Source organism: Physella acuta, unplaced genomic scaffold, assembly GCF_028476545.2.
Source record: "Physella acuta isolate Inbredline_101_S28 unplaced genomic scaffold, ASM2847654v3 ptg000901l, whole genome shotgun sequence".
Lineage (NCBI taxonomy): Eukaryota > Metazoa > Mollusca > Gastropoda > Physidae > Physella > Physella acuta.
In genome coordinates this window covers 3,845-75,637 of record NW_026732418.1, presented here as the reverse complement: position 1 = coordinate 75,637, position 71,793 = coordinate 3,845, and the positions used below count along the sequence as shown (strand labels likewise).

Sequence of the window (71,793 nt, the reverse complement as noted above, 5' to 3'; positions counted from 1 at the left end):
AACACGTTCTATTTAAAGTAGATGATACCAATTTCTGTGATATGGTAGATTTTAATCATCTAATTACAAGATTTTTTTGTTTTATTTCAACTGGCTTTTAAATATTACAGCAAATTCATCATTAGAAAGGTCTGTTGCTCAAGCAAATATTGTATGAAAATTTTTAAAAGCCATGTTGGATACATAAACAAAACTTACTTTACTGATACTTTAATTATGAATAATTTTAAACATAATTAGAACTCCTTTCTCAGTGCAAAGATTACATATCTCTTATAATAGCTAAAAAAAAAAAGCAAATTACAAAAACACCACCATATCACATGTGAATTGTTCTGGCAATATGTTAGTTAGTAACTACTAAAATGTTTGAGCTGTTTGTATACCTGCCCTTGTAAAATGCTTGGCCTGCTTACATAGAATGATGATCTTAATTTTAAAATGTTAATACTGATTGTACATCTAGAAGAAGTAGAGTTTTACTGTATCAAACACAATGATATTGCATGTTTAAAAAATTAATGAGGGCCTCATCCAAATAATTTCTCTTTTGTCTACCTCCTGTTTCTTAGGAAATAAACACAATTGTTTTATAAAACACAAATTAACATTAATTTTAACTTGTTATATTTGTACCCATTTAAACAAGGGACATAGTTTTAAAAAAATCTATAACACGTAAAGTAAAGCAAGTATTGAGTTTAATTAGTCTGTAAACAAGTTCTCTTTTCTTAATATCTCATGTCCTAAGATATGCATAACTTAAAGAATCAATTTTTTGAGAAAAATATTTAACTTTCAACCAGCTATTTTAAGATATCTTTGCTACAGCAGTTAAATATGGGTGAATTCAAATGATGGCTTCCAAGAAATATATTTTGCTAGTATCTTAAAATATTATAATACCCCTACAATTATTATACCATAAATGATGTTTATTTCAGGAAAAGAAAATAGATATGAAGGAAAGTTTAATAAGTGATTTAAAAGAAAAACGCAACATGATTGAATTAGAGAGACAAACATTGGACCTTAATGGAGGTGAGTAATGCTCTTGTTTCTGTGATCTACATCATGCTGGATTCATTATGCAATCTCAAGACAATTTTTTAAAATGCTAGTTTTAAACTTATTTTAAAATTACAATAGATAAATATAAACTATGCTGAATTAAGATTTGTTTTAAGTGCTTTGTCTTATAAGACTGCTACATGTATTATATTGTAATAATTTCATGTTATTATCATTGCAATCTATAAGCATTAAAAGAAAATTATCATGACAAAAATAATTTTTCCGAAACATTATTCTTAAATATTCTTATTTATACTTTCACACAATCTATCCTTAATTTCAGTACTTAGTTATCATTATTTTTCCTTAGCTGATTTTATGGAGGTAAAGCCTACAATGACTCGTAAACTACGTAGACGACCAAACGACCCAGTACCCATACCAGAAAAAAGAAGGAAACCCTCGCCAGATATCCTTTTATTAAATGATAACCATTTGGGCAAAACTAGAGGTTAATGAATGTGGATGTGTTGAATTTTAATACTTTTTTCCTTCTGTAGTGTTCACATGCTGAAAATGATGACCTTTCACTTTACCTAACACTTGACCACCCAATGTGGTTGTTGTAAGAAACATTACAAATAATGAATGTTCTGCAGAAATATTTGTGCTATATTAGCAGGATGTAGAGGGAAACTACTCTGAAAAAATGTGTTTATAAACATATAATTGAACCTTCTAATCTAATACAATTTTAGCTAAAATTTTCTACACACATTTATTTTAATAAGTGCATTTTTCCCTACATAGTTTGTAAATTTATAATTTAACACAAATTTGTTGATGTGCTGATCTTAAGATTTGTAAAGTTAAATATGTAAATAAAACAATATTCAAACTGATGTGAATTTGAGCAGTATATAAAATTCTTTTTTCTTCCAAGTTTGCCTTAACCATGTGTACCTCAGGTCTGTCTGCTGCTAGATGATGATCTAGTTAATGACGACATCCGGGTCCTGATGAAAGTCAGTGGTAAACCTATTGCCAAAAAACTGCTGGTGGCTAACCCTAGTCCTGTCCCAGATAGCACGTCTGATGTTAGGATAGAGGAGGGCAGATTGTGGTATGACAAGAAATGGTAAGTTGATCTTTAGAATTTTATTGCTTAAAATTTTTTCTCATGTATTCAACATCTACTTTTAAAGTTGCTCAAATACTTGAACTTGTGTACAAAATGTTTGAGTTGTATTTCTCTCTTTAAGGTATCAGAGAAACACCATGGTACAGGTAGACAGCAAAGAAGGTGGCCCCAGGATCTACGGAACCATTACAAATATAGGCAATCAAGAGGTAGGTCTTCTCACATTTTGTTTATTTGATACTCTACAATATTTAGCAGAATAGACTCTCCATGAAATTTATAGCAAAAGATAATGCTCTTTTAAAAAATATGTTCGTTTCTTTTTCAAGTTACCTTGGTGATTGAGTCAAATTCTGTATATTTTATTTGTTTAGGTGACACAATTTTTGACAAAATTCTGACACTTTTTGTTTCAGATCTGGATCAAGAGGAGTGGAGATAACTCCAAACTCCGCATTTACATTTCACAGTTTCAAAAGGGCAAATTTGTCATGAAAAAGAGAACAACGTAGCATTTTGTCAGAGCTGTCTTCTGTTCTCACTTGTTTAAATTATCATCCATTGGTCCATTGTACAAAACATTTCATTTAAGTTTGTTGTTTGATTCAGTCACATAGAATATGAAATGTGTATATGATACAGTGAAGGTTGTTAAGGGGGGGGGGGGGGGCGATATGAGACCGTCTTAACCTATAGCCGGGTCCTACTAAAAGGTTGAAACTGTGGATTTCTATTTTAAAACTCACTACAGTCCACTGTAACATTGTGGTAGGAGAGACATGGGGCTTTGATTTGTTGCATGAGTACATACTATACACTGGTTTCAAAAAGCATTAGCAATTAGCAACCTTTTTGTTGACATTTTTATAGCTACATTTGTAAGCAAAAGTAGCTTGTGACAGGACAAAATATTAGCAGATACAAAATGAAGATTTAGTGTCAATATGGGGTAGACATGTAAATAAGATATTCATGTTTATTTGTAAATATTTGTAAATATTTGTAAATATTTTGATGACTATATACATTTTCTCTATCCTTGCCATTGGTCAATGTTAAAATCAAATCTGCTGCCACTGGAAACATATTTGCTGGTCCATCTGACCATGTCCATTGATTTTATTCACATGACTTCCTGAGGCTAAGTGATTGTATCCTTAGCCTGCTATTGTTTACAAAAGCAAGTACAGTGTGACAAATATTTATTTAAAACATCTATTGATCTAATTATTTAGTAGTTTTTTTTTAAAATTAATTAGTCATTTATAGCATGTTATGTTTGTGAAAGCCTAATATATTTTATGAGTTAAATAATTTAAACACATGAGTTAAGCTTATTTTTTTTGGAAACTATAATTAATGTAATGTTAATCTAGTGGACATTGATGCCAGATTAACTGCTAACTGTAATGTTAATCTAGTGGACATTGATGCCAGATTATCTGCTAACTGTAATGTTAATCTAGTGGACATTGATGCCAGATTAACTGCCAAATGTAATGTTAATCTAGTGGACATTTATGCCAGATTATCTGCCAACTGTAATGTTAATCTAGTGGACATTTATGCCAGATTATCTGCCAACTGTAATGTTAATCTAGTGGACATTGATGCCAGACTGACCAGTGAAATGGTAAAAGTGGTGTAGTGACCCTGTTTGATTGTGGTAAAGCTACAGGCAGCAAAACAATCAGTACTTTGATAACTTTGAATGATGAATTTTTACTTGATGAATGATGAATTTCACCTGAATAAAACATTGGTTATTTTTGTCTCAAGTTGTGTATGATATCATGTCACCAAATCTACTGTACAACTTGCATTCTCACCTATCAAAATACACTCTACAGCAAGTTCAATAGCATTTTATTTCTTTTTTTTTTAAACATTTGCAGCTAAAATAAAATCGTAATGCAAACATAAATCATGCGACTAATGTGTTTGCTTAAATAAAAGGAGAATACAATTTTCTTTTGCAAAAAAAAGTTCTAAACATTCATTAGGATAATCTGATCCTTTTAAAAAATGTTAAAGAAATAGGCTTTTTTTTTTTTTTTTGCAAAACTAATACAATAACCTCAAAAGTATGCATTTTGTTTTCTTTTTCTCAGAAGTAATTTTCACACATGTAATCACATGAAAGTAATGACAATGTCACAATTAAATTAAAAACATCATTTACCCAATATTCATCTACATTGTTATATAAAGATTATTTTGTCAAACATTTTATGTACTGTTTATTTTCCCAAAAAAATTATTAACTGTAAAATATTTGATAATTAAAATTGAATTGAAAGATTTAATATTGTAAAAATTGAAAACTAAAATCTTAGAAACATTTAAATATTTATTAGTCATTGAATACGATCACATTGAACTATGCAGATTAGTTTTGTATGACAAATTTCATTTTGTGTTAAATAAATTAACAGAGCCCAGAATCCAGGGGCAATAGATTTCATTATATTTGAACAATGTTGCAGCTGATATTTGTGTTGTAACTTCATCAACAGTTGGGTACACATAACTCCACCCGTCTTAATGTTACCTGAGACACTACAACTGAGACATAAATCACATGCCACACCTGTACTGACACATCACCAACAGATACAACATGAGACACTACACCTGAGGCATAAATCACCTGCCACACCTGTACTGACACATCACCAACAGATACAACATCAGACACTACACCTGAGACATAAATCACCTGCCACACCTGTACTGACACATCACCAACAGATACAACATCAGACACTACACCTGAGACATAAATCACCTGCCACAACTGTACTGACACATCACCAACAGATACAACATGAGACACTACACCTGAGACATCACCTGCCACACCTGTACTGACACATCACCAACAGATACAACATGAGACACTACACCTGAGACATCACCTGCCACACCTGTACTGACACATCACCAACAGATACAACATCAGACACTACACCTGAGACATAAATCACCTGCCACAACTGTACTGACACATCACCAACAGATACAACATGAGACACTACACCTGAGACATCACCTGCCACACCTGTACTGACACATCACCAACAGAAACAACATGAGACACTACACCTGAGCCATCACCTGACACACCTTACTGACACATCACCAACAGATACAACATGAGACACTACACCTGAGACATAAATCACCTGCCACACCTGTACTGACACATCACCAACAGATACAACATGAGACACTACACCTGAGCCATCACCTGCCACACCTGTACTGACACATCACCAACAGATACAACATGAGACACTACACCTGAGCCATCACCTGCCACACCTGTACTGACACATCACCAACAGATACAACATGAGACACTACACCTGAGACATAAATCACCTGACACACCTTACTGACACATCACCAACAGATACAACATGAGACACTACACCTGAGACATAAATCACCTGACACACCTTACTGACACATCACCAACAGATACAACATGAGACACTACACCTGAGACATAAATTACCTGCCACACCTGTACTGATACATCACCAACAGACACAACATGAGACACTACACCTGAGACATAAATTACCTGCCACACCTGTACTGATACATCACCAACACATACAACATGACACACTACACCTGAGACATAAAATACCTGCCACACCTGTACTGACACATCACCAACAGATACAACAACATGACTAGTGCAGCTAACATACTCGACTGTCTAACACATCAGTGTCCCTAGAGTTCAGATCTACTGGTCTCACATACACACGCCTTCTCCTGGGCATCTCTGTAGGGTTTACATCCCAGCAACATGGTAGCAGCGTAGATCATGTCCACACCATGCACACAGTCTGCAGAAACAAAATCCCATTTACATCAATTTTCTGTTTTCGAATTAATGTACAATACGATTTCTTAAGGAACAATGAGTAAAGGGCGATAATACAATTTTTTAAAAAAAACAGAGTGATGTCCCTTGTTTATTGCTGAAACGTTAACAAACAGAAGAGCCATTGTCCTGACTGCTAGCTAACCATATCGAGAGGTGCAACAATCAAATCAGAATAGTGGAAGACTCGTTTTGGCGGAGGGGGGGGGGGGGGGGCATATGTCCCCGGGCGCCGACCTTAGGGGGCGCCAAAATGGGTTGGAAAAACAAATTGAAACTTTGAGGGGGGGGGGGGGGCGGGGGTGCAAATCGAAAGTTTGTCCCCGGGCGCCGGGAAGAGTCGCTACGCCTCTGCGTTTTAGATTGATGTTTGATACTGTATCATATCCGCCTAGTAAAAGAGGCCTGGGGGGGGGGGGGGGTAGAGATGCCTGGAAGAAACTCTGAGTGGAAGTGTAATAATAAGTGAGAGCTTGCTATAGAAATGGTTCTAGTAATGGCAATGCAACCAACGACATAAGGCGATGCTTCACAAGACTCCTCTTCGATTGATGTTTGATACTGTACCATACAGTCCTAGCAAAAGTGGTCTTGGATATTACCCCGTTACTAGGGAGGGGGAGGGGGGTAAATGTCTTACTCCCATTGTGAATTCTGACAAAAAGCTATATTGAAGCTAAGAATAGGCTGGTGTGAGGTATTTGGTCCTTCTGATTTTTAGCATTGATGTCACTCGACATACTTACATTTTGGCCACTCGGGGTTGGGTAAGACGTCAGTGTATTTGGTACACAAATCCTCGAGACACTCCTTGAACTCAATGTCACACGTGTCTTTCGGTCTGTTGCACGTGTCGTAGCAGACGTCGTGTGCGTCACAGCAACTAGTGACGTCAGCTATTTTTATATGCTCTTCTAGCTGGGGAGAAATAGGAGTTGGTGTAAGGGTGGGAGTAACTGGGGTCTTATTTGTTAGGGGTTGTATGAAGGGTTATAATTTTCCCACGTTTTCTTTAACTTGCTTTCGCGTCTGTTTGTTTGTTTGTCTTTCCATCAAATCTTGCGATCGAAATTTCGGGCACTTCCCAGTTAGCTAGCGCGTTGAAATTTTCAGGGAAGCTTTGTTTCCGATGACAATACAGTATTCAATTATTATTATTACTAAATTGATCCATGGAGAAATTTTATTGATCATTTTAGACTCCTATTGATTTGTACAAAAAAGGGGACATAACCTAGTAATTGTAATTTGATAAAAACAAGGTTCGGTACTTTCCCTCTTCTGGCTTACCACTTTTTAGTTCAATCAGAAAACGTGGGTTTTTATTTTTTATTTTTAATGATAATTATTATAAAGGTTGAATTAAGGGGTATTATTTTACAATAGTTGTATGAAGGGGTGGATATGCAGGGATCTTATAAAGGCCAGCAATAGTTTATACATGGGTCTTTTCGTCTCAACGATTGAATGAGCAAAAATCTGGCCAACGTTTCTTACTGTTTATAATTAATTTTAATCTCTTGTAATAAGGGCCTACAAAATTTTCTTACCTTAAAGCCAAAAGCACCGCAGCCGTTCGAAGTCGGCGTAAATTCTGGATTTTGCTTCGGTGTATTTCCTGAGGCAATAAAATACATTTCAAATCTCTGAATGCGAACGCGTTTAAATGTAACGTTAATTAGTGTCGGCCTACGACTAATTTAATTACATATCAGCAAATACCCAACATGGGGCGATCTGTAACCTTGTTTCATTCACCCCCCCCCCTCCCAATGTAGCATATGGGCAGAAAAGTTAGACCTCTCCCCCCCCCCCCCCCCCCCTCCATTATGTGTGACGTAAACGATGGATGATCCCTAAAGCGACTTTTAACATTTCTCAAATTGTTGCAACTTCAGTTTACTAAATGACGTATGAGCGATCCTCGACCCCCACATTTAAGAAACAAAATAGACCTAGACTAAACCCTACCGTCAGGGCACTGGAAGACACACCCCTTCTTACTGTTGCCGATATACTCGTGAGCGTTGTCAAAGAATTTCTGAAGGCCGTCCAACAGTTGGCGCGCATTGGACGAAGCTGTCGTGCTCTGAACATAACGCACCAAACAGCACGCCGCCAACAAAAGCAACACAGATACAACACTTCCTTGTTTCATGGTTTTAGTTCCTCTGTAGAACGCAGGGGGCATGCGATAAAACGTTAAGACAATACGTAATAATAAAATATTTTAATTTTAGCTTCATAGAAACAAACTGCCCTAACTAACCTTTCTAACTGCAGCTAAATTAAATACGTGCATTACTTATCGGGTAAATCTGTTTCCAACACAATTTCGTAATTTCAATAATTTTTAGAGACATTTTGACACCTCAAGATATCTTATCACAAAGTTTCTCAAAGAACAATGCCTTGTAGGCCAGGAGTATGATGTGTCACAATTCAAATATGATGTAAACTAATGACTCAATGTATTTTATGATAGAACACCCCCTCCTCCCCAACCCCCCACCCCCACTGAGTCACTCCCCCTACACGTCATATAGGCAACCTCGCTCTATTGGCAGACCCCTGTAGACGAAGCATGTTTTTTTCCATGGAAGTGTTTCTACAGTTTAGAAACTAAACTATTCTACCTCTACTGACGTAGTTTAATTAAACAAAACCAGCGTAATGAAAAATAAACCGTACCTTGTAAAACTAAAAGAAAATGTAAAGTACACGACTTAAAACAATTAATCCATCTTGCTAATAACAATCCGAGATATATTTCTCCCCACAAAAATCACAATTTTAATGTGTGTAACTTTACAGACCTACACACAATGAGCTTTCTGATAAAATAATTATTAAAAAAAAAAAAAAGCCGCCGTGAAACGGTGTGATTTAGACATATGTTTTATAGCCTAGATTACACACTATTTATAGAGATAGAAGCACTATTTCAGCGTGACTCTTCAGTGTGACTCTCCAGTATGACTTCAGTATGACTCTTCGGTGTAACTCATTTCTTTCTCACTCAGCCTCTCCACGTTATTATTTTTCATTTTCTTACATTCAAATTTTTATTCTTCACTGGTGTTCTATACTTTGATATCACCACATCATCCCATCCCATACAGAGAATAAATCAAAACGATACACGGGCCGTTGCCAATAGCGATTCAGCGAACATTTTGTTTCTGGGGGGTTCATGTAGAATGTAGGGCTTCTAACCAACTGTTTTCCAACACCCACTCCCCTGCTAACTCTTTGACCAACGCCTTTTTTTTTCTTACCTAGACTCTACCCTTTATGCAGTTTTTCTGTCTCCCACCGCAGCAAGATTTGTTTCGTTTCACGGAGATTGATGAGACTGGTCCAAGAGTTTTTTAGAAGAGTGATATTGACAAAGGTTGTCATCTAAAACCTTAACACCCAAAACTGTAGGTTATCAATATCGCTCAGTTTTAAAAAAAAACCATCTTCTGAGTGTTGGTGCCAAAGCTTATGACTTGTTTATTCTTATAGATTTAGTCGAGCTACACAGCCGTCATGGTATGGAATGTAGTGGTTTCATGTGTGGACGGTGTGGTAGAAGTGCACACAGCACCACTGTCAGCTCAGAACACACGAGTTCGCATCGTGGGTATACGGCTAGCAGGTCAGCTAAACTTCTCGGATCCGGAAACTTCTGGGCCATAAACTTATCTGACACCCAATTGGTAAACGGCAAAACGGATTTGTTGTCTTCATTGTTTTAGTAATTATTGGCCCAGTGTGTATAATGGTCAATTTCGACTTTTCCATGTCTATAATGTTTTATAAACTGATTGATTTTGCTACCTAGCCAAAATAAGGATTTGCTTCTAATCGATTGACGTAAATCGGCACTTACCTGCCCAGTTCAGGGACATTCTCCACCCAAAATGTACAACCCTGCAGTAGAGTGCTTGACAGTAAAGTTGACAGCCGCGTAACATCTCTGTCACTGTCTCAACGTTTGTTCAAATCTCCCATTCAGCAATAAACTGCGAATGAACTAGACCGATAATGGTGACCGAAAGTTAGAGAAGTGTTCCAATCATGTTGATGGCGCTTGCTTGTCTCTCAACTATCTTGTCAACAAATAAATTACTGTGCCAGTGTGAGATTTTTTTGTAAAGCTAGTTTTAAGTGAACGGGCTAGAACGTTTATTTCATATTGCCATTTAGTTATTGTAAGATAGTTTAAATAATTTCCAGTCTTGTGCAAACAACACTGACCACGTGGACTTTGCAGACGACCTCGCGTTCTTCTTCCACCACAACAGCAGGCGCAGAAGAAAACAAACTTGGTAACAGACGTCGGCGCAGGTTGGACTCAACATCCACAAGGGAAAGACCAAAATACAAACCATCGACGCTACAATTAATGGAGGCCCTTGGAGGCAAAGCGGTCTTTTACCTAGGTAGTTTTGTGGAGCATCAGCGCAGAACAGATGCAGATGTTAAAGCAAGGATCGACAAAACAACAGCTAATTCACACAGCCAAGGAGCATCCATAGAACTGACCACCAAAGAGCGCTGTTAAACTCCAATGTAAAATCAGTGCTGCTGTATGGGGCAGAGACTTGGAGGATGTTGATAAAGTCCAGACCTTTATAAACAGCTGCCTCAAACTAAAACAAAGGATCCGTTGGCCCAACACAATAAGCAACGCAAACGTATGAGATACGACAGGGCAACTTTCTGCTGATGAATAACTTAGGACAAGAAGAAGGGCTTTAAATAGGGCGCACTACGCAGACGGCGAAACAGTATCAGCAGGCCGACATTGAGGTGGAACCCGCCGAAGAGAAGCCTGGAAGAAACTCTGGACAGATGACTCTGGAGATCTTTGGTTAGGCTGCGTTTACACTACACGTCGGCAGACCGAATTTCTGTTTCTGACAACAAGGCCGAACAACTGGAAAGCAAACAAAAAGTATAACCCAGTTCTATTGGTTACACTTGAGCCGATCTCATCGTCCGAGTCGTCAGACTACGTCAGGCGCCTGATGATGAACTTAGGCTGCGGATACACTATACGTCGGCAGACCGAATTTTTTCATCTGACGTCAGGTGTTGTCCAATCTGCCGAAGAGGGGTGCGCCCCGGCGGTTACACTGTAGCCCGCCAGAACGTATGTCTGACTACCGGCAGGCATTGTTTTCAAAACAAAAATGGACGACCAAATGAAGATTCATTTTTTAGCAGAAAACATGCTTCTCAAGATTTTATTACTAAACGAAAAGGAATGGGTTAATCCTATATTTGCTGAAAGAGAAAAATGTGGCGAATTTCACACTTTGTTTCCAAAACTGCTGGAGCAGCCCCAGAAATTCTACGAGTACTTTAGAATGAACAGGGACACTTTTGAGTACATACTCAACAATATTAGGCCGTACATAGAAAAACAGAGTAGCTTCAGGAAATGCATTTCTCCAGAGGAACGCCTGGCGGTGACATTGAGGCAAGTGTCTGTAGTACTGTTAATACACTAAATACCATAGTTAACAGATGTGTTCTATACATTAAAAAAGCAATAACTAAGCTTTAAATTAGGTTGGAATGTCCTAGTAGTGGGGAGTAGATCATTACAGTCATTACCTGCTTTTAGTGTTTAATTTGATTAATTTCTTTTCCAGATACCTATCAACTGGATTAGCCTTCAGATCTTTGGCCTTTTCATATCGAATCGCCCACTCAACTATTGCCAAGATTATTTATGAGACCTGTGATGCTATATGGAACTGCTTCACTGAAAAGCATATGCCAGTACCAACAGCAGTAATGCTTGAGCAATGTGCCAAGGACTATGAAGATTTATGGAATTTCCCAAACTGTGTTGGTTCCATTGATGGGAAGCATGTTCGAATTAAATGTCCTAAATTATCAGGTTCAAAATACTTTAATTATAAAACTTTTCACTCACTCATCCTTCAAGGATTGGTAGATGCTAGATATAAATTTTTAAGTGTAGACTTTGGAGCATATGGAAGGCAAAGTGACAGTGGTGTTTTTATAGAGTCAAATCTCTATAAACAGATAGAAATGGGTTTGTTTCCTTTCCCTCAAGCAAGACAATTACCTGGGACCACTTTTAATCTTCCTTATGTTATACTAGGAGATCAAGGATATCCTTTAAAGGATTACCTAATGCGCCCCTACAGCTCAGGTCCAGCAACAGTTCCACATGATGTTGAAGTTTACAATTATAGGCATAGTAGAGCCAGACGTACAGTAGAATGTGCATTTGGAATACTAGTTGCTAAATGGAGATGTCTAAAGACAGAGTTACAAGTTGATCCAAAACACATAGACAAACTAGTCACTGCTGTTTGCTTGTTGCACAATATCATTATAGATAAAGAGGGAATTAATGAAACTATGATGCATAATATAAATTTGGAGATTGTTACCAGTGCAGCAGAGTGTGTTAAATCAAAACGCTATAACAGAGCTGGTAGAGAAGCTTACAATATTAGAGATCAGTTCAAAGCATATTTCAATGCTGAAGGAGCTGTACACTTCCAATATGATAAACTAAATACTTACACTATCTAAGATATTATAAAACAATTTTAAGTTTTGATGCCACTGGTATTTAATTGAAATAAACTTCTTTGGTTGTTATGCTACTGTTGTTTATATTTTATTTATATTTGGCATACATAAAAATATAGAGACCATTGGTCAAGTTACCATATATATATATATATTCTTGCTTGTCAGACCTTATAGCTAGCATTGAATTCTTATTAGGTAACATCCTTCAACACACCTTTCAATTCATCAATTTACCATTAAAAGAAAATAAGTTTAAGACTGCATTTGAAGATGTCTTAAATAAAATAAAAAGAAATTTATTAACACATTTAATTTTTATACAGCCATAACAAAAAATCAAGTAATTAATTTAATAAGCTTTAATAATTAATGAAACAATACATGATTTCAGACCCGTATTATTTATCAAAATAACAAATAGGGTCTTAAACTTCTGATGGATTAAATGTACCCACACATTTATTACTTTTGAATGAAACTATTATTTTTACCATGAGCATAAAAATTAGTAGAGTTAAGAATACAGTATGATGAGAACATAGTTAAATCTATAGCAATTATTAATTAGTTAGTAGTCTACAGGTACTACTATTAGATAATAATTTACATTGACTACATGGTTAAGGCTACAAGTAATAGTTAAAAGAACATCAGCCTTACTACAAGCTAGTAGTGAAAAACTGGATATCAGTAGAATCACAAATTCACCATAAACAAACTTGAAAGTAATGATTTCAAAGTGATAAATAATAGCAAAAACAAGTCAATGAATAAAAATAAATAATACAGTTTCTAGCAATACCCGTATAACAAAATCACAAGATCAAATGTACTGTTTTGAAACAACACTGATGATTCAGTTGAAATAAAAAAAATTAGTAGCATTATTGCATACTTGAAATACTTTTATATAATTAGACTCAATAACCAATAACATGTTTGTAATTTCAAATAATTAACATTAGTCAAGAATAAAGAAGACTATGTAATAACAGATAACATACAAAGTTCTTAATCATTACACATTGCTCATTCACAGTCTGCATCATCAATTGTGTCAAAAATAACTTGTTGTATCTTCATCCTTGTTAACAAGCTCACTCTTTTAGGCATATCTTCAAAATATGGTAATAAACTCATCAGGAAATGGTAGTTATCATCATTCTTGATCTCCTGTTTGTCATTAATCTTTTCAATTTGTTCTAATTTCTTTTTCTCTAATGTTATCAACTGATTAATGGCGTCAGCTTTGTCTGCCTTTCTTTTGCATTGTAGCTTTGGTTTTTCAATTGGCAGAACTATTTCTGGATCTCGCACAGCAGCTTCGTCCAGTGAGTCCGAATTGTTGAAATTTATTTCAGCCACAATAGTTTCACTAAATTCAGAACTTGATGTAGATGGAAAACTGCTTAGCATTGGTCTAGAAACAAAAACATCATTTAAAAATGCTAATTGATTTATGTATTTCCATGGTACTTTAGTGTTAGCTGCTGCACTTCCAGTTACTTTTTTTATGTTCTTTGTGTGCTCTTTCCTAAAGGTGTCTCGTAAATTTTGCCATTTGGCTTTTGCTTGTGACACTGAAATATACAAACAAAACAAATTAGATTATATGCTTTTAACTTCCATTTAATATATTTATTTCTGAATTCAGACACCATTCTTTCTACAGGCTGATAATTAAATGTTTACATAAGCTAATGGCTAATTTAATAATTAAATAAAACAGTCATCTTTGATATTTAATATTTAGTAGCTATGCTAATCAGTAAAAATTAAAATGTTCAACTATAGACTATAGTAGTTAAATAGTTAACTAATAAATAGCTAGATCTATATTCTACATTTAGGCCTACTAGACCTATAGATAGATTCTACTTAATTTAATTTTAATTCTACTACTTATTACTAGTTTACTAGTAATTTACTACTTGATTATTAGTAATTTAATTAAATCAATTGAAGTAAATTAGTCTCTTCTCTACTAAATAGTAAATAATCATTCATTAGTGATCACTGATTAGTCAATGACAGAGTAGGCAACATGTTACATCAGTTACATTTAGATCTAGTTAGTTTAGTTAAGTATTAAGTTCAGTTAAGTTAGTAGAGTAGATAGATAGCTATCAAGACTTTTCTACTAGACTACCTTGTTTAAATGTAAATAATAATACTTAATTACTATATTATAATTAGTATTACTAGTATTAGTCTAAAGTCTAATACTAATTATTAACTATTAAATATTAGATTTAGATTCAAAAGTAGTGGTAAAATTGAGTTGAGTAGAAGAATCAATCACTAGATCTAGACTAGATCTTTTAGTACTAGATCTTCTAGATCTACTAGATTCTAGATCTAGATCTAAAATCTAGATCTAAATCTAGTAGATCTACGGTAAAATCACGATATAGCGTCGGAAATTATTGGGTAATGTTCGTTGACTTTCGGTAACATTCGTTACTGTAAACCATAGTTTATTTGACCGGTGAAATAAAAATAGTCAAGTGCATTAAATTAATGTTTTAACTTAATTTACAGTTTAATTGACAGAAAATTAATAACAGATAGAAAATCTAAATATTATTAATAAACTCGAGTGTAGTAATTAATTTTTTTTTCTTTAAGAAACAGAAAAAAACTGCAGAAGATTTGCGACAACCAGCTCTTGTTCTGTTAGTAAATAAGACGATTAGATTAACTAAAGTTAAAAGTAGTAAGAATAACTAGAATAATGTTTAGTAGCAGCAATAATTAGCACATACACTTAAAATAATTAGAAATACAAAATAATTAGCAAAACAGTATTTAAAATGCAACTAAAATCAATCCTTGCACATTTTTAAACATGTATTAAAAATAATATGGCGGCAAATAAATGATGGTTTACAGTATTTCCGGTGGTTTCCGGAACGGCTCGACAGACTACGCCATGATTTTACTGTTTTTTACTGCTGTACAGTTCTGGAATAATAACCGACGCTATATCGTGATTTTACCAGATCTACTAGTACTAGATCTAGACTAGTAGATCTAGATCTAGATTAGATCTAGAGAATCTAGTAAAAGTGGGGCTAAGCCGCTAAAGTCTAAACTCTAAACTAAAGCTAGTCTAAAAGTCTAAACTAAAGTAAGCTAGAGTCTAGACTAAAGTAAGCTAGAGTCTAGAATCTAGGTCTAGATCTAGATCTAGTATTCTAGTAGTTAAGCAGTTAAGTATATACTACAGTATATACTCAGTATAGTATAGAATATAGAATATAGAATCACATCACAACAATGACTCAATTTGTTACTCAACTTGTACATCCGAGTTCATCAGCTATTTCAGACCATAATTTTTTTGAGATGTCTCTATTGTGGTAGCATGGGTTCGATGTATCCCATAGTGGCGTTCTCTCTTGAACTAGTAAAATAAGCTTCTCCGTGTCAAGTACCACAACAACGTTATTTGTACTGAAGCCCTCCATTTTCTTTTTTGTTTATCCCTGCCAGATAAATTTTCATCAGAATGTGTTTTCCGTCAGAACAGAAACAAAATTTTAAGTTCATCATCAGGTGCCTGAAGACTCGGACGATGAGTTCGGATCTAGTGTAACCAACAGTACTGGATTATACTTTTTGTTTGCTTTCCAGTTGTTCGGCCTTGTTGCCAGAAACAGAAATTCGGTCTGCCGACGTGTAGTGTAAACGCAGCCTTAGCGGCCCGTGATGACGAATTACGATGAGCCAACGCCAGTGTCTGTTTTGACTAGCACTGTAGCAGGCACCTTCTCTATACTTATCTCTACCGCCTTTAGTTCTATCAAAACACGCTGTTCGGGCAAATTGATATTTTTTTGTGTGTAGATCTAAGTAGGGCCTATACTTGTATATGATTTTCTTGTAACGTAATAAAATGATTAATTAATGAATTACCCAGGTATCATTTAAAGGAACTTTCAATCGTCTTGTAGTTACAGCTATAGATCTAGATTAGAATCCCTAAAACACCGTGGAGGTGGAGGCTAATTAGAATATTAGCGATATAAATTATTTTTAATAAAAGTTAATTTTTCTACACGAGGTAGAATTCTGCTTGAAAAAAATTAATGCCTTTTAGAAACTATAGAAACTATAGATTAAACTTTTTTGTGTGTGTGATACGCTACAGATAATCAATAAACCGTTGTAAATAATTAACATAATATTAACAACATAATTCATACATTAAAAAAAAGTAATAGAGCTCTCTTAGTCATAAGAAAAGATAAGCTGCAAGAATGGTTGGTCATTTGTGTCATATTGGCGCAATACATTTGCTTTTTTTTTGTTGCATTTTATAGGCATATAGACTCGATACAAGTAGCAAGAGACGAAGTTTCTATCCCTAAAAGAAATGTAACCCGAGCAACTGTCATTCAAAATAACTTCTGACTAAAACATAAATTAAAACATGTCTTCATATTTTTCTTATCCATATTAGCGTAGGGGCTATGTATGCCCGTAAGATGGACCTCAACAAAAGGCATTTGAACTTCAAAATCCAAATGATAATTAGATATTTATATACAATATATATTGGCTTCTTTGATTAATTTGGCTGGAATTAATAAAAAATACTCCCCCCCCCCCCAATTCATCTGATAGTAGGCCCTATGTGAATGTGTCACTCCCTATGAATTTTAAAAGAGTTATTAACATTTTGATCTGGCAATCCGGCTGGTCACTAGCAAAGCAGTAAACATTAACAAACATGGGTGCCACGCAAATGCTGACGTGTACTGTCTTTTTAATTTTAATAACTCTATTTCCAGTTAATGCTACGGATGGAGTTATGAGTGCTAAAGTTGTCGTAAGTTTCCTTCTTTTAAAAAACTATTTATATTAGGAATCTTTAAATTACACATAGACCAACTAGAAATCTATATTTACATGCTTTACTTTCGATTCGCTTGGCTAGTTTAAAAAAAGACAAGTAGCTTTTCCTGACTTTTTTTCCGAAATTGATTTGCTAGGCCTATGCTTCTTAATTCTTTTCTAGATCTACTAGATTTAGTCTAGATTTTTATTACATATTTAGATCTAACTAGTTTTACATTTTTAATAGTCTGTTGTTTTTTATGCAGAAGATTAAATGGATTAAATTAAGTTAACATCTAGGCCCTGATTATAAATAGTTTCAAGCTAGTAATCCAAAAATATTCATATTTTAAAATAGCCTTGATAAGTAAGTAGGCTACTTTCATAGAATTCTGTGCAAAGAAATTATAATTTTTATTAAAAGCTTAGGCCTAATGCTTGAAATTCACAATAACATTTTTCAACTATACTCAACAGAGCTGCACTGGATGACGATTGAACAAGCTTCCAGAGGTTAAGAGGTTCATCAACCGGGATCTCCCTCTGTTGTATCCTTTCGCCTTGTTTTTTAAAAAAAATTCTAATCATTTAATTATTTTAAATTTTTAGCTAATGAAATCCTGTGATATGTTTCTTAACTCTTTATTCAGTCATAATGTTGAGTTCAAGGCTAAACCTGGTGCAAGTCCTGAGCTTCAGCTGCTTAATGTTAGTGGGGACATATTGGAGGTAGTTTGTTAATTCTTTCTTCCATCAACTACTGTGTTAACTACTAGTTCAGCCAGTTGTCTTTTACCTGGTGTTAACTTTTTTTTACCCCTTCACAGGTTATTGACCTAAGTCCTTTTGATCAGCAAGAATGTAACGAGCTTCTGCTGCGCAAAGGCTTCTACAAGAAACCAAATTCTGCAGCCGTGGTTCCTGATGAGTATTTGAATGGTCCCTATGTAGAGATCCAGGTAGAAAATAGTAAAAGGGTAGACTTGTAGCAGAGTGACTTAGTTTAGCTTGACTGTGTACTTGTCCATTTATTTAGCACTGTGGAAAGTTTTTTTTTTCTTACAGTTGTCATACTTGATTGTGTATCTATTACATGTGTGTGACGATTCTCTCTTTTAATAGGTTGAAAAAAGTAAAAGAGATTTATAATATCTTTAAAAGTTTTGAAAGTAAGTAGTCTGATTTAAGGATGTTATTTGTATCTCATTAAAAGACAAAAACTTGAGATTCATAGTATGTAGTGTTTATTTATTTTATTTATTCTGGTCATGAAGATGTTCCTTTTTAAAATGAATCCCTACCTTTTTACATTTGTTGATTTCATTTTCTTCTGTTATTAAAGTTCAGTCAAGTGTGATATTATTTCTTAAACATTTGTAGTTATTGAGGGAAAACTCTTATTTGTATAACCACATTAGTTAAATCAATTTACTGAAATATTTTTTTAACACTTTAGATTTTTTTTGTTGTAAAATTGTTTAGATGTAAGAGAAAAAATAATTTCATTGTGTTCAAAAATTCTTTTAACTGGTACATGACCAAGCTTTTGTAGCAGATTTATATCTGCTACACAGAAAATGTGCAATTTATCCTGAGTTTGTTCAGTTTGTTGAAAGAAAAGCCTCTGTTTTAAACATTATGAAAGAACCCATGATACAGAAATCATTTTAAAGTTCTTAAAAAATGGGTTAGTTTTTGTTGAATATTTTTACGAATTAGTCTTCCCTTTTGTTGTTAACTACATTTTAATTGATCAGAAGTATTACATTTTAAGACCAATTTTACTTTGTTTCAAAACCAATTTTTAAAAAGTATTTACTTGAACCTGCCCTTTGATTTTGAGAGATCTATTACATTTAAAATGTATGAAGTGGGTGAATGGTTTTACCTATAAATATTTTATTGATGGTGTAGTGTGACAGGTGTTGCTCCAACCAATAATATGTCACAGAGAAATGAACCTAAGCCGGATCTTGAGTGGTCACATGATGCTGGCAACCTAAACACAGCGGGTTGTTGGCTGATAACTTCACCAGTCTACCTGCTTTTGGTTTATTTGACGTCTGATATATTTTTGGTTGTACATGGTTTAACTGTACAATTAACTGTTTTTAACTAGGGTCGGTGTTTTATCATACCCTTATAATTTTATATGTTTATTTTTTAAAGATTTAAATGCAATATTTGCCATTTGATCACAAAATAAAATGCCAAGTTTTATTTGATTGGTTAAAATTTTAGCTTGTAGAAAATGATAATTTTCTTTCTGGTTGTCCAAATATAACTGATCTATTTTTAAGCTGGTTCAGAATCAATTAATTACCAACAAAATTTTGTTACAATCAATCTGTTAATAAGACTACACAATTAAAAACAACTACAATGATGCTATTGTAAACCTGAAATACTTTGGTCGAGATTTGTATTCAATATTTTGGTACATGATGTAATAGTCTAACAACGAATAAAACTCAATTTTTTTTAAACATGTGATAGTCTTTTATCATTATTTTTGTGGGAGGACAACTTTGTTTACCCATTCACTCAAGATGGTATCTTTACTAAGCCCGAAAACAGATCCACCATCTGTGTTAGTGATATTACAGTTAATTCTAGGATCAGCTTGCCAACGATTTGTTTCATGCCACGAGAGTAAGGATGGTTTATTGCAGGATAATGTTGAAGGGGGGGGGGGGGGGGTGGTGGAGATTTTAATGGGATAATCAGGACAATGGAACAACACAATGAAACCTGTATACAATGGATATCACCACTGACACACACCATGAAATTAAAATACCAAATTATTGCTCTATTTAGGAATACAATGTAGTCCCCCCCCCCTCCTCCGTTTGACCATGTGTTGCTCACTACGTGTCAGCTGAGCAGAGAAATACAAGTATCGTTTGCAAGTATCGTTCTTCATTGCCAGATCGATCTTCTGTCGTTTTCTGCCCACGCTGTATACTGAATGTACATACCATAAAGTTATGCTGCTCTTGTGTTTTTGTATTTGTTTTGTTAAAGTTAAAGCCGTGTTTGTTTTTAGTACACTCAATTTACTGTAAAAATAATGTTTTAGCCAGTTAAAATAATAGAAAAAAATTAGAGAAGAGTGGTCAACCAAGCCTACACTTAAAACTCTAGAAAATCCGATATTCTGATCTGGGTTTAGTATGTAGCATATTTTCCAATAAATCGATACAGACTTAAATATTGTGACGAGCAAATAGGCACGCACGCGCTTTTGTACTGACAATTTTAATTTCACATAGATGAAATTCAGTTAGCTATTGGGAAAGGGGTTAAGAGGGGAGAGTGATGTGTCGCATTTAGGTTTATATGAGTGGAAAGTTTTTCATCTAGATTTCATGAATGCCGGTGGTGACTTTAAAGAGTCACATAATTAATTAACTCTATAGTACACCATACAAACGTTGGTTTTGGTTCGGGTATCATGGTCGGCTATATCACATCAAGGTGGCCGCAACTGTCTCGCATCTAACAGGAAATTACATGGTCGTGTAGTCAAATATTGTCGTAGGCTTCACTCGTATGAGAAAAAGAGTGTTAGCTAATAGATCGACTAGATTTTTCCAGTACGTAATTTATCGACTGGATTAAAATGAAAATCACATTTATTATTTAAAAAAAAAATAGATTTCACTTTTTATAAAAATCGATTTACAAACACGATAGTGGTACACATATGGTGACACATAGGAATCAAGCTAGACAACTGCGTTTAAAATTTCGTTTGGATTAATTTCATGAGTTATGTCCCTTCCTATAACGACCTAATTTAATCGCAACTGTAACTAAGTGTGTAGTTGTACGACAATGTTTTGATGGTCTAATGTGGTCACAGTTGTAAGGGAAAGTTTGAATGGTCGATGAAATGAAGTTCGATAACTCGTGGTTAATTTACATGTGTGTCGCGGTTACGGCCCCGCAATGTGATGTTCCACGAACACGATAAGATGTTGGGGTTTTATCTGCTTGTTGTCGTTAGCACCGTCTTCATCAACAAGGCAAACTCGGTCGACTCAACACAGGTGAGTAGTGAATACCTCATAATCATGGGGGGGGGGGGGGGGGGGGGGTTGACAGATGGCACACAGTTTTCAGAACACATCAAGTGTAACTGGTGGTGGGGATTATTCGCTGTGACGTCGAATGACATAAATAATGTTAATTTAAAATAGATCTAAACAATCGTTTAGCTAATCCCATATATATATATATATATATATATATATATATATATATATATATATATATATATATATATATATATATATATATATATATATATACATATATATATATATACATATATATATACAAGTATATATATACAACGATATATATACAACTATATATATACAACTATATATACAAGTATATATATATATACTTGTATATATATATATATGTAACGGGCGAACATTTATCCTGCCGACAACGCCAATTGTAACGAGCCAACAGTTACCATGCTCGCAACGCCACATGTAATGAGACCTAATTGCCTGTAGTGCCACGTGTTAACGAGTTTAACCACTCATTCTAGACAACATTGACCACAGTATAGATACTCAAGATGCAGGTTCGCTATTGATCCTTTATTACATGAATCAAGAAATGCTTCATAATAACACAATAAATCAACAGGAATGCTTCTCAATAATAGTCTGAATCAACTGACCCCTAACAGTCCTTCACTAGGCTTTATATAACTGAATCCACATGTCTATAATCCTTCTTAACACAATACGGCTAACCCGTTCTATAACCGACTTGACATAGTCACACAGACTGACTGATCTAAAGCGAGCGATGAAAGAGGTAAGAGGGAAAAGGGTCGAGTTCAGCCGTCCCCTCCTATTTATCCCTTGAAATCGTAGTCGTACTTGTATCCATTTCCGTAATCGATACTTGTAATCGATGTCTCCGAATACCAACGGCGCAGTCTCTGACGTACAGTCCGATCCAATAAAACATCTGCATCCCATCAATCAAAGTTGACAGATCGTCTGAATCTCTTCGTACCATTTCCCAAAATAGCACGCGTTGGCTTTGAGGTTGTTATCCGTCCGATCTAATAAGCCACCTGTTATGGTTGCATCAGATTGCAATCTGCGTCGCGGCTTATCGTTCGTTATCATTTGTAACTGGTAGCTAGGCCTACCCCAGTTACATATATGTATGTATATATTTATATATGTGTGTGTGTGTGTATACATCAGTGTTTCTTCCAGACTTTTTCTCTGGGAGGGGGGGGGGGGCACTTGAAATTTTCGGGGGGGGGGGGGGGGGGGGGAAGGGGGCGGTCACTGTTAAAAGTATATATTTTCTATATAAATTCCATTTTGTTCGGAGGGAGGGGCGGTAGACTTTCTCCAGCTCCGCCCCCCCCCCCCCGCGAAGAGATGCCTGGAAGAAACTATGGAAGAAACTCTGGTATACATACATTTTGTGTTTTCTTAATTCTTTGGTTCAGCCTCCAGACTACAACGTAACACTATGCAACGATGGTGACGTCACCGAAGTATTGCTTCGGCACCAGTCGTCCGTTTCCGTACGTAGCCCGAACATTGACGAACGACGAACCCAGGGGAATATCCGGTGTAAAGTCGTCTTCAAAACTGGACCCGAAGCTTTGTTTCTCATCATACAATATAAGTGAGTTCCCCATCATACAATATAAGTGAGTTCCCCACCATACAATATAATTGAGTTGCCCAACATACAATATAAGTGAGTTCCCCACCATACAATATAATTGAGTTGCCCAACATACAATATAATTGAGTTGCCCACCATACAATATAATTGAGTTGCCCAACATACAATATAATTGAGTTGCCCAACATACAATATAATTGAGTTGCCCAACATACAATATAATTGAGTTGCCCAACATACAATATAATTGAGTTGCCCAACATACAATATAATTGCGTTCCCCAACATACAATAAAAGTGAGTTCCCTCAACATACAATATAATTGAGTTCCCCATCATAAAATACAAGTGAGTTCCACATCATACAATATAAGAGCTAACCCTAACACCATCATATAATCTAATGGAGACAAGCGAGTTGACAAGATTCCTTCCATAGTGTTGTTGACATGGAATAAAAACGTGCTTTTTAGATTTAGACCGTAAAAAAAAAAAAAAAAAAAAAAAAAAAAAAAAAAAAAAAAAAAAAAAAACTTAAGCCTAAAATTAATTTAGAAATTTTATATTTTTAGAATAAGTGCTATAAAAGTTGCAAATCCAGATAACTTGAAAATAATTTGTTGAGTTTAAGGCTACATTTCTATTTATTTTCATCAAGCCTAAGTTATAACCGGATGTTTCACTTTCGTAAGACAAATATTGATTGGCTGTACAGTAACTTAGTGATCGATAACTATTTGTTTACAAAACTTTGCAGATCAAGTTTTTAAATAACAATGCAAATTTAAAACCCCATGACCTAGTTTTCTATTTTTAGCTTACAATGTGAACAATAAAATTTATGTCGGCCTATCCAATAGCAGGAAGCCATTGTTTATGTCGCCATTACACGTGAAAACCAAATTGTTTTTGCTTTTTTTAAAATTTTTATTTAGTTACCGAAAATATTAAAAACATCAAATACGTCCAATCTTTAGTAAAGTCCGAAAAAAACCAGACAGACAGGATTTTATAACCATATTAATTGTAACTACGCCGTGCAAGATTTTTAAATTAATTTATGCACCTCTCAAATACCTTTGAGACTTTTCTCGCTTGTGTCCACTGAGTTCCCCATCATACAATTTAAGTTTAAGTAATTTCACTCATCATACAATGATAGTCAGTTCCCTGTAGTTTGGTTAAGGGTGATACAACCACTACTATAACCACGCTGTTTGCTTCTCATATGAATAAAGTTATAGGTATAGACTTAGGCCATACAGAGCCTGCAGTTCCACTGGGACATTGTCAGTGTTTCTTCCAGACTTATTTCTCCCCCCCCCCATGAGATACCTGGAAGAAACTCTGGACATTGTCCTTCTACAAGAGCCTTCCTGGCAACTGTCTCCTGGGCGAGTGCCTCTATCTGTCCTCAGTTTTTACCCACCTCTCTTGTCTTACTCTCTGAGTCTCTAGGTTTTTCTTGGTCTGTTTTTTTCTCCGGAGTGACTAGTGATGAGGTTTTATCTTACTCAATTGGTCGCCGTCTGTCTAAATTTTAGACAGACGGCGACCAATTGAGTAAGATAGACTCTAAAACAATCTTTCTTTTGGCAATCTATCGCCACTTTCTTTGGTGGTGTTCAAAAGTTGAAAAAAAAATTAAATGAATCTATTTGCGATAAATTAACCAAGAATTTTTTTTCCCAAACTTCAGCTCTTTTGACCTGGAGTTAGTCTTGTACCCCGGGTCATGTGACTACACTTGGTTGTGTGTACACGGCGTGAGGTTTTGTGGTGACTGGCCGTCCAATCGGATCTTCGAATACATCGTGCCTGCAAATAGCACGTTTACCATGTACTTCAAATCTGATGTCATGGTTACCAAAGCTGGGTTCGAGGTTAGTCGTTCTGTTGTACACACCAAAAATGTGGTAGTTAAAACGCTGGACTCGTAATTTGCTGTTTTGCTGACACCTAAAAATGTGTAGGTTAAAAAGCTGGGTTCGAGAGTAGGCTAAAGACCGCAGGGATGTCTAATTGCCTTTTTCGGACCGGACTAAACGGAAGATAATATTGGCTGAGGTCTTATGTCCCCACGTGGAGTCGCGAGGACTTAGACAAGTCAACAGAGTTTCTTCCAGGCATATGGAAAAAAGTCTACCGCCCCTCTGAACGAAATGAAATTTATATAATTTACATAGAAAATATATACTTTTAACAGTGTCCGCCCCCCCCCCCCCCCCGAAGAAAGTCTCCCCCCCCCCCGAAAATTTCAAGTGCTCCCCCCGGCAGTGGCGTAGCGAGGTCGGATGTCACCCGGTGCGGCACTTAATGGTGTCACCCCCCAGAGGCGTAGCGACCCTTCCCGGGGACAAACTTTCAAATTTTCGATTTGCAGCCCCCCCTCAAATTTTCGATTTGCAACACCCCTCAAACTCTTTTGTGAATCGCTTTAAAAATGTATTAGTATAATTTTATTTTCTAGCGATGTAAGGGGTCATCCATAAATGACGTCACGCTTTTTTGACGATTTTTACCTCCTCCTCCCTCCTCTCCGTCACACATCGTCACAAAAAACCAGAAGCCTCAGACTACACCCCCCCCCCTCAAAATTGCTGTTGAATTTGCTTAAAATACGATATTTTTTAATTTTTCCAAATCTTGTCTGAACTCTGTCAACATAGAGTATCGTAATCAATTCCTATTAGAATTTTAAAAAAAACAGTTTTCTAAAACGTAAATTACGGCTAAAATTCGTTTTCTAACATTGCTTTTTTAAATGCTAAAGTGTGACGTCACACCATCTGAACCCCCCCACCCCCCTCATCGCACACAGTCACAAAATTACGGACCCCCCTCCCCCTACGAGTGTGACGTCATTTATGGACGACCCCTAGGCGGCCAAGTATTTAGTTATTTAGTCTAAGATGAGATCAGTTGTTTTTTTCTACAGACACAGCTGTCATCACAATCAGGGGAAAACAAAATTTTAATTTATCATTCAAACATTTTCTAGAACAATCTGCCACCAGTGGTCACTATGTTTCTACCCCTAGGCCGTGGTGCAGGCCTTCACGGCCACTAGCAGTCACGTGACCGTAGCAGACGCCGGAAATGGCGCCAGCGAGAAACACGTTGCTTACGTCACCACTGTCTTCAACGACCAGTTCGCCAAGACGTACAGGGACAAATGTAACGGAAACTCCAGTCAGCCGATTCCAGACTGGTTGAGACTGGCCGGAACAAGGTGGGGGGGGGGGGGGGGGAGGGGAGGGAGGGGGGTGGTGGTGGTGGAAGTGGCTTAATTTGATACTCTTTTTATACAGACCTACGGCGAAAATATTAAAAAAAAAAAACAATTTTAATGTTTGATATGTTGGATGTGCAGTGGTTTAGACCTATATGTTAACACATCATGAGTGTCTGATAAATGTGTGTTTAATTCTGAGCAGACTATATGGGTGATAGGGTTTGGGTTAATTCTTAAGAAACAGCCGAAGATATCCATTTCACCTTATTTTTATAAAACAGTCCAAATGTTTCTCTGATGTTGTAGCATGCTGTGTCTATCTGTACTACCCCCAAACTCAAATTGTTTGGTTATAACTAAATGTTTTATTTTTACCGTAACGCCATTTTTATTATTTAAGTAAACATAAATACTTTTTAAAAATAATATATATATATATATATATATATATATATATGTATATATATATATATATATATATATATATATATATATATATATGTAATTACAAATACATTTTTATTTACAGTTCGCCATAAAAGTTTGCAGGTTGGATAAAAACTCTGAAATTTCTGGCCTTCAACAGACAGCGTGGTTTTTTGCTTGTTTTCACCGGATGTTGAGTAAAACTATAACACAAGATGTACAATGTTGACATTTCTTTAAATAGTCTGTAACGTCTAATGTTTAAAACTGGTTGACATCCACATCACACCCTACCCACGTCACCCTCAACCACAACATTTCATCTAATCTAAATCCGTATTTTTGTTTTACCCAGCATGATAACTCTTTTTTTCGTACTCTCAAAGGGCGCTACTAGAATACAGACAATCAAACATACCCCGGCCTTCCTATTTTATCTGTTTCTTCATTGGGTACTAGAATTGCTTGTCAATTTCTGATAGTGAAATAGTTAATAGTATCACCCACCATCTACTGGGTAAAGTTAGTGTGATACCTTTTACTTATTGGGGAAAGTCGTGTCACCTTTTACCTACAGGGGAAAGTTGGTGTCACCTTTTACCTACAGGGGAAAGTCGTGTCACCTTTTACCTACAGGCGAAAGTTGGTGTCACCTTTTACCTACAGGCGAAAGTTGGTGTCACCTTATTAGGAAAGTTGTCATTCTTCATTTACTGGGAAATTTGGTGTCACCCTTCAACAACTGAGAACACCATCACCAACTGGTTACACGCGCGCATCGTAAGATACTGGATGACGTTGTTTAATTACCTTGTTTAATTACCTTTGTTTACCCTAAGCACATTAGCCCTGCTAATTACACAACGTACTCAGCTCCAATGATCGAACCGACAGACGACTCGCGAGCAGGTGACCGAAGACTAGAATACGATCTTTGTTTACCTTCATTGATTTCATCTCACATGTACATAGGCATATATATATATATATATATATATATATATATATATATATATATATATATATATATATATATATATATATATATATATATATATATATATATATATATATTATATATATATATATGATTATACACACACACATATATATATAATCTATATATATGAGTATATATATATATATATATATATATATATATATATATATATATATATATATATATATATATATATATATATATATGCCTATAAAATAAGTGAAAAATATCCTTATTTAGAAAAATGTCCCCCATTTTTGTTGCCTCAGTAAACCAAAGTATCGTGGCTAGGTTTTGAAGAATCAAAGACTTCAGCCTTGAACTTGTTAGACGATGATATTTCTCTCACACTATACTCCTAGAGTATCTTGCGCCTAAAAATAGAGTTTTGAGAGGTAGGGGGTGAAGGGGGGGGTGATAATCACCATTAGGAAAGTTAAGACTTGATTTGCATTGAAGCATACTCTAAAAAAATAAAATTAAAAAAAAATAAAAATATAAAACACTTTTACCTAACTACGATGATTCGCAGTGTTTCTTCCAGACTTTTTTCTCCGGGGGTGCACTTGATATTCGGGGGGGGGGGGGGGGTCAGTAGTAAAAGTATATGTTTACTATATAAAATCCATCAAGTTTAGGGGGTAGGGGCCGTAGACTTTCCCAAGAGATGCCTGGAAGAAACTGATGATTCGGCCAGCATCTTCTTCTTCACCGTCAGGGATATAGTTATCACTCTAGCAGGGGCGTAGCGATGGGGGGTGGGGGGGGGGCGGGGGGTGCGGACCGCACCGGGTGACACCATTTAGGGGGGTGACACCAAGGCAAAAAATAGCAAAATATATAGAGAGGGGGGGTGCAAATCGAAAGTTTGAGGGGGGGTGCAAATCGAAAACTTGAGGGGGGGGGTGCAATCGAAAGTTTGAGAGGGGTGCAAATCGAAAATTTGAAAGTTTGTCCCTGGGAAGGGTCTCTATGCCTCTGGGGGCGTGACACCATAATGTGCCGCACCGGGTGACACCCGACCTCGCTACGCCACTGCACTCTAGACAATAGGAGCGGTAACATTATTTATAATTGTTTCTAGTTTTAAACCCAGCATTGTTTAAAAATATAAAAAAAAACAACTCACAATCCACCGAATCAGTCGGACAGCATCAAATTGTCGACACTTCTGTTTACTTTGATCCACTCTCCCCAAACCCGCCGTACCAAAACTCCCAAGGTCTCGTGAGAACAGCCCACCTGTGTGTAACCTGATATGCCATATTGGATGTCACCAAACACCCGAATGTCTACAGCTATTTGCTATATTAAAACTGTCCCACCGGACTTCAGTGAAAGACGGAAACAACCACAGCACTGAAGATGGTGACACAGTGGCAACTCGCACTTTTGGTGGTGACTGCTTTGGTGGTCACTACTTCCTCATTCGTTATTAGGAGACAGGTAAGTGCGTCTGTAATGATGTGTATCTTGTAAGTGCGTCTGTAATGTGCGTTTAGTGAGTCTTGAGAGAGCAAATGTAAGTGCGCTTTGTAGGGGGTTATATGCGTCAAATAAGAATGTGCGTATGTCTTGTACTTAAATATTGCATTGATTTTAATTGTAGTCATCATATATCAACAGAAGTGTAAACATATTAGGCTTACTATATATCCAGCTCTAATGAGTACCTAGCATTTTGTGGAAGAGGGAGACAGTTAACTCTATTTTATCTGTAATTTAGATGATCTTATCAACGAATCGTTACTACAATTTTAACTCCCCTTTTCGCAGTAGTGATTCAATTAACAGTTTTCGTTGGGGTGGGGGTGGGTTGGGGGGTGGTGTGTGTGTTTGTGTGTTTAGGTGTCTTTTTGAGTATATTTACGACTGATGCAAAAACTCACCGGAACAAAACCACCGTACATCCACAGGCCAGCCTGCCGGTCGTAGAGTTCTGCAACAGTTCCAAGTCGAGCGTGGTCCAGGTAGACGCCGGCTCTGGTGGTGTCCTCAGGAGCGGCGGCTACACCAGCGGCAGTTACCGCAACAACGTCAAGTGTAACGTCATGCTCCGCACCCAGGACCAGCCCCTCCTCGTCAACCTCACGTTCGAGTAAGTTCTGTGGTTAGTGACGTCACGTCAAGTTCTGTGGTTAGTGACGTCACGTCAAGTTCTGTGGTTAGTGACGTCACGTCAAGTTCTGTGGTTAGTGACGTCACGTCAAGTTCTGTGGTTAGTGACGTCACGTCAAGTTCTGTGGTTAGTGACGTCACGTCAAGTTCTGTGGTTAGTGACGTCACGTCAAGTTCTGTGGTTAGTGACGTCACGTCAAGTTCTGTGGTTAGTGACCTCATGTCAAGTTCTGTGGTTAGTGACGTCACGTCAAGTTCTGTGGTTAGTGACGTCACGTCAAGTTCTGTGGTTAGTGACCTCATGTCAAATTCTGTGGTTAGTGGCGTCACGTCAAGTTGGTTATTAACGTCACGTTTGTTGCGTCTGACGTAACTAATGTCACGTAACGTTGTGTGGTTAGTGAAGTCACTTCATGTTGTTTCTATGGTAACTGACGTCACCCTCAGATACACCGTAGGGCCTACCGTAGTTGCCGCTGAAACATCAACTAAGACAGAAATAAATGCTAATGCATTCAATGCTTAAGTTCCAGTAAAAGTACATAAAATATTTACTTGGGTGGACACATACGATTGCGTACACAGCAGCTCTCATGCAAAGTCAAAAGGACTCAACCCAACCCATCCCAATCTAAGCCATGTAAATATGCATGCAATATGAAGGCTTAAATCACTATATATATATATATATATATATATATATATATATATATATATATATATATATATATATATATATATATATATATATATATATATATCACTATATATTTGGGTCAAAGGCGTAGCGATGAGAGGGTGGGTGAAAAAAATCTCATTCTGAGTTTCGACTGCTATTTTGCTTCACAGTTTATTTCAATGTTTTCTAGATAATGACTTGTGATAAGCTCAACCAGCCTTTTCTAATAGGGGGGGGGGGGCTTTTTTGTTTACCAACTTGAATAGTTATATATAGTTAGGGGAAAAGGGGGGGGCGCAAAGTTGATAGTTCGCCCTGGGCGCCGGAGTGGGCCACTACGCCTCTGCTTTGTGTATCTTTTTTCTTCATTCGTTCATCACGACCGACATTACATTTAAACTGACCAATCACTGGGCTTGTTACAGCGTGTTTGACGTTGAGCTAGACCTGAAATGTAGGCCGGACAGTCTGTGTATCAACGGCGTCAATTTCTGCGGCAACTGGTCAACTGGTCAAACCTTCCGCTACCTGATACCTAAACGGTCAAACTTCACCCTCAACTTCCTCACTGACCTTGATGTTACGGCTCGTGGATTTCAAGTAAGTAGTGGCCGCTGTCATTAGGATATCATGTACAATGTGCAAATCTTTCCACACAGTTGCCCACGCTTTTCTTCCTGTTTTAACACCCACTTCTCAAACTTTGAACACGAAATATAATCCGCCTTGTGGATTCCAATGAAGAACATATTATTTTCAGTGTGCCTTATAATATACACGACACATTATGATATTTTGTGTGCGAAATCTTGAGCAACTAATGAACGTACGGTATTACTAGCATTAGCCTCGATTTCTTGATTTTCTTGTTGATGGAATTGGAAGATGCCTACAAAACATGGCCTAAAACAGCAGATTTAATAGTAGGGTTAGTTAGTTCGTGATGTAAAGTAGGCTGGTATGTTTGGCAAATGTTTTTAAAGAGGGTGGGGTGACGCCCTTAGTTGCCGCACCGGGTGATAACTGACTTAGTGACGCCACTGCTCATGTCTACTTGCACACAGACCTACACCTACACGTAAATGTACTCACCTGACCACATATGACCTACACGTAAATGTATTCACCTGACCACATATGACCTACACGTAAATGTATTCACCTGACCACATATGACCTACACGTAAATGTACTCACCTGTCCACATATGACCTACACGTCAATGTACTCACCTGACCACATATGACCTACACGTAAATGTACTCACCTGTCCACATATGACCTACACGTCAATGTACTCACCTGACCACATATGACCTACACGTAAATGTACTCACCTGTCCACAGCTGACCATCGCCGCGAGTGCCTACAAGAACGAGACGATTCTGTCCCCCACGGGAGGGGTGGGGTCGGCTGCAGGAAACCTGACCTTCACCAGCGTCAACAGCTCGACCCCCTACGTGGACAGGTGCAAGCAGGCGGTCGACGCCAGCTTCAGTTACTACAACTTCCAGTCCCCCAACTCGTCCTACGACAACTGGGTGCCAACCACAACCACCACAACAACCACCACCACAGCTAAACCGCTTAACACCACGACCACAGCCAAACCTTTAAATACAACGACTACAGCTAAACCCCTCAACACCACCACTGCACCAACTAATCTCACCACGACAACAACCGCTAAGCCCTTAAATACCACCACATCACCAACTAACCTCACCACGACAACAACCGCTAAGCCCTTAAACACCACCACAGCCCCAACCAATGTGACCACCACCACGACAGCTAAACCTCTCAATACCACCACAGCATCTACTAATGTTACCACCACAACAACAGCTAAACCCCTAAACACAACTACAGCTGCAGTAGGAAAGAGAGCCATCATCACCACCACTAAGAGCTTACCATCATATCCTAGCACACCAGACTACACAACAGCTCCATACGTCACAACTACCCCATATTTCTTCTATATTGACTACACTACACCCCCGTATATCACCACACCCCCATATTACTACAGTACACCAGATTACACAACATCACCCAGTTACCTCACCACACCTCCGTATTACTACTATACACCAGACTACACAACATCCCCTAGCTACTACACCACACCCCCGTATATTACCACACCTCCGTATTACTACTACTCACCGGACTACACAACATCCCCTAGTTACCTCACCACACACCCCTATATTACCACACCCCCGTATTACTACTATACACCAGACTACACAACATCCCCTAGCTACTACACCACACCTCCGTATATCACCACACCTCCGTATTACTACTATACACCGGACTACACAACATCCCCTAGCTACTACACCACACCCCCTTATATCACCACACCCCCATATTACTACAATACAGACTACACCACACCCCCATATATCACCACACCTCCGTATTACTACTATACACCAGATTACACAACATCTCCCAACTACTACACCACACTCCCCTATTACGGCTCTACAACATATAACTACCCCACCACAAAAAGTAGTTTGGTATCCACAACAAAAAGTAGTGTGGCATCCACCACAAAAAGTAGTTTGGTATCCACCACACGCAGCAGTGTTCTATCCACCACAAAAAGTAGTGTGGTACCCACCACACGTGGCAGTGTGTTATCCACCACATCCAAACCTGCTGTGGCTACCACAGTTCCAACCACACGCGCCCCCACAACCTATAGGTCAGGGTAAGTCAGCCACTGACAAAACTAGCCTAGGCTGCAGTTAACATTAGACCGTCTCTAATTTAAACTTTTTTTTCTTCTTTTCCCTGGCCTTTTCTTTCTATATTGGTATCAATATAGATTTTTTTTCTTCAAAATTTGAACTAAAGCTGAGTAAAAAAAATATCAAACCATGGCCCAAGTATTTTGTTTGGTTATTTGGTCATGTAACTGTATGACTGTCAAGTAGTAGAAAGTGTCATATGAGTAACATACACTGTCAAGCTGTAGTAACATACACCATCTACCTGACCACAGTAACATACATAACCAAACTGACCACAGTAACATACACCATCAAACTGGCCACAGTAACATACACCATCAAACTGGCCACAGTAATATACACCATCAAACTGACCACAGTAACATACACCTCCAAACTGGCCACAGTAACATACACCATCAAACTGACCACAGTAACATACACCATCTACCTGACCACAGTAACATAAACCATCAACCTGACCACAGTAACATACACCATCAAACTGACCACAGTAACATACACCATCAAACTGACCACAGTAACATACACCATCAAACTGACCACAGTAGCATACACCATCAAACTGACCACAGTAACATACACCATCAAACTGGCCACAGTAACATACACCATCAAACTGACCACAGTAACATACACCATCAAACTGGCCACAGTAACATACACCATCAAACTGACCACAGTAACATACACCATCAAACTGACCACAGTAACATACACCATCAAACTGGCCACAGTAACATACACCATCAAACTGGCCACAGTAACATACACCATCAAACTGACCACAGTAACATACACCATCAAACTGGCCACAGTAACATACACCATCAAACTGACCACAGTAACATACACCATCAAACTGGCCACAGTAACATACACCATCAAACTGGCCACAGTAACATACACCATCAAACTGGCCACAGTAACATACACCATCAAACTGGCCACAGTAACATACACCATAAACTGACCACAGTAACATACACCATCAAACTGACCACAGTAACACCATCAAACTGGCCACAGTAACATACACCATCAAACTGACCACACCATCAAACTGACCACAGAAACAAACATCACCCATGATTGTCTGAAAGAAGAAAAAAGCAATGTATTGTGTACTACTTGAGTTTAATGAGATCATTTCTGCTTATCTGATTCAAACAAGACTTACGAAACATGTTTAATACATCATCAATGACATCATACACTCATAGCTGGCATACTCTTTCACACTGATGGGCACATCCCACGTCTCATACAGGTTAGAATGTGCACAAATGGGCATATGCTTTCCTCTAAACAAGTGGGCATATGCCCCTTCCACTCATACATGACAAGATTTTGGAATGGATGAATCATAGCACTTTAAATAACCTCATTACTGTCATGTCACAGTAAGGTGACAGATGTCACACAGTAAGGTGACAGATGTCACACAGTAAGGTGACAGATGTCACTCTTTGAGTTCATGTGACATCACAGTGAGGTGACAGTATGACATCACACAGTGAGGTGAGCCAGTGATTGGTGCTAAAAACAGGCTAAAATGTTTTGTAATTAATTAATTAACATTGAAGTGAGAGTTTTGAACTGCTTCTGTAACCATGACAACACTACCAGGCAAATAAAAAAAAAACTATGTAAAGATGAGAGAACTGACATTCACTCAACATGTGCAAACATCAAGTACCTTGTGTAAACTCTCTCAGAAAAGTGGTAGCACTAGCTGGCTGTATAAAACAACAAAAGTTGACCTGGGTCAACTGTATTTACAAACATATTTATAACACAGTAGTCAGCTACAACAACATTGGTTATGTTAAGTGTGGTGCTGATAGATAACTGATATCTTTTTAAGTCTAACCAAACTAGGCATATCAATGTTGACAAATCTAACTGGGAACTGAAAAAAAAATTATCTGACAAATTATTTTTAACAACATAATTAATGAATCAACATCAGCATCTTTAAACCTGCCTCTCAATAATTGGACTGTATTTAATACACTGAGCTTATTCTTAAAGGCAGATTTTAAGCTGCTTACATAGGGAAGAGCCTATTTCTTCTTTGTAACATTTTTGTCATACAAATATAAGGTAAAAACAAAAGATTAATTTAAAGCTGCATGTATTGCTCATAAAGAAAAATGTGGGCAAAAAATACAGTTGAATAAAACAAAAACATTATTTAACAAAAATAATATCTGGCAATGTTTGTGCTGCAAATAATTTTTTTACCCAAATCTAAAATTCTTCCTGTGGAGCTGAGAGACAAGAAATTCTACCCAGATCTGAATTCTTCCCGTGGTGTAAGACAGTATATAACAAGGCATGTGATTGGATTTCCCACTGGGGACTAGCTTGTAGTCTGTGATAAGATTTTCAGCAGAAATCAGATTCTATTGAGGTTAAAAATGTATCTCTTACTGAGTAAATAGTTACACAAACAAGTGACAAATAAATCAGGTTTCATAAAAATTTGGAAGCAATAAACAAGCTAACCAAAACACAACCCCACGACTGTTAACGATAAAGCCTGTACAAAAAAACTTTTAGAATGACAAGGGTTCTAAATCCACAACTGTTGGGGTAGACATACTTAACATTTTGTATTGCAAGACCGATTCAAAAGTAGAGTGCACAGGCTCCTGTATGAAGTATTAGAGGGGAACATATTTCTCAACCAGTCCAACACTATGTTCAAGAAGTGTCAAATAAAAAACTGATAAACCTAGTCCCCAGAGGGCACACCACTGAAATATATACAAGTTCTAGATATACAAGTTCTAGATGTTAGCAAAGTGAATGCTGGGTGAAGAGATCAATGATAAAATACTTGACAACTCTGAATCTTGTCTTATGTGCCAACATAATGTTACGTGTTGATCTACAGATTAACTGCTAAATATTATGTGGGTTCAATGACCATAACTACTCATGTGAAGTGAGAATAATGATGGAAATATAACCATGATTAAACAAGAACATGCTTTTTATTGCCTGAGATGATTATAGATGATCAAAGCAGGATAAACAACAGAGATTTGAACCTTTAAGGGAATCATTAAAGACCTACATTTTTATGTGGACTTCATCTATATTCTTTAAAAAAATTTTATGAGGGCTTTATTTAAGTTCTATCAAATATTTTGTAACACATGGGTTACATTATAGGGGTTCAATCAATTTTTTTTATGGGTGTACAATCAACATTCTAAAAAAAAATTTCTCCCTGATTGTCATTCATATGGTGAATACATTGCAATCCCTAACAACATCTGGTCATTGTAAAATCATAAGAACATTTTCCTTGGTAAAATAAAAGAGAATTTTCTACAACATTGGTTTATATTTACATTCAAAACATTTCAGTTACCAGTACACAGTACTTATAACAACTGATTATAATAAAAGCTGTTTGATTTTGTACTACCTGATACACACCTTAAGGATGATATGTCACATACATATCTCCTTAAGTTTGGACAGTTTAAAATATAATGACATTATGATACTTAACATTCAATGGACAATGGTGTAATGAGTCATGAAATCATTACATTCAATGGACAATGGTGTAATGAGTCATGTAATCATTACTACATGGAGCAGATCTAGCACATTTGTAGATCTTGATTGTCATTAGCATGTTAAAGAATACAAAAACACAATTCTGTAAGTGCACAGGGTATACCACATGCAGCACAATTAGGTCCTACCAACACACCACATGCAGCACAATCAGGTCCTACCAACACACCACATGCAGCACAATTAGGTCCTACCAACACACCACATGCAGCACAATTAGGTCCTACCAACATACCACATGCAGCACAATTAGGTCCTACCAACACACCACATGCAGCACAATTAGGTCCTACCAACATACCACATGCAGCACAATTAGGTCCTACCAACATACCACATGCAGCACAATTAGGTCCTACCAACATACCACATGCAGCACAATCAGGTCCTACCAACATACCACATGCAGCACAATCAGGTCCTACCAACATACCACATACAGCACAATTAGGTCCTACCAACACACCACATGCAGCACAATCAGGTCCTACCAACATACCACATGCAGCACAATCAGGTCCTACCAACATACCACATGCAGCACAATCAGGTCCTACCAACATACCACATGCAGCACAATTAGGTCCTACCAACATACCACATGCAGCACAATCAGGTCCTACCAACATACCACATGCAGCACAATCAGGTCCTACCAACACACCACATGCAGCACAATTAGGTCCTACCAACACACCACATGCAGCACAATTAGGTCCTACCAACATACCACATGCAGCACAATCAGGTCCTACCAACATACCACATGCAGCACAATCAGGTCCTACCAACATACCACATGCAGCACAATCAGGTCCTACCAACATACCACATGCAGCACAATCAGGTCCTACCAACATACCACATGCAGCACAATCAGGTCCTACCAACATACCACATGCAGCACAATTAGGTCCTACCAACATACCACATACAGCACACAATCAGGTCCTACCAACATACCACATGCAGCACAATTAGGTCCTACCAACACACCACATGCAGCACAATCAGGTCCTACCAACATACCACATGCAGCACAATCAGGTCCTACCAACATACCACATGCAGCACAATTAGGTCCTACCAACATACCACATGCAGCACAATTAGGTCCTACCAACATACCACATGCAGCACAATTAGGTCCTACCAACATACCACATGCAGCACAATTAGGTCCTACCAACATACCACATGCAGCACAATTAGGTCCTACCAACATACCACATGCAGCACAATTAGGTCCTACCAACATACCACATGCAGCACAATTAGGTCCTACCAACATACCACATGCAGCACAATTAGGTCCTACCAACATACCACATGCAGCACAATTAGGTCCTACCAACATACCACATGCAGCACAATCAGGTCCTACCAACATACCACATGCAGCACAATCAGGTCCTACCAACATACCACATGCAGCACAATCAGGTCCTACCAACATACCACATGCAGCACAATTAGGTCCTACCAACATACCACATGCAGCACAATTAGGTCCTACCAACACACCACATGCAGCACAATTAGGTCCTACCAACATACCACATGCAGCACAATTAGGTCCTACCAACACATTACATGCAGCACAATCAGGTCCTACCAACATACCACATGCAGCACAATTAGGTCCTACCAACAACCAAACCTGTAGGTACAACTGGACCTCCAGTAAAAAAATATTTTACAATCTCAAATAGTTACAAACAAAATATTCACTTTTAAAATGGTCCCAATCAAAAAATAAAAGGGATGTAACTCACTGCACTAAATGTTGAAACAATAAATAGTTTGATTTTACACAGCCTGCTCTAAACTTGAGTGGTCAGCTTCATACACTGACCATAACAATTACAAATTTCAAGTTTAAAATTACCTTTATGTCAAGTAGCAAGAATATAAAAAATATCCTTAGTATAAACACAGTGATTAACTTGGTACACAGACTGATTAGATAATTGACAAAATCATGTGACTGCTGACCAGCAGTAACTATGGACAACTGTGATCTCTTCCATATCAAGCCACACTACTGACATCAACACATCATTACAAAGTGTACAACTATTCAAAAAACAGAAATAAAATTAGCATACATTTTTGAACCCAGTCTAAACAATAGGAAGGCACAAAGCTAACATGTTTGACCATGATTCATGAGAGAACAAATTAGACTAAAATATCCATACTGGATAGTGCAGTATTGCTGTTGATCACTTTATCTATATTTCTCTGACTACTGTACGACTAGCATGAAAACATACTTTTATGTTGATGATATCTCAAAAACAATTTGTACAAAACCATTGAGCTCTACAAGTAGTCTCCCCTCAACATACATAAATTACAAGAAATGGTGCTCAATAATGAGTTACCAAAAAAAAAAAAAAAAAAAAAAAAAACAAGCTGACTATTGTGCAACAGGTGTACAAAGATTCATTCATGTGATTTTCTTATTGTGGGAGTAAAGCTGGTCAACATGTAACTGCTGATCTAATATAGTTAAAGGGTTGAAGTTTGAGCCTTTATAACTGTGTGGCTACACAACAAGTGGCTGGATGCAGGGCTGACATGAGCTGGCAGTTTGGTTGGTCAACATGACCACTACAGATGTCACATGACCACTACAGATGTCACATGACCACTACAGATGTCACATGACCACTACAGATGTCACATGACCACTAGAGTTGGATACAGTGTTTAGCAGGAGGCTGGCAGTCTGGCTGGTCGACATAGCTCTGTGTAGAAGTGACATTGGTCAAGATGACCTCATCATCCCCTTGTTTGTTAGTACTCCGTGTTTCAGGCTCCATGGCTGACTGGAAACTGTGAATAAATTTCTGGGAGGGGGGAGGGGGGTATGAGGGAAACAATAGATCAAACAAATCATAATATGGTTCTAGCTAAAAAAAATTTAAGAGAATAAAGACAGTTAAGGAAATAGATACTATGTTGGTTTGCTGGAGTATGAAAACTGAAAGAGTCATTACAGAGGAAAAATATTTTATTGTGATAATTAAGTAGCGGAGAGATAGAGAATGCTCAATGGTCTACTAGTTGAACATACCTGAAGAATGTTAGCTCCCTTAGCAGTGTAGACAGCATGAATCATCCCCGCAGGTATGCAGAAGACAGACAACAGGGCCAGACACCAGCCAAGGGCAATGGCCCAGTCAGGGTAGACGTAGCCAGCTATGGACAGGTTCTGGTACTGGATCATGCTGAACACCCAGATACCCTGCACAACATACAGTTGATACAACAGTTGACCACCGGTCAAGTCAAACAACAGTTGACCACTGGTCAAGTATAACAACACTTTACTACTTATACTAGATCATGCTGAACACCCAGATACCCTGCACAACATACAGTTGATACAACAGTTGACCACTGGTCAAGTAGAACTCTTTGGATCTTATTATGGTTGGTTCTGATTCTCAATTTTACAATTAATACCATTAATAGGATTAATATGCCACTTTCAAAATATTTTAGCTTACTATTACAATTCTTCAAAATAAAAACAGTAGAACAACTAAAGAAACTGTTATTAAGCATGACATACCAAAATAAGTAGAGGTGAGAGAACAAACCAACAAGCAATAAAAAATATGTTTGGTTTAGATCCTGTCATCAGTTTGATGTTTTCAGCTAAGTTGTTGGCACCTGGAGGTTCAAAAAACAAATTATTAGAACCTGTAGGTTTAAATGTGGGGTATTAACAAATTCAAACAAATACAGGTACAGGGGACATCAAGTAAGCTGTCATTATTTTTTGAAAACAGTAATTCCCCTTGCTACTTCCATTGTTATACAGCAACCCCCCCCCCCTTCTATGAGTGTGACGTCATGTATGGACAAACACTTTAAAAAAAAGGTATACAAATATGAGAGACTACTCATGTTTATAAGTGTTTTTTGTCAAAGCACAACACCTACCATACAACCAACACCACCTACCAAACAACCTACAATACAAAACCTACCATAAAAACAACACCACCTACCATACAACTTACAAGACAAAACCTACCATAAAACCAACAAGACTAAACCTACCAAACAACCTACAATACAAAACCTGCCATACAACCAACAAGACAAAACCTACCACACAACCAACAAGACAACACCTACCATACAACCAACAAGAGAACACCTACCAAACAACCAACAAGACACCAACTACCATAAAACCAACAAGACAACACCTACCATAAAACCAACAGATGGCGATGACCTCAAAAAAAGCCAGCACCATCAGTGACAGAGCAGCAGTGTAGTAGTCAATCAGTTGGAAAAAGTAGAAACCACCCTGTGAAATTTTAGGTTTATAGAGAAACTACGTGAAAATTTAGGTTTATAAAGAAACCACCCTGTCAAAATTTAGGTTTGTAAAGAAACCACCCTGTGAAAATTTAGGTTTATAAAGAAACCACCCTGTGAAAATTTAGGTTTATAAAGAAACCACCCTGTCAAAATTTAGGTTTATAAAGAAACCACCCTGTCAAAATGTATGATTATATAGAAACCACCCTGTGAAAATTTAGATTTATAAAGAACCACCCTGTGAAAATTTATGTTTATATAGAAACCACCCTGTGAAAATTTAGGTTTATAAAGAAACCACCCTGTCAAAATTTAGGTTTATAAAGAAACCACCCTGTGAAATTTTAGGTTTAATAGAGAAACCACCCTGTGAAAATTTAGGTTTATAAAGAAACCGCCCTGTCAAAATTTAGATTTATAAAGAAACCACCCCATGAAAGTTTATGTTTATAAAGAAACCACCTTGTCAAAATTTAGGTTTATAAAGAAATCACCTTGTGAAAATTTAGATTTAAATAGAAACCACCCTGTACAAATTTAGGTTTATAAAGAAACTACCCTGTAAAAATTTAGGTTTATAAAGAAACTACCCTGTGAAAATTTAGGTTTAAAAAGAAACCAACTTGTCAAAATTTAGGTTTATAAAGAAACCACCCTGCTAAAATTTAGGTTTATATAGAAACCACCCTGTCAAAATTTAGGTTAATATAGAAACCACCCTGTGAAAATTTAGGTTTATAAAGAAACCACCCTGTGAAAATTTAGGTTTATAAAGAAACCAACTTGTCAAAATTTAGGTTTATATAGAAACCATCCTGTGGAAATTTAGGTTTATAAAGAAACCAACTTGTCAAAATTTGTTTGCCAAGAATTTTTTTTTTTAAATTTGAATTTTTTTTTTATAAAATAAAAAAAAACCATCCTGTAAAGATGTAGATTTGTCTATAAACCACCTTTTAGAAATAATTTCCTTACACATGCAATTCATCTAGAGGTTCATATAAAATGAAGTATAGATCTAGACGAGACAAAAACTAGCCACCCACCTGAGTTATGTTGGGAATACCACACAGGAAGGACACCAAACAAACAACAGCTACCAAAAGTTCTTTTTTCTTCAAATATTTATGGACCAGGGAGCCAAAATGATCTTGTATGGTTGTGACAATCACCTCAACAGAAGCAAACTGGATAGAAACAAAAATATCAAAATGACGATCTATTTACATATGGAGGACTAAGCTAACTACATGCATGCTCATTTCTGAATGGCTGAAGGAGTTGTAAATACTTCATTAATATTACTAACACTAAGGCACACTATTCTATCATATGCCAAGGTGGCTGAAACAGGCAAACTCTACTTCACCTGCCCTGTTGAACATCAGGCCTGAAAGGGCATCTGTACTTTTAACTAAGATCAAGCACAACTGCTTTAATTTTTAAAATAAAGAATATTGTATTATTGAGAATAATATTAATTTTGCTTTTAAATATATAACTTCATTTAATAAGTTTTGTTTTGATAGTCTTAATAAAAAAAAACGAAGCTTGTAAGAGACTTTTAAAAGTGTTGAGTGATAATAGAAAACACAAAAGACTTACCTGACTGTCAATGCCGAGACAGATCAACATGAAGAAAAAGAGGAAGGCAAACAGCTGAGATACAGGCATGGAGTTAAAAGCTTGAGGGTAGATAACAAACACAAGGCCAGGACCTGTGGAGAGAAGATATTGTTCTTGGTTACACATATTTTTACACCACAAATTTATGGTGTTTTCATGGGTAGATAAACAAATATAAGTAAAGAGCCTAAGTAGAGAAGATATTATTCTTAGTTATACATATTTTTACACCACGACTTTATGGTACAAGCTTTTATGGGTAAATCACAAATACAAGTAAAGAGCCTAAGTAGAGAAGATATTATTCTTGGTTACACATATTTTTACACCACAAGATTATGGTACAAGCTTTTCATGGGTAAATAACAAATACAAGTAAAGAGCCTAAGTAGAGAAGATATTGTTCTTAGTTACACATATTTTTACACCACAAATTTAGGGTACAAGCTTTAATACAGGACAGAAGATACTACAGCCATTTATTCCGCAATACTTATACAACTCTCTCTTGTTTGATTCTGGGTTCAAGTCAGTAGAATGCCCCTGAGTCTACCCAGGTCTGATGGGTACCTAACTCATGTTAGGGAAAGTAAAGGCTACTGGGCAAATTGTTGACCACACAATCCCTTCATATGCTAAGGTCACAAAAACAGGTGAACTCTACTTGTCAGGTTCAAAAAAGGAACTTTACTTATACACCTATTACAGGGATTGGGTATATGTAACTTGTATTTTTCCTGGCCTTTTATTTGAGCATCTGCCTCAACACCCCCATCTTTCTTATTCTAATAAGAAAGATAGCAAATAAAAATTATGAATGGCAGATCACTCAACAGATAGGCACAAACACTATTTGTCAGAACATCTTACTCAGTTATTTTCCACAAGAATAAATTGGTTACTACTAAACAGATAGGGCTACATGAGAATTATTACCAAAATGTCACTCATTTTAAAACAGCCATTTTTTTTTCATTATAATTTTTAACTATAATTGATAAATTAATGCATAAACATATTTCTCAAAAATCCCCTCCCCTACAACTCATATCCTATAACCAGAAACACCTCCCCCCCTAAAGCAATTAATAAGAAAAGTAGGTATATTATAAAAACTAGAAAGAATATTATTTCAACAAACAAAAATGGTCGTTTATTTGTTTCTGAAAGAAAAATATTTAATTCTATGTAAGCAAAATATGTTGAACATATAGTGGAGTAATTAAACAAACAGTTTTTTTAACACACATACAATACATATATAAAAACACCATATCTACACATTTTTTATGGTGAAACTAAATGTTTCTTATCTTAGCTGCTAGACTTAAAATGTTGACATTAACATATTTAAAAACTGGGTCAATTCTGCAGATCAGAGCAAGGCCAAGGCCAAGTGAATTGACCTCCTGAAAGACCTGTGCTCACCTTCTTGGACCACCTCCTCGACCCCCTTTCCTTGGATGAAAGCAAGATTTCCCAGAATGGAGAAAATAGCAAAGCCAGCCAGGAGACAGGTGAAAGCATCAACAACAGCCAACACAAGCACATCTCTGCAGAGTAGAACAGGTCATCTAGCCACTAACTATACATGGTGCATTCAGCAGGGGTCAGGCAGCCTGACCTCAGGGGTCAAAGGGCAATCAGTCTGCCAGTAGGGGGTGAGACAGCAATCAGCTTGCTGTGAGGGGGTGAGGTGGGAGCCTTGATATCCTCTAGAAGACAGATGTCTAGAGTCCATGGGGAGGTGGGTGGGGCAGGGTACTGCCACACACACACACACACACACAGAGCCTACAGCAGAACTGAGTTAAGCTTACAGAGGACTGGCAAAGTTACCTGACGATGCGGTTGTTGAATTTACTGTAACTGGACATGGTGATGAGGCCACCAAAGGCCACTCCCAGTGAGTTGAAATTCTGGGCTGCCGCATACACCCAAACCTGGGGATGGTTTTTTTATTAGACATTTCTACAAGGGATACAACCATTTATTTATTTTTGTCAAGTTTATAAGCTTTAAAGTTTCACTGTGTGAACTGAACACAGTGTTTAATACCAAGCAATGACTACAGCAAGAGCTGACCTTGGCTTCCAGAAGTAGTTCCCAGCGAGGTTCTATAAAAAACTTGATGCCATCTATGGAGCCTGGCAAGGTGACACCTCTGACTAGCAAGATAATGAGCACAACATAGGGAAACGTGGCGGTGAAGTAAACAACCTGTAACACAATACACATGGCTATGTTAGAGGTTTTGTTAGTGTGTTGGTTTGTGGTTTTTTTATTGTTTCCATACAACTCACATCATGTAAACAACCTGTAACACAATACACATGGCTATGTTAGAGGTTTTGTTAGTGTGTTGGTTTGTGGTTTTGTTATTGTTTCCATACAACTCACATCATGCAAAGTAAACAACCTTTAACACAATACACATGGCTATGTTAGAGGCTTTGTTAGTGTGTTGGTTTGTGGTTTTGTTATTGTTTCCATACAACTCACATCATGTAAAGTAAACAACCTGTAACACAATACACATGGCTATGTTAGTGGTTTTTTTAGTGTGTTGGTTTGTGGTTTTGTTATTGTTTCCATACAACTCACATCATGTAAACAACCTGTAACACAAAATACACATGGCTATGTTAGTCGTTTTGTTAGTGTGTTGGTTTGTGGTTTTGTTATTGTTTCCATACAACTCACATCATGTAAACAACCTGTAACACAATACACATGGCTATGTTAGAGGTTTTGTTAGTGTGTTGGTTTGTGGTTTTGTTATTGTTTCCATACAACTCACATCATGCAAAGTAAACAACCTTTAACACAATACACATGGCTATGTTAGAGGTTTTGTTAGTGTGTTGGTTTGTGGTTTTGTTATTGTTTCCATACAACTCACATCATGTAAAGTAAACAACCTGTAACACAATACACATGGCTATGTTAGTGGTTTTTTTAGTGTGTTGGTTTGTGGTTTTGTTATTGTTTCCATACAACTCACATCATGTAAACAACCTGTAACACAAAATACACATGGCTATGTTAGTCGTTTTGTTAGTGTGTTGGTTTGTGGTTTTGTTATTGTTTCCATACAACTCACATCATGTAAACAACCTGTAACACAATACACATGGCTATGTTAGAGGTTTTGTTAGTGTGTTGGTTTGTGGTTTTGTTATTGTTTCCATACAACTCACATCATGCAAAGTAAACAACCTTTAACACAATACACATGGCTATGTTAGAGGTTTTGTTAGTGTGTTGGTTTGTGGTTTTGTTATTGTTTCCATACAACTCACATCATGTAAAGTAAACAACCTGTAACACAATACACATGGCTATGTTAGTGGTTTTTTTAGTGTGTTGGTTTGTGGTTTTGTTATTGTTTCCATACAACTCACATCATGTAAACAACCTGTAACACAAAATACACATGGCTATGTTAGTCGTTTTGTTAGTGTGTTGGTTTGTGGTTTTGTTATTGTTTCCATACAACTCACATCATGTTTTCATTACCTGCACCTTTCCCAAACATTTACACACACAAACAGGTTGAGTCATATGCTCGTACACAAACTATTTGAGTTAAAACTAAATATATTTTCTAAATATGGAATGGTTAAGTTTAAAAAGCCATAGTTAGATGTAGTAACCTTTCCAGTGGATGAGGGTCCCTTCCAAATACAGAAGTAGACAATAATCCAGCACAGGAGTAGGATCAACAGCAGCTGCCATCTTATGACTCCCTGCTCCTCTATTCCACTTGATCTGGCCAGCACATTCTCACTACAGGAACAAGAGGTTCATGGCTAGAGAAGTCACATCAACACTACCAGTCACATCCTACATCAGTCACATCCTACATCAACACTACCAGTCACATCCTACATCAGTCACATCCTACATCAGTCACATCCTACATCAACACTACCAGTCACACCCTACATCAACACTAACAGTCACATCCTACATGAACACTACCGATACTTTTGACCATACAAGTCACAAGTCTAATGTTTTGTTGTGTACCACTTTCCCAATTGAAATTGCATACATCCTTTACCTAAACACAAGAACCATAAGAACATTATTTCCCTGAAAACTGTTTCATTTAAAATATGGTTTCATTTATTTATATTCCCACAGTAAAATAGTGTACCATTTGACAGTACCAAGTCCTAAATCATGCAGGGGGAAAAGTTATAAGGGATGACATCCATACAAAGGTCTATCAAATAATTATTCATGAGAGAAACATTACTAGTCAATTGAATATGCATACAGTTGTCAAAGATCTCACTAAAAGGGAGAGTATTTCTAATTAGTATGTGTTAATCTGGTACTTTCTTAATTGGTTCACAAACAGTATACTTATAAGCTATTGATGAGTAACCATAGGTGAAGTTTTTTTTAGAGTAATGCAGCATCACTGCCTGCTACACTATATTGGTATATGAACCTACAGCAAATACTGCTAAGTGTAAGCCCCATAATCAATCAAATCAATTGATTTTTTTTACTTGATGAATCAATGCCATTTTATTCATGAAGAAAAATGGGCAAATGGATTTGTAGGCTAACAAACCCAACTCCTGAACTAATCTGACCTCTGCTTAATTAGGTTTGTTTCACTAATAAAAGAAATAAATGATGCTAATTAAAGGTAGGCTCGTGCTAAGTGTAAGAAAACATTCCCCCAATCAAGGACAGGTGTGAGCACAAGACAAACATATCTCACATGAAGAAATCTTCAGTGGGCGACCTGGAACCATTGGGCTGCTGTAGTGTGGTGCCGTTGTCTAAAGCTGTGGAGTTGATCTGGGAGGTGTCCCAGCACTGAGGGGAGTTCCACGTGTGGTTGCAGTGGGTCCAGGGGAGGGTGTCGGTGAAGCAGCTGAACATGTAGTAGAAGGACCAGGCTATGATCACAATGTAGTAGGTGGTGAACAGGAAGGAAATCATCACAGTGGCTATACCAGCTCCTGGGGAAATAATACAGTGTTATTAACATGGAGGTTCTGGGGATGTTAAGATAGGACCTATAACTACCAAACCACATGTAGGCCCTTACTAAAACAATGTGTATAGGCTGTGTTTGTAGGTCTTTGTGTAGCTAGTCAATGGGGCATCTACAAACGGCTGTTAACATGACCGGTAAACAAATGTGTTGTTCATCTAGTATAGAGTTGAGCTAACGGAATATTGAGGTAATGATTTTAAACTGTCAGCTAGTATAGAGTTGAGCTAACAGAATATTGAGGTAATGATTTTAAACTGTCAGTAAATTAACACGGGAAAACAATATGGCAATGCTATACAATGAGAGCCTTTAGAAAGAACCCATCAAATAGAGTCAGTGAAGCAGAGCGTACAGAGGACCGTGACGATGTAGGTGAGGCCTGCATAGAGTCTGTTGTGTACTGGAGTAGTGAGGGGTGGCTTACAGCAGGCTAGCATAGAGTCTGTTGTGTACTGGAGTAGTGAGGGGTGGCTTACAGCAGGCTAGCATAGAGTCTGATGTGTACTGGAGTAGTGAGGGGTGGCTTACAGCAGGCTAGCATAGAGTCTGTTGTGTACTGGAGTAGTGAGGGGTGGCTTACAGCAGGCTAGCATAGAGTCTGTTGTGTACTGGAGTAGTGAGGGGTGGCCTGGCTAGCATAGAGTCTGTTGTGTACTGGAGTAGTGAGGGGTGGCTTACAGCAGGCTAGCATAGAGTCTGTTGTGTACTGGAGTAGTGAGGGGTGGCTTACAGCAGGCTAGCATAGAGTCTGTTGTGTAGAGGAGTAGTGAGGGGTGGCCTACAGCAGGCTAGCATAGAGTCTGTTGTGTACTGGAGTAGTGAGGGGTGGCCTGGCTAGCATAGAGTCTGTTGTGTAGAGGAGTAGTGAGGGGTGGCCTACAGCAGGCTAGCATAGAGTCTGTTGTGTACTGGAGTAGTGAGGGGTGGCCTGGCTAGCATAGAGTCTGTTGTGTACTGGAGTAGTGAGGGGTGGCTTACAGCAGGCTAGCATAGAGTCTGTTGTGTACTGGAGTAGTGAGGGGTGGCTTACAGCAGGCTAGCATAGAGTCTGTTGTGTACTGGAGTAGTGAGGGGTGGCCTGGCTAGCATAGAGTCTGTTGTGTACAGGAGTAGTGAGGGGTGGCTTACAGCAGGCTAGCATAGAGTCTGTTGTGTACTGGAGTAGTGAGGGGTGGCCTACAGCAGGCTAGCATAGAGTCTGTTATGTACTGGAGTAGTGAGGGGTGGCTTACAGCAGGCTAGCATAGAGTCTGTTGTGTACTGGAGTAGTGGGGGGTGGCTTACAGCAGGCTAGCATAGAGTCTGTTGTGTACTGGAGTAGTGAGGGGTGGCTTACAGCAGGCTAGCATAGAGTCTGTTGTGTACTGGGGGGGGGGGTGGCTTACAGCAGGCTAGCATAGAGTCTGTTGTGTACTGGAGTAGTGAGGGGTGGCTTACAGCAGGCTAGCATAGATTCTGTTGTGTACTGGAGTAGTGAGGGGTGGCTTACAGCAGGCTAGCATAGAGTCTGTTGTGTACTGGAGTAGTGAGGGGTGGCTTACAGCAGGCTAGCATAGAGTCTGTTGTGTACTGGAGTAGTGAGGGGTGGCTTACAGCAGGCTAGCATAGATTCTGTTGTGTACTGGAGTAGTGAGGGGTGGCTTACAGCAGGCTAGCATAGAGTCTGTTGTGTACTGGAGTAGTGAGGGGTGGCCTACAGCAGGCTAGCATAGAGTCTGTTGTGTACTGGAGTAGTGAGGGGTGGCTTACAGCAGGCTAGCATAGAGTCTGTTGTGTACTGGAGTAGTGAGGGGTGGCTTACAGCAGGCTAGCATAGAGTCTGTTGTGTACTGGAGTAGTGAGGGGTGGCTTACAGCAGGCTAGCATAGAGTCTGATGTGTACTGGAGTAGTGAGGGGTGGCTTACAGCAGGCTAGCATAGAGTCTGTTGTGTACTGGAGTAGTGAGGGGTGGCTTACAGCAGGCTAGCATAGAGTCTGTTGTGTACTGGAGTAGTGGGGGTGGCCTGGCTAGCATAGAGTATGTTGTGTACTGGAGTAGTGAGGGGTGGCTTACAGCAGGCTAGCATAGAGTCTGTTGTGTACTGGAGTAGTGAGGGGTGGCTTACAGCAGGCTAGCATAGAGTCTGTTGTGTACTGGAGTAGTGGGGGGTGGCCTGGCTAGCATAGAGTCTGTTGTGTACTGGAGTAGTGAGGGGTGGCTTACAGCAGGCTAGCATAGAGTCTGTTGTGTACTGGAGTAGTGAGGGGTGGCTTACAGCAGGCTAGCATAGAGTCTGTTGTGTACTGGGGGGGGTGGCTTACAGCAGGCTAGCATAGAGTCTGTTGTGTACTGGAGTAGTGAGGGGTGGCTTACAGCAGGCTAGCATAGAGTCTGTTGTGTACTGGAGTAGTGAGGGGTGGCTTACAGCAGGCTAGCATAGAGTCTGTTGTGTACTGGGGGGGGGTGGCTTACAGCAGGCTAGCATAGAGTCTGTTGTGTACTGGAGTAGTGAGGGGTGGCCTGGCTAGCATAGAGTCTGTTGTGTACTGGAGTAGTGAGGGGTGGCTTACAGCAGGCTAGCATAGAGTCTGTTGTGTACTGGAGTAGTGAGGGGTGGCTTACAGCAGGCTAGCATAGAGTCTGTTGTGTACTGGAGTAGTGGGGGGTGGCCTGGCTAGCATAGAGTCTGTTGTGTACTGGAGTAGTGAGGGGTGGCTTACAGCAGGCTAGCATAGAGTCTGTTGTGTACTGGAGTAGTGGGGGGTGGCCTGGCTAGCATAGAGTCTGTTGTGTACTGGAGTAGTGAGGGGTGGCTTACAGCAGGCTAGCATAGAGTCTGTTGTGTACTGGAGTAGTGAGGGGTGGCTTACAGCAGGCTAGCATAGAGTCTGTTGTGTACTGGGGGGGGGGTGGCTTACAGCAGGCTAGCATAGAGTCTGTTGTGTACTGGAGTAGTGAGGGGTGGCTTACAGCAGGCTAGCATAGAGTCTGTTGTGTACTGGAGTAGTGAGGGGTGGCTTACAGCAGGCTAGCATAGAGTCTGTTGTGTACTGGGGGGGGGGGGGGTGGCTTACAGCCGGCTAGCATAGAGTCTGTTGTGTACTGGAGTAGTGAGGGGTGGCTTACAGCAGGCTAGCATAGATTCTGTTGTGTACTGGAGTAGTGAGGGGTGGCTTACAGCAGGCTAGCATAGAGTCTGTTGTGTACTGGAGTAGTGAGGGGTGGCTTACAGCAGGCTAGCATAGAGTCTGTTGTGTAGAGGAGTACAGTGGAGGGCTTACAGCTAGACTGATGGGGACATACGTGAGATACTAGATGGCAGCTGTTAAACATGAACAACATGAACGTCACGTGGAACACACGCGACTTACACACCGGCATCTCTGGTAACTCGGGGCAGGCTAGCGGTCATTTTTACCCTCGGCATGAGTAAGTCGGCTTTCCTACACAACGTCAATGACAGTCATTGCGTGCTTGTAGCGCGTTAGTCGACAATAAACGTCAGTGACAGTCAATCACAGAGTCACTCAGTTGTTGACCTGGGGGTGGGGGGTGTATAGTTCACAAGTACAGAGTACGTATAGACCAAACATACTGATAACTACAATAATGGCGTCACTAGCTAGGGTGTCACCCGGTGCGGTTACCCCACCCACCTCCAATAATTTTGCATTTTCGTGTTGGTATCACTCCCCTCCCCAAACTTCTATTGCCTTGATAAGACATTCTTTTTTTTTGACAATAGATTTTCGATTTTTAAAAATTAGTGCCCCCCCCCCCCTTCCTATATGGTGTCACCTGGGTGGGACTGTATCCCCTACCCGAGAGACGCGACTAACTGCAGCGTCAATGAAAGTGGTGGGTGTGGCGAACCTGGGCCTAGAAACAAACGGGTGGCCCATTCACCCGCCCATGTCACCATATTCTCGGCTAATGGGGTGTGCGGACAGGCCTATGATGTTCACATGACTGCACAGCATCACAAATTGCCATCAGCCAGGTCTCAAAGTATCAATACATGTCGGGCGCGGCGACTTGGTGGGCCCTACATACGCACAGTTTGAACCTGCCGCAAGTCGACACGGGTCAACTGTTCCACGCAAGAAGAGCAAACAAGTGCGATCAACAGCTCGGTATTACGACGTAGAAAAACGCTCCTTAATAAATCAACTAGTTACAGCTACTTGGTCAAGTAGTTCGTCACAACATGAACAAATGAACTAGTTACAGCTACTTGGTCAAGTAGTTCGTCACAACCTGAACAAATCAACTAGTTACAGCTACTTGGTCAAGTAGTTCGTCACAACCTGAACAAATCAACTAGTTACAGCTACTTGGTCAAGTAGTTCGTCACAACCTGAACAAATCAACTAGTTACAGCTACTTGGTCAAGTAGTTCGTCACAACCTGAACAAATCAACTAGTTACAGCTACTTGGTCAAGTAGTTCGTCACAACCTGAACAAATCAACTAGTTACAGCTACTTGGTCAAGTAGTTCGTCACAACCTGAACAAATCAACTAGTTACAGCTACTTGGTCAAGTAGTTCGTCACAACCTGAACAAATCAACTAGTTACAGCTACTTGGTCAAGTAGTTCGTCACAACCTGAACAAATCAACTAGTTACAGCTACTTGGTCAAGTAGTTCGTCACAACCTGAACAAATCAACTAGTTACAAGGGGGTCGGCGTGGTCGAGTCGGTAAAGCTCATGGTTGCTAAACCGAAAAGTCTCGAGTTCGAACCCTCGGGCAGATGAGGCTCGTTAGCTGGGGACAGCCACTCTTCTAGGAGAGACAACTCCAAAAGTAAACAACTGCTGCCTTGTAGTTTGTTCTTGGTTGGACAAAGGCTATGGAAGCAAATCCAAAAAGAAAAAGCAGGCTGAAATCGGAGTCAATGGCCTCAATGGCGCATAACCAGTTGACACGTAACGCTTAATTGTGTTGGAGGCGTGGTCGAGTCTGCAAAAAGCTCATGGTTGATAAATTCGAACAAAGTCTCGAGTTCAAACCCACTGGCAGATAAATCTCGATCCCCTTCAACACTAATAATTAAGAACGAAGAAGAAGAAGAAGAAGAACTAGTTACAGCTACTTGGTCAAGTAGTTCGTCACAACCTGAACAAATCAACTAGTTACAGCTACTTGATCAAGTAGTTCGTCACAACCTGAACAAATCAACTAGTTACAGCTACTTGGTCAAGTAGTTCGTCACAACCTGAACAAATCAACTAGTTACAGCTACTTGGTCAAGTAGTTCGTCACAACCTGAACAAATCAACTAGTTACAGCTACTTGGTCAAGTAGTTCGTCACAACCTGAACAAATCAACTAGTTACAGCTACTTGATCAAGTAGTTCGTCACAACCTGAACAAACAAATCTTCAAACAACAGGCCTACGGCTTATTTACATTTGGACCTCCTGACCCCAAGTATACGAAACATTCCGCCTTAATGTGTGCTCACCCGTGATAAATTAAGGCAGAGCTGTATCTAATCGTGCACAACTGGTTAGAATCTCCATCACGGGCTGTGCGTGCTTTATCTGCTACTACAAGAGATAGCGGTGGAATAATACGCGAGCAGAGCGTTAAACAAAACATATTTACAGCAGTAAATCAAAGCTTGGTCCCATTGATACAGATCTCTAACTAAATAATTCTTGTCGAATGTACACAATAGCAGCCTGCTCAGCTCTGTGGATGGTGATAGTGTGTACATGTCGCTAGAGGGGGGGGGGGGGGGGTGTGAAGAGACAATGACGCGAAGTGTATAAACCAATGATATCCACCATCACCGAATTGGCCAACACGTTTTTACACTCTACTGGGCAGTCAACAGCTATTTTAATGAATACATCAGGCTTCTTTGTTTGTTTGTTTTTTGTTAATAAATAAAACAAAAAAGATGATACAATTTAAGCTTTCCATTTAGTCCCAGTTTTATGTCGTTGATTAAAAAATAAACTTATTTTCAGTGAGCAATTAGTTTGAATGTTATTCCTGGCGTTAATTGCACATCGCTATCTAAGAAACTGCTCTACTTACGTCTACCCCACGCTAAATAAAAGTCCGAATTAACTTTGCGTCTACTTGAATATTTTTAAAATAAAAAAAACAAACAACGAAAATATATTGAAATGATTCTTTAGTTTTGAAAATTGGTTACCCCCCTCCTCCATTAGCATACGAGTAACTTTATTTTAAATGGTAAATGAAGCATCAAATGTATAGAAGAGTTAAGTGGAGTGGCCAGGCTAAGGCCTGTACGCCCCCCCCCCCCTCACCCTACTGAACCAGCTATAGCGTAGATAAACAAGTTACGTTTGTACATCTGAACAATGTCCACCATCCAATCAACTTACTCTAGGTGCCTTCAGCAGAGACACAAACTTTAAAGGTGGCCAATTAATTGTTTGTATCCAAGTCTGTCTTAATACTCTGTTAAGACAAGCAACTCCATTATCATTTTCGTCCTTTGTTTCTATTACTAATAGTATTAGATAAAGATCGGGCCATTAGATCTGAGGAGTGCCCTACAAATAAAACATTCTGTAGAACCACCTGCAAAAGGTGGACGCGACATAAGTTCCCCACCCAACACCCACCGGTATTGCCTGAATCATTGAGCCTTGGTGTACCCGAATCATTGAGCCTTGGTGTACCCGAATCATTGAGCCTTGGTGTACCCGAATCGTTGGGGCTTGGTGTACCCGAATCATTGAGCCTTGGTGTACCCGAATCATTGAGCCTTGGTGTACCCGAATCATTGAGCCTTGGTGTACCCGAATCGTTGGGGCTTGGTGTACCCGAATCATTGAGCCTTGGTGTACCCGAATCATTGAGCCTTGGTGTACCCGAATCATTGGGGCTTGGTGTACCTGAATCATTGGGGCTTGGTGTACCCGAATCATTGAGCCTTGGTGTACCCGAATCATTGAGCCTTGGTGTACCTGAATCATTGGGGCTTGGTGTACCCGAATCATTGAGCCTTGGTGTACCTGAATCATTGAGCCTTGGTGTACCTGAATCATTGGGGCTTGGTGTACCCGAATCATTGGGCCTTGGTGTACCCGAATCGTTGGGCCTTGGTGTACCCGAATCATTGAGCCTTGGTGTACCTGAATCATTGGGGCTTGGTGTACCTGAATCATTGGGGCTTGGTGTACCCGAATCATTGAGCCTTGGTGTACCCGAATCATTGAGCCTTGGTGTACCCGAATCATTGAGCCTTTGTGTACCTGAATCATTGAGCCTTGGTGTACCTGAATCATTGAGCCTTGGTGTACCTGAATCATTGAGCCTTGGTGTACCCGAATCGTTGGGGCTTGGTGTACCCGAATCATTGAGCCTTGGTGTACCTGAATCATTGAGCCTTGGTGTACCTGAATCATTGGGGCTTGGTGTACCCGAATCATTGAGTCTTGGTGTACCCGAATCGTTGAGCCTTGGTGTACCCGAATAGTTGAGCCTTGATGTACCTGAATCATTGAGCCTTGGTGTACCCGAATCGTTGAGCCTTGGTGTACCCGAATCATTGAGTCTTGGTGTACCCGAATCATTGAGCCTTGATGTACCCGAATCATTGAGCCTTGGTGTACCCGAATCATTGAGCCTTGGTGTACCCGAATCATTGAGCCTTGGTGTACCCGAATCATTGAGTCTTGGTGTACCCGAATCATTGAGCCTTGGTGTACCTGAATCATTGAGCCTTCATGTACCCGAATCGTTGGGCCCTGGTGTACCCGAATCATTGAGCCCTGGTGTACCTGAATCATTGAGCCTTCATGTACCCGAATCGTTGGGCCCTGGTGTACCCGAATCATTGAGCCCTGGTGTAGGCCTACTTATCAGTGAGCCCTGACGAACCAACCCTCTCTCACGTAGACGGTGGACGAACTTCACGGCTCAATAATTCATCAATGTGCATCAAGTTTACACAGGACACATTGCACCAAAAACGTACGCATTAGGGACTGTCTTACATACGGCTAGAGGAATGTATCAAATCTAGGCTATTTCAGGACTAGAAAACTACACTGGAATAACGAGTTTGAGCTGACATTTTGTCAGACGATAGGGCGTTCATTTTGTTTCACTCTCGTTGGTCGCTTTAGTTTTTAGGACCTCATTCTTGTAAACTGCTTAAGCGTCTAGTTTTTAGGATCTCACTTTAGATGATTGCTTTAGCGTCCATTTTTAGAGCCAATGTCGCAATAAGAGGGAATAAGATGTGGGGGAGGAAAAGAAAGCCGCCGGGTCATTCTTGCTGAACAACAAGGAACCAGAACCTACAGCAGTTCTAGAGCAAAGGTCCCCAGCCTGAGACTGCAGGTACCCACTGTGTCCCACAACAAACCAAGGAACCAGAACCTACAGCAGTTCTAGAGCAAAGGTCCCCAACCTGAGACTGCAGATACCCACTGTGTCCCACAATAAACCAAGGGACCAGAACCTACAACAGTTCTAGAGCAACTGTCCCCAGTCTAAGACTGCAGGTACCCACTGTGTCCCAGACCACACTAGTCAGTGAAAGTGAGAGCTTACTTGAGTACAATACCCTACTGATCAAGCAACATGTTCATCCATAAATTAAATGACCATAAATTAAATGAGGTTATGCAAATTCCGCCATCTCTTTACAAAATGACATGTAACTTGCAGCAAAATGATGTTACAAAATGACAGATCTACCATACCACAAAATGATGTCACAAAATGACAGATCTTCCTTACCCAAAATGATGTTACAAAATGAAAGATCTACCTTACCACAAAATGATGTTACAAAATGACAGATCTACTTTACCACAAAATGATGTCACAAAATGACAGATCTACCTTACCACAAAATGATGTCACAAAATGACAGATCTACCTTACCACAAAATGATGTCACAAAATGACAGATCTACCTTACCACAAAATGATGTCCCAAAATGACAGATCTACCTTACCACAAAATGTTGTCCCATAGTTTTATTTTACTTCCTCCCTCACCCTTATTAAAGAAAGTTAATAAAGTTATTATATTATTCAATTTTTGTAAAGAAATACCTACTAGGTTGCACCTACCCAAATCTATCATGTGGGTTAAAATGTTTAAAAAGTTAGACATTCATATTAGAATTACATATTATTTATGGATCAACAACAATGGGATACTTAAGAAGCTGTGATTTTAAAAGAAATTATGGAAAATCACATCCTGGAGCTACAAGGTGATACATTCACTTGTAAAACACATGATTATTATGTTCCTACAAGGTGATACACACACACACACCTGTAAAACACATGATTATTATGTTCCTACAAGGTGATACACACACACCTGTAAAACACATGATTATTATGTTCCTATAAGGTGATATAAACACCTGTAAAACACATGATTATCATGTTCCTACAAGGTGATACACACACCTATAAAACACATGTATTTATTACAAGATGACACACACCTGTAAAACATAGCTAACATGTATTTACAAACTGACACAAGCAGCTATATTTTCCTCTTTTTTTTTGTGATTACACAAAATCTGATACAAAATATCAATAGAGATTTGATAAAAATAAATAAAAAGTAAAAACATGTTAGTAGAGTACAAAACTATTACCTTGAAAAAAACATGTTAGTAGAGTACAAAACTATTACCTTGGAAAAACATGTTAGTAGAGTACAAAACTATTACCTTGGAAAAACATGTTAGTAGAGTACAAAACTATTACCTTGGAAAAAACATGTTAGTAGAGTACACAACTCTTACCTTGAAAAAACATGTTAGTAGAGTAGAAAACTCTTACCTTGAAAGAAGGGACAAAGTTTGGCTAAAGCCCCAATAGGACCTCGCCTAGTGTACTGTCCTACAGCCATCTCCATGTAAGTCAGGGGCACTCCACACAAGACCAGCATGATAAAAAAAGGAATGAGAAAAGCCCCTGGAACAAAACAACAGCTAGTCAAATACAAATGTGTACACCTGTTACTGGTACTTGCTTGAAATCCTGCCTTTTTGCATTATTTCATTAAAAGGGTATAGTATCAAGTTTGACATGTTATAAGGCAAATAGAATTCTAAGTGTACATCATTCTATCTGACAACTGCCTTCAAAAACTAAAGTCAAAAGCAAATATGTTTCATAGTTTAAACAGCAGAACCTAATTATTTAGCATGCGGGAAAGATAATTGTATCTGATTATTGGAATAAACAATCATTGTAAAATTAAGTTTTATTAAAAAAAACTTTAAAATATTTCTTTGCAATGTCTACAAATGCAACACATTCTGTACATATGGCTGTTATAATATATCAGCACAGCACATTGTACAGATATAAAGTTTATGTAAGAAAATCTTTATCCAGCAACAGCTGTGTTGTAAAATTACCAGCGCCCACACACACCACCACTTACATTTATCTCATGACAAGTAATTACACCTTACAGCTAAGACTATTGTAGACTAATAATATTACTATAATGGAACTTAATCATGTAAATTTGAATATTTGGATGATGATGATCATTTCAGTATAATATTAAGGTGAAGTAAAGTCAGTGACAGTCCAGTCGTGCACACAATTACTAAAACTAAAGTTTCATGTACAATATAAATTGTTTGGTACAGTTAAACTGCATTACACTGCATTTAAACATGTATACTGGGCCTACATGTCTAGAAAGAAACTCTCAACAACAAAGTATATATGTTCTGTGGGAAAAATGTTTTCATATTATTATACTACAGTAACTTGTTGCGAGTTTTTTCTAAATAAACATGTCGCAAGTGTTAACACAATTTAAGTCTACAGCACATTCTCCACCCAGCTCTTTTAGGTATTTGACTTTAGCCAGGGAAATTAAAGGTAGGTAGGCATAGTGCTGAAAATGCTACTTCTTGACATGCGCTTTTAAAGAAAATATTTTATCTGCTCATGCACAAATCGGTCTGAAGTGAAAGGGCTCTTTACAGTACTTTTAAAAATATTATTTAGATTGCTTTCTAAAGACAGATTATGGTCCTTCTCTTATCTTTTTTTAAAAGTGCATGAACATACTGGTCCATAAAAATAGTAGTCTTACTGATAAAAGATTAAAAATAAAATGTCTTATTCAAAATGGAGGGTTTTAACACCATACATTTACTTATGCAATGATCTATATATCTTAAAATATTTGGTTTTGTCAGTAGCTTTTATGTGTTTATACAGTAGGATAAAATTGTTTATAAATAATCCCACTGAAATTTAAAATTGTTTTCTTAAAAATACATAAGACAAACCAAATTTAAATTAGCTGAACTATAAAGATTAAAAATAAATATATTTTTATAAAAAAAGTTCCCTTTTCAAACCTGACGGTCTATAGAGCAAGTGAAGTAGAGTTCACTTGTTTCTGTGACCTCGGCATATGAAGAGATAGAGTGGTCACCATTTTTATAAAAGCTTGTTATAAAATCATTTTTAATTTTTATAGGCCTAACTATTTGAAATACCTCAAAATCTGTAGCTTTATTACTTATTTTAAAATTAGAGATTATTTGTTTAAATTTTAGTAATCACATTTCTTTTTATTGATCTTACCAGAATAAAAGTCTTGGTGGTTATACATGCATTTATCAACTACACTAGTTATGCCTAGTTACTAGTAGTTAGGAGTTAGTCTTTGGATTACTAGATCTAGATCTATTAGGTTTCCTGTTTATTATTTATGCAACAATGCTTAGAACAAAAAAAAATGTTTAGATTTAGATGAATTACAATAATATATTACGAGGGTAAAACAAAAAGTGCCTATTAGTTGTTTTTTTTGTAATATTTCAATTACTTATCTTATGTGTTCTGTTCATTATATTTGTATTGTGTTTTCAGCTTAAAATCTAAAATATTTTTTATGACTTGGTAGCATATGATTATATTTTTTTTCAATAAATATTATAGTAGATCTAGTGATATTGAACATTTATTTTGTTTACATAATACAATCACAATGCCCATGACATATGATATGCCCTATAACTGCTTATAATATAATATGAGGGTAATCTATCGTTTTAGGTACATAAAATCGGCCGAGGCTAGTAATGTGCGAGAAAGGTGGCTCATTAATATGGCTTTAATACAAGTATATTATTATATTTTTGTGTCAAATATAATATTTAATTGAATAATAAACCACAAGCAATGTCTAAATATATCAATAAAGGCCAGAAATTGACTTTAAACAGCCTTGTTTGTGAGCAAGATTTTCTATATAAACAGCGGCCATCTGTAAGTTAGAGTGATTTCCCCTGTATCTCTAGCTAAAATGTTACCAAAAAACTTAAACAAGATGGCTTCTAAAGTAAATGAGCTTGGTTACATCTGATGAAAACATCGCTAATCTTTATTTAATTGCTGAAAAGTTTTAATACAATTGTTTAAAAACAGGTAGATCTAGATCTACATGAATGAAGGGTTGAAACATTTCTGTAACTTTTACAACATAAATGTGAAATAATTACAAAAATTTGATGAGTCACCCTTTTTTCACATTACTAGCCTCAGCCAATTTTACGTACCTAAAACGATAGATTACCAATATAAGATATGATTCATAGACTCATAAGTATAAGTGACATAAGACATAAAGTCACTGGTTGAGTGTATGAGTGTAGAAAATACTGTAGAAGTGTTAACCACTAAGTTACAGTTAGTTTTAAAGTTTTAGTTAATTAGTTACTAAACTTCATTTATCATGTTATGTAGTATGGCAATAAAAAATATGTCTGTAGTCTGTATTAATAACTGTATGTCAGTTAGTATAGGTAATCTATCGTTTTGGGTACGTAAAATCGCCTGCGGCTATTAATGTACGAAAACGTTACCTCATTGTCAAGGCTGTAGTAATAGAAGTATATTGTGATATGTTTGTGTCAAATATTATAGATAAATGAATAATAAACCTAAATCAATGGCTAAATATATCAATATAGGCCAGAAATTAACTTTAAACAGCAGTGTCTGCAAGCAAGATTTGCTATATAAACAGCAGCCATTTGTAAAATAGAGTGACTTCCGCCTGAATCTGGCGCTCTAAGTCTATAAAAATAAAACTTAAACAAGATGGCTGCTACAGTAAATGTCTAAATGAGCATGGTTGCATCTGTTGGAAACATCGCTAGTCTTCATTTATTACTGAAAAGTTTTAATTCAATTGTTTAAAAACAGGTACATAAATGAAACAAGGAAACATTTTTGTATTTTTCAAAACATAAATCCTCCTCAAAATGTGAAATAATTATTAAAATGTAAGGAGTCACCTGTTTTTCACATTACTAGTCGCGGGCGATTTTACGTACCCAAAACGATAGATTACCGTTAGTATATTTATTAGGTAAAATCTTAGTTTAGCGTCGTAAATTCCAACTTAGCTAGTAATGTGCGATGAAGGTAACTAATGAATATTTCTTTCATTTGGCCATATTTATGTCGGTAAAATCTTAGTTTAGCGTCGTAAATTCCAACGTAGCTAGTAATGTGCGATGAAGGTAACTAATGAATATTTCTTTCATTTGGCCATATTTATGTCATATTTTACATAATATAACAGATAATTGAATAACAAATCACAATCTAAGACCAAACCAGTCATAAATATCCTGGAATAAACTTCAAACTACCCCGTTCGAGACAACAATGAGTAAACACAAGCAGCGGCCATGTTTCAAAAACAATAATAGACTAGTTTCCCTTGAAAAATTGTCTATTCGCATGTCTTTTGTGTTGATTTTGTGGTTTAATATGCTTGTTTTGTATTGTTTTAATATATGCCTGGGGGTCGTCCATAAATGACGTCACACTCGTAGGGGGAGTGGGGTCCGTAATTTTGTGACGGTGTGTGGTGAGGGGGAGGGGTTCAGATGGTGCGACGTCACACTTTTGCATTATAAAAAAGCAATGTTAGAAAACGAATTTTAGACCTTATTTTGCGTTTTAGAAAACTGTTTTAATACATTGTAGTAACAATTGATTAAAATACTCTATTTTGACAGAGTTCAGACAAGATTTTGGAAAAATATAGCTGTTTTTAAAAAAATTCAACTGCAATTTTGAGGGAGGTTGTAGGCTGAGGTGTGACGTCATTTTAGGGGGGGGGGGTCTGGCTTTTGGTGACGACGTGTGACGGAGGGGAGGGGGGGGGAGGTAAAAATCGTCAAAAAAGCGTGACGTAATTTATGGATGACCCCCTGTATAGTAATTTTACTTTTATTTTTTTCAATATAGTTGACATGAATGACTAATAGACCTTTTCAGACTTAATAGTGTGCATCCAAGACCACAACAATTGTTGGGAGGTCGAACTTTTGAACACTTTATTTGCAGTAATCAAATCAATATTAGATCGCTCATAAATGACGTCGCTCTTAAGATAGTAATGACAGCGTGCATGATTACAGAACAAAATATGAACATATTGTTTCAGATAGAAATTGTGATTTGTGGTGGGGAGAGGTTGAGTAGAACTCAGCGATGTGATTTTGGAGACGGGTCAGGTTTTTTCTCTCGTGAAAACAGGGGATGATTGTGGGAGAAAGACCAGCTGTAGAAGTATGACGCGTCATTCATTGGTGATCCATTTTCTCAGTGGGGACGATAGAACTATTAAGAAGGGTCAAGAAATGTAAAAAGCTTGCTGAGTCGCATTTCTTGAACCCCACCTTTTTCATTCCCCCACTTAGTACATCGTCACCGAGTTAGCGCTCGCACGTGACGTCATGTACCGGTACCGCCGACCGTTAGGCTAATTTTATATTTAAAAAAAAACAACAAGCACTGCCTCTTTGACGATTATGCGACGTTTAATTTGATTACATAAGTTGGTGTTCATTAAACAGCCCCTAACACACCTATCACTCGTCCATTTAAACGTACGTAGTTATTCCTGCAAGCTTGCTGCCTATTAAGCTCTCACCGTATAGAACTAGACTACCCATATTAAGCTCCAAAAGAAGCTTGGTGAAAACAGGATGGCCGTCCGATTTTGAAGCTGCTCTGCGCTTTATAAAAAGCACAATAAACGATAAGATGACACTTATATTAAAGTAAATTATAGTTCTGAATCTTGATACATTAAAAGTGATATTCGGAAATTAAGAGCCAGACAGTCAACATGATATTTCAATTTAAGTCCAAGAAAATAAATTTCCTCAAACGATGGAACATTACTAAATTTTCGCGCAGTTTAGCGAAATTGAATTTAAGTATTTACGTCATCTTACAAAGCGCGATAGCCTACTGGTGCTCTAACGCGGCCCATGCTAATGGCCGTATTCCTAACGCCCCGCATTAGACGCGGCTTATTCGTCGGCAGGCATTTGGTGGCAAGCCTTTTTGACGGGGATAATGTGTTAAGTTAAGGCCGTTTTGCCAAATGTTTTGCCAAAACAGCAGGCTTGCAACATTTGTGATGATTCGTTTTAAGCAAGGTATACGTATACTAATGCTTATTTATCGTTATTTTGATTGAACAAAGCATTATAGAGGTTCTCCATCAACCACCTAGGTATTTTTCCCCGTTCACCTCCTTTCGTGAGACCGACACATCATAAATTGCGGAGCCGCCTGAGTTGACGTCACAAATCTTCACTCACTCCCGTAGCAAATCATATGTGATATCATTTATGGACAACCCCATACCACTCACTTGGGTACTTGATATTGACATTTTGACAACAAAGGATAACCAAAATGTGTCTGGCGGGTGGAGACTTGCGATCGACCATAATGACAACACGCACTTAAGGGGTGGAGTGGCTGATTATTTTAGGTGATGTTTTACGAGGGAAGCTGGTGGATAATACATTTTGTCTCTCTGTATATATAAATGATGACAAACATTTATTGTTGTCAAAATTAAGGCTAGAGATCTTAGATAAGGCAGAGCGAAGCGTAATTTTTTACATTGGGGTCATCCATAAATGACGTCACGATTTTTTTGACGATTTTTCCCTCCTCCCCCATTTCTCCGTCACACGTCGTCACAAAAAGCCAGCTCCCCCCCCCCCTAAAATGACGTCACACCTCAACCTACAACCCCCCCCCCCCCCCGCCCCTCAAATGTGCAGTTGAATTTTTTCAAAACATCGATATTTTTCCAAAATCTTGTCTAAACTATTACAATTTATAAACAGTTATCTAAAACGCGAAATAACGTCTAAAATTCGTTTTCTAACATTGCTTTTTTATAATGCAAAAATGTGACGTCGCAACATCTGAACCACCCCCCCTCCCCCTCATCACACAGTCACAAAATTACGGACCCCCCCCCCCCTCCCCCTACGAGTGTGACGTCATTTATGGATGACCCCTTATGACTTGTTGTGACATTGACAACAAAAATATGACGGAGGTTGGGGTTTAATTAAGGTAAAGAGAAGTAAAAAGAATGTCATAAGTTACGATAGAATCACTAATTGATGAAAAGAAAAACCTGAAATGAAAATAGTGAACATTCAAACAATAAGAAAAAACTCAAACTATATAGTAATAGTAAGATCAAATAAACATTAGTAAAAAAAAACGTGATTTAAAACATGGATACAAGTTGCATCTCACAATGCTTCTAGAATTAATAAAATTATTTGTTAGGAGATTCAGTTTTTAAAGAGCAGAATTTAAAAAAAAAAATGCTTTGTTATACGGACTATACAACAAGACAATCATATTTAAATACATTTTCATACGAATAGAAATGAAAGGGAAGCTACTCTAAATAACATTTTCTTAAGATGGCTGCTGTTTTTAATAGCAAATTTACTATCTCGAACAGGGTTGATAAAAATTAATTTCAGGATATTTAAATTGATTTAACCATAAATGGTGATCTATTATTCAATTATTTATAATATTTTATCAAAATATACGAAAATATACTCATATTTAATGACATATTCATTATTGCACTCTCTCCTACATTACTAGTTTTGGCCGAATTTACGACGCTAAACTAAGATTTTACCTTTATGTCATATTTTACATAATATAACAGATAATTGAATACCAAATCACAATCCAAGACCAAACCAGTCATAAATATCCTGGAATAAACTTTAAACTACCCCGTTCGAGACAACAATGAGTAAATACAAGCAGCGGCCATGTTTTAAAAACAATAAATTGTCTATTCGCATGTCTTTTGTGTTGATTTTGTGGTTTAATATGATTGTTTTGTATTGTTTTAATATATGCCGGGGGTCGTCCATAAATGACGTCACACTCGTAGGGGGGAAGGGGGCCCGTAATTTTGTGACGTTGTGTGTGAGGGGGAGGGGGGGGGGGTTCAGATGGTGCGACATCACACTTTTGCATTTTAAAAAAGCAATGTTACAAAACGAATTTTAGACGTTATTTTGCGTTTTAAAAAACTGTTTTAATACATTGTAATAACAATTGATTAAAATACTCTATTTTGACAGAGTTCAGACAAGATTTTGGAAAAATATAGCTGTTAAAAAAAAATTCAACTGCAATTTTGAGGGGGGGGGGGTGTAGGCTGAGGTGTGACGTCATTTTAGGGGGGGGGGTCTGGCTTTTTGTGACTACGTTTGACGGAGGGGAGGGAGGGGGGAGGTAAAAATCGTCAAAAAAGCGTGACATCATTTATGGATGACCCCCTGTATAGTAATTTTTCTTTTTTTAAAAATATAGTTGACATGAATGACTAATAGATCATATCAGACTTAATAGTGTGCATCCAAGACCACAACAATTGTTGGGAGGTCGAACTTTTTAACACTTTATTTGTAGTAAGCAAATCAATATTAGATCGCTCATAAATGACGTCGCTCTCAAGATAGTAATGACAGCGTGCATTATTACAGAGCAAACATATGAACATATTGTTTCAGATAGAAATTCTGATTTGTGGTGGGGAGAGGTTGAGAAGAACTCAGCGATGTGATTTTGGAGACTGGTCAGGTTTTTTTTCTCGTGAAAACGGGATGGTTGTGGGAGAAAGACCAGCTGTAGAAGTATGACGCGTCATTCATTGGTGATCCATTTTCTCAGTGGGGACGAAAGAACTATTAAGAAAGGTCAAGAAATGTCAAAAGCTTGCCGAGTCGCATTTCTTGAACCCTACCTTTTTCATTCCCCCACTTAGCACATCGTCACCGAGTTAACGCTCGCACGTGACGTCATGTAGCGGTACCGCCGACCGTTAGGCTAATTTTATAAATTATAGAAAAAAAAAACAATAAGCATTGCCTTTTTGACGCTTTCGCGACGTTTAGTTTGATTACATAAGTTGGTGTTCATTAAACAGCCCCTAACACATCTATCACTCGTCCATTTAAACGTACGTAGTTATTTCTGCAAGCTTGCTGTCTTGAGACTTTCGGCCCTTTAAAAATGTATTAAGCTCACACCGTATAGAACTAGACTACCCATATTAAGCTCCAAAAGAAGCTTGGTGAAAACAGGATGGCCGTCCGATTTTGTAGCTGCTCTGCGCTTTTTAAAAACCACAATAAACGATAAGATGACACTTATATTAAAGTAAATTATAGTTCTGAATCTTGATACATTAAAAGTGATATTCGGAAATTAAGAGCCAGACCAGACAGTCAACATATTTCAATTTAAGTCCAAGAAAATAAATTTCCTCAAACGATGGAACATTACTAAATTTTCGCGCATTTTAGCGAAATTGAATTTAAGTATTTACGTCATCTTACAAAGCGCGATAGCTTACTGGTGCTCTAACGTGGCCCATGCTAATGGCCGTATTCCTAACGCCCCGCATTAGACACGACTTATTCGTCGGCAGGCATTTGGTGGCAAGCCTTTTTGACGGGGATAATGTGTTGCGGACGTTTTGCCGAATGTCTTAAACTAGCAGGCTTGCGACATTTGTGTTTTAAGCAAGGTATACGTATACTAATGCTTATTTATCGTTATTTTGATTGAACAAAGCATTATAGAGGTTCTCCATCAATCACCTAGGTATTTTTCCCCGTTCACCTCCTTTCATGAGACCGACACGTCATAAATTGCAAAGCCGCCTGAGTTGACGTCACAAATCTTCACTCACTCCCGTAGCAAATCATATGTGACATCATTGTGACATCATTTATGGACAACCCCATATCACTCTCTTGTGTACTTGATATTGACGATTTGACAACAAAGGATAACCAAAATGTGTCTGGCAGGTGGAGACTTGGGATCGACCATAATGACAACACGCGCTTAAGGGGTGGACGGGCTCATTGTTTTAGATGATGTTTTACGAGGGAAGCTGGTGGATAATACATTTGGTCTCTTTGTATATGTAAATGATGACAAACATTTAATGTTGTCAAAATTATGGTTAGAGATCTTAGATAAGGCAGAGTGAAGCGTAATTTTTTACATTATGACTTGTTGTGACATTGACGACAAAAATATGACGGAGGTTGGGGTTTAATTAAGGTAAAGAGAAGTAAAAAAAAAATGTCATAAGTTACGATAGAATTACTAACTGATGAAAAGAAAAACCTGAAATGAAAATAGTGAACATTCAAACAATAAGAAAAAACTCACAACTATTTAGTAATAGTAAGATCAGTAGCGTAGCGAGGGGGACGGGGGGACGGGACATATGTCCCCGGGCGCCGACCTTAGGGGGCGCCAAAATGGGTTGGAAAAATAAATTGAAAGGTTGAGGGGAGTGCAAATCGAAAAGTTTGTCCCGGGAAGGGTCGCTACGCCTCTGAGTAAGAAAAAACGTGATTTAATACATGGATACAAGTTGCATCTCACAATGCTTCTAGAATTAATAAAGTTGTTTGTTAGGAAATTCACATTTAAAAAAATACTTTGTAATACGGACTATACAACAAGACGATCATATTTAAATACATTTTCATATGAATAGAAATGAAAGGGAAGCTACTCTCAATAACATTTTCTTAAGATGGCTGCTGCTTTTAATAGCAAATTTACTATCTCGAACAGGGTCGATAAAAATTAATTTCAGGATATTTAAATTGATTTAACCATCAATGGTGATCTATTATTCAATTATTTATAATATTTTATTAAAATATACGAAAATATACTCATATTTAATGACATATTCATTAATTCACTCTCTCCCACATTACTAGTTTTGGCCGAATTTACGACGCTAAACTAAGATTTTACCATTTATTAGTAGATCTAGATCTATATGAGTATATTAATATAATATAATAATAATCGGTAGATTCTAGATCTAGAATCCTAGTCTAGATAATAGATATTGTCTCAATATTGATTTTTGAAAAGCATAGGGCCTATAGAATCTAGATTTCTATCTAGATCTAGATAACAATAATGAAAAAAATTATAAACCTTACCTCCTCCGCTTCTGAAACATAGATAGGGGAATCTCCAAACATTTCCCAAGCCAACAGCATATCCTATCGTTGCAAGAATAAATTCCATTTTTTTCCCCCAGTTCTGTCGATCTTCCATCATGATTGTTTTTCGTAAAAACCAAGTGTTACACCAAATTAGATCTAGATCTAGATTCTAGATCTAGAACAGAATACAAAAGACAACTTTAAAAACAACTGTTATTTCAGTTATTTGTGTTATAAACGCGTATTTGTGTACTTTTTCATCCTGTGCCGTCTCTAACACTAACCGAAGGCTAGCGGACCACTAGCATTAGAACCAGTATCGGTTATCTAACTTGAATAGAATAGGCCTACACTGACTGCTACGGCTAGATTGATATAAAAACTGGAACAAAATGATTTGTCTCAACACCATCAGTTGAAGAGTTAGGTATGGAAAATTAATAAATCTAGAATAGAGATCAAATTAATCCCAGAAAATCCGAATTCCAAATGGAAAATTATATTTTAACTTTTGTTAATTTCGATCGTCTACAGTCTACACTTTACTTTACCGTTAGAATCGCAGTCACCTGAGAATCAGAATCTTGGTTTTAAATGATAAAGCACCGGCTTAAATACTTGACCTTTAACCTGACCTAAAAGTATTAAAATTATAAGGCCTACTTTTCGCTTAGGCTTATTTTTAATACTATTAGAAATCGAAATTGCCTCTTCATTCAGTAGTAGACTAAATCTAATCTATATTCTAGATCCAGACTAAAAACCAGAAACACAAAGAGAATAACCCTTGGAAGTATTATGTATGAGTAAAACTTGCTGAATCATGGCAGTCGACGGTTAGATAATGATGACGTAATTCTGAAAGAGGGCAAATCGATTTCTACGTTTATATAAATTTGTTTTAAACTAGAATCTAGAATCTAGTTTAAAGCTACGTTTTCTTTTCAGTTCAAAACTTTTTTTTCTACCAAATGTTGATATATTTAAACATTTTTTAATCAAATGTAACAAATATTTTACGATATTAAAATTATTAGAATCTGATAAAATATTAAATTTTTAATATTAGGGGGGCCTACTAAAAATGTGAATTAATAGGGCAAAAAATCTGATTTTAGGTTAACGTCCTACCTATTTAAATCTATAGAGAGTAGGTGACTTTTATAAACGGTGTCACCCAATTTGAGATAACTTAGCATTTATTTTGAAACATATTTAACCCATTAACGCCCAAAAGAAAACTACATGTAAAAATTACTTTTAATTGCTATTCATTATGACATATTGGATAAATTAGAACATTAATTACAACAACAAAAAACAGAGAAATTCACATAGCTAAAGGGGTCGGCGTGGTCGAGTCGGTAAAGCTCATGGTTGCTAAACCGAAAAGTCTCGAGTTCGAATCCCTCGGGCAGATGAGGCTCGTTAGCTGGGGACAGCCACTCTTCTAGGAGAGACAACTCCAAAATTAAACAACTGCTGCCTTGTAGTGTGTTCTTGGTTGGACAAAGGCTATGGAAGCAAATCCAAAAAGAAAAAGCAGGCTGAAATCGGAGTCAATGGCCTCAATGGCGCATAACCAGTTGACACGTAACGCTTAATTGTGTTGGAGGCGTGGTCGAGTCGGCAAAAAAAAAAAAAAAGCTCATGGTTGATAAATTCGAACAGTCTCGAGTTCAACCCCACTGGCAGATAAATCTCGATCCCCTTCAACACTAATAATTAAGAACGAAGAAGAAGAAGAAGACATAGCCAAAAAGGTACAGGGGTGTACTCAGCTGGGTACACTGGGCAGATTAGAAGTGAAATAGCCCAACGCAAGGTCGCTCAGAACAACGTGTTTTTTTTTTTTTTGCATCTTTCACATTGCCAGAGGATCCGGCTATAGCAAATAACAAAAGGTAATTGGTTTTCAATTTATTCTGGATTATGTCCATCATTTGTTTATCCACTGTAGGAGCTGTTGATGATGTTGAAAGACTGTTTGTACTTTTCTATTGTTATATAAGATTATGCAATTATTCGTCTGAATGCTAACTGATCCATATTATATGTCAGCTCACCAGTCCTGCTAATCAAAACATGCAGCTGCCAAGCATTAGAAATGGCCATATCCAGTGGATAAGTAAAGATAACCCACCACCATTTTTTCCTCTTACAGACACCCGGTTCAGATTTAACCATTAAGTTGACATCACCCATTCCTTTGTTATAATTTATTATAAGTCTCGGGGTATTGAAATCAACCTTTTGCTTCTGAGCATTACACCAGAGGCGTAGCGACCCTTCCCGGCGCCCGGGGACAAACTTTCAGTTTGAACCCCCTCCCATAGATTTTTTATATTTATAATGCAAAACTGCAGCTAAATTGAGATTTTAATTTGTTTTTCCAACCCATTTTGGCGCCCCCTAAGGTCGGCGCCTGGGGACATATCTACCCCCCCCCCCTCGCTACGCCTCTGCATTACACCACCTTTTTACTTTTCCCACATGCTCTACATGATCAAAGTTGGATCCAACAACATTGTTATCCTTCCAACGTACAATTATAATTTTATTTTTTGTGTCAAATCGGTAATCATACTCAGCTCTAGATTGTTTCATCATTATCTTATCATCTGTGAGTGGACATTTCTTTGTTCTGTTATCTCGTATTGTTCCAGTTGCTCTGTAGCCCGAACAACGCAACTCACATAACAACTTAAGGTTTGTAAAAAAGTTATCGAAGTATACGGTATGTTCTTTTTGGGACAATAGGAAACTTTTCTAGAAGATATTTAACTGCTCTAGCACCAAGAGGATTAACAGACACCTCTTCGGACTTACCGCAATAAAAATCAAACGCGTGGCAGTAGCCATTTCAACATGTTGAAGCCCAATTACGATAACCAAATCGTATGGGTTTTCCTGTAATAAATTGTTTGGGTGGATGATGGCCAAAGTATTTTAACGTCGACCCATCCACAGACAAGCTTTCATGGAAAAACCTTCCACTGGCACGAGTTTCTCTGAAGAAGATTACACAACGGTCTGACTTTCAACATTTTTATCATTCGTACTTGTACCTTGAGCATTGTCATCACAATGTAGGTTTCTTTTGATTTCTTGAAATCTGTTGTATTGCATGCAATTCGACACTAATGGCATTCCAAAATCTTCATCCAAACTCCAATTAGCCCGCTTAGTAGGCAATTTATGATAACCTGATTAATATTGCCAAAAATGTCTTCAAATCTGCTTGATTCGTTTCCAAATTATGATTGTTATTTCGATTTGCGTACACAATACTGTTTCCAACAATCATGTTCATTACACTTTCAACAAAAACATTTTCGAACAACATAACAGGGTTGTGGTCTTTCAATGGTTTCTAAGTGGTATATCATCCCCGCCGTTTCGGTCTAAATAATGGAGATCGAGATGACGAGGTATTACCTCGATCTATTGGAAGAG

At 37.8% G+C, this 71,793-nt stretch overlaps 8 protein-coding genes across 14 annotated transcripts in view; 5 read left to right on the top strand and 3 right to left on the bottom strand.

Moving 5' to 3' along the window:
• The window catches only part of LOC131953035 (sin3 histone deacetylase corepressor complex component SDS3), a 7,616-nt gene extending 3,585 nt beyond the window's left edge, over positions 1-4,031 (top strand). The window contains exons 5-9 of one of the 2 annotated variants that reach the window (XM_059316017.1): positions 945-1,041; positions 1,385-1,483; positions 1,978-2,152; positions 2,277-2,364; positions 2,572-4,031. In XM_059316017.1, coding sequence (XP_059172000.1) covers positions 945-1,041; positions 1,385-1,483; positions 1,978-2,152; positions 2,277-2,364; positions 2,572-2,667 — 555 coding nt within the window. In that variant the 3' untranslated portion in view covers positions 2,668-4,031. The remainder of the gene's footprint in view (positions 1-944; positions 1,042-1,384; positions 1,484-1,977; positions 2,153-2,276; positions 2,365-2,571) is intronic. The other variant, XM_059316015.1, reaches the window with a different exon arrangement.
• A 339-nt stretch (positions 4,032-4,370) lies between these two features.
• On the bottom strand, positions 4,371-8,886 carry LOC131953036 (group XIIA secretory phospholipase A2-like). 3 transcript variants are annotated; one of them, XR_009388586.1, is made up of 6 exons: positions 8,748-8,886; positions 8,028-8,227; positions 7,607-7,674; positions 6,803-6,974; positions 5,325-6,018; positions 4,371-5,260 (listed from the first exon to the last, which is right to left on the bottom strand). XR_009388586.1 is itself a non-coding variant. In XM_059316018.1 (5 exons), exons 2-5 carry the CDS (start codon positions 8,212-8,214, stop codon positions 5,903-5,905), a joined length of 543 nt encoding a protein of 180 aa, XP_059172001.1. In that variant the 5' UTR covers positions 8,215-8,227; positions 8,748-8,886; the 3' UTR covers positions 5,272-5,902. The 3 variants fall into 3 exon arrangements, 1 of the variants encoding a protein (XP_059172001.1); XR_009388587.1 differs by lacking the exon at positions 4,371-5,260 and having other exon boundaries at positions 5,272-5,393; positions 5,524-6,018; XM_059316018.1 differs by lacking the exon at positions 4,371-5,260 and having other exon boundaries at positions 5,272-6,018.
• Positions 8,887-11,095: 2,209 nt separating this feature from the next.
• Positions 11,096-12,692, top strand: LOC131953030 (uncharacterized). Its single transcript, XM_059316011.1, has 2 exons — positions 11,096-11,529; positions 11,705-12,692. The coding sequence occupies exons 1-2, from the start codon at positions 11,240-11,242 to the stop codon at positions 12,621-12,623; spliced, it is 1,209 nt and encodes a 402-aa protein (XP_059171994.1). The 5' UTR covers positions 11,096-11,239; the 3' UTR covers positions 12,624-12,692.
• A 198-nt stretch (positions 12,693-12,890) lies between these two features.
• LOC131953029 (uncharacterized) lies at positions 12,891-16,318 on the bottom strand. The gene is made up of 2 exons (XM_059316010.1): positions 15,928-16,318; positions 12,891-14,206 (listed from the first exon to the last, which is right to left on the bottom strand). Exons 1-2 carry the CDS (start codon positions 16,094-16,096, stop codon positions 13,656-13,658), a joined length of 720 nt encoding a protein of 239 aa, XP_059171993.1. The 5' UTR covers positions 16,097-16,318; the 3' UTR covers positions 12,891-13,655.
• A 1,004-nt stretch (positions 16,319-17,322) lies between these two features.
• LOC131953039 (selenoprotein M-like) lies at positions 17,323-19,949 on the top strand. 2 transcript variants are annotated; one of them, XM_059316023.1, is made up of 5 exons: positions 17,323-17,460; positions 17,946-18,016; positions 18,119-18,197; positions 18,296-18,427; positions 18,591-19,949. In XM_059316023.1, the coding sequence occupies exons 1-5, from the start codon at positions 17,362-17,364 to the stop codon at positions 18,615-18,617; spliced, it is 408 nt and encodes a 135-aa protein (XP_059172006.1). In that variant the 5' UTR covers positions 17,323-17,361; the 3' UTR covers positions 18,618-19,949. The 2 variants fall into 2 exon arrangements, with proteins under 2 accessions (XP_059172006.1, XP_059172005.1); XM_059316022.1 differs by having other exon boundaries at positions 18,296-19,949.
• Positions 19,950-21,293: 1,344 nt separating this feature from the next.
• Positions 21,294-27,028, top strand: LOC131953034 (uncharacterized). Its single transcript, XM_059316014.1, has 5 exons — positions 21,294-21,523; positions 22,969-23,150; positions 24,853-25,036; positions 26,195-26,385; positions 26,918-27,028. Exons 1-5 carry the CDS (start codon positions 21,428-21,430, stop codon positions 26,925-26,927), a joined length of 663 nt encoding a protein of 220 aa, XP_059171997.1. The 5' UTR covers positions 21,294-21,427; the 3' UTR covers positions 26,928-27,028.
• A 2,106-nt stretch (positions 27,029-29,134) lies between these two features.
• LOC131953041 (mucin-2-like) lies at positions 29,135-33,515 on the top strand. Of its 3 annotated transcripts, XM_059316026.1 has the most exons (6): positions 29,136-29,260; positions 29,731-29,912; positions 31,037-31,211; positions 31,959-32,895; positions 32,989-33,025; positions 33,080-33,515. In XM_059316026.1, the coding sequence occupies exons 1-6, from the start codon at positions 29,180-29,182 to the stop codon at positions 33,345-33,347; spliced, it is 1,680 nt and encodes a 559-aa protein (XP_059172009.1). In that variant the 5' UTR covers positions 29,136-29,179; the 3' UTR covers positions 33,348-33,515. The 3 variants fall into 3 exon arrangements, with proteins under 3 accessions (XP_059172008.1, XP_059172007.1, XP_059172009.1); XM_059316025.1 differs by having other exon boundaries at positions 29,135-29,260; positions 31,959-33,025; XM_059316024.1 differs by having other exon boundaries at positions 29,135-29,260; positions 31,959-33,515.
• Positions 33,516-39,396: 5,881 nt separating this feature from the next.
• Positions 39,397-69,131, bottom strand: LOC131953028 (sodium- and chloride-dependent GABA transporter ine; the record flags this gene model as incomplete). Its single annotated transcript, XM_059316009.1, is given in 13 exon segments — positions 39,397-39,841; positions 40,069-40,239; positions 40,570-40,670; positions 41,220-41,319; positions 42,380-42,520; positions 42,939-43,051; positions 44,388-44,512; positions 44,799-44,902; positions 45,045-45,179; positions 46,616-46,748; positions 47,701-47,944; positions 57,776-57,910; positions 68,332-69,131. Coding segments are annotated over 13 exon segments (1,782 nt in total). The 3' UTR covers positions 39,397-39,682.
• Between the last annotated feature and the right edge of the window lie 2,662 nt (positions 69,132-71,793).

Bases quoted from the DNA above. Each gene is read 5' to 3' on its own strand.
- LOC131953036 (XM_059316018.1), bottom strand. From the start codon at position 8,214: ATGAAACAAGGAAGTGTTGTATCTGTGTTGCTTTTGTTGGCGGCGTGC. The intron at 7,675-8,027 runs GTAGGGTTTAGT...TTATTGCCTCAG, and splicing joins TGTCTTCCAGTGCCCTGACG to GAAATACACCGAAGCAAAAT. The intron at 6,019-6,802 runs GTAAGTATGTCG...TTGTTTCTGCAG, and splicing joins CAACCCCGAGTGGCCAAAAT to ACTGTGTGCATGGTGTGGAC.
- LOC131953030 (XM_059316011.1), top strand. From the start codon at position 11,240: ATGGACGACCAAATGAAGATTCATTTTTTAGCAGAAAACATGCTTCTC. The intron at 11,530-11,704 runs GCAAGTGTCTGT...TTTCTTTTCCAG, and splicing joins CGCCTGGCGGTGACATTGAG to ATACCTATCAACTGGATTAG.
- LOC131953029 (XM_059316010.1), bottom strand. From the start codon at position 16,096: ATGGAGGGCTTCAGTACAAATAACGTTGTTGTGGTACTTGACACGGAG. The intron at 14,207-15,927 runs GTTGAGTAACAA...TGTATATTTCAG, and splicing joins TGATGAACTCGGATGTACAA to TGTCACAAGCAAAAGCCAAA.
- LOC131953034 (XM_059316014.1), top strand. From the start codon at position 21,428: ATGTTCCACGAACACGATAAGATGTTGGGGTTTTATCTGCTTGTTGTC. The intron at 21,524-22,968 runs GTGAGTAGTGAA...TCTTTGGTTCAG, and splicing joins ACTCGGTCGACTCAACACAG to CCTCCAGACTACAACGTAAC. The intron at 23,151-24,852 runs GTGAGTTCCCCA...CCCAAACTTCAG, and splicing joins TTTCTCATCATACAATATAA to CTCTTTTGACCTGGAGTTAG.
- LOC131953041 (XM_059316024.1), top strand. From the start codon at position 29,180: ATGGTGACACAGTGGCAACTCGCACTTTTGGTGGTGACTGCTTTGGTG. The intron at 29,913-31,036 runs GTAAGTTCTGTG...GGCTTGTTACAG, and splicing joins CTCGTCAACCTCACGTTCGA to CGTGTTTGACGTTGAGCTAG. The intron at 31,212-31,958 runs GTAAGTAGTGGC...ACCTGTCCACAG, and splicing joins TTACGGCTCGTGGATTTCAA to CTGACCATCGCCGCGAGTGC.